The sequence below is a fragment of the Amblyomma americanum genome, chromosome 1 (assembly GCF_052857255.1).
Source record: "Amblyomma americanum isolate KBUSLIRL-KWMA chromosome 1, ASM5285725v1, whole genome shotgun sequence".
NCBI lineage: Eukaryota > Metazoa > Arthropoda > Arachnida > Ixodida > Ixodidae > Amblyomma > Amblyomma americanum.
The window spans coordinates 29,365,470-29,437,558 of record NC_135497.1 but is presented as its reverse complement, the minus strand read 5'-3'; the positions used below and the strand labels follow the sequence as shown (position 1 = coordinate 29,437,558).

Here is a 72,089-nt window from a genome sequence, read left to right as displayed (position 1 = left end):
CGACAAAAGTGCGAGGTGTTATAGCCCCATCGAGTGGCCCTGAGCCCATAGCGCTCTTCTCTGAAAGTTGGCTGCCACAAAGTGCATGGCCGATAAATATGAACAATTTTTTTTGAGCGGGAATCCTTTTATGAAAGCATATTTTTCCTATAATGTAATAGTTCACAATAAAAATCAAGGTACCCCAGATCACCCGACGGCAGTCTTGCATGTTTTTTTTTCTATTGACTTTTTTGCAATTATCAAATGCGTTCCCCATTGGCTCTCTATGGCAGTCTTAACTGTTCGATGCGGTCGATGGAAACACTTCAAAAGATATCAGAAGAATGGCGCATTATTTTTAATATTTCCATAAGAGTGTCTTACAATTTGTCAATTTTCAAAATGCTTGCCCGAGAATGCTGGACATGAGCAGACTGAACGAGTGGGGGCTCCCTATGTGCGACCTCAGTGAATAAGCTCAAACTCCTCAGACAGGAGTGTGCAAGGGTTCCAAGTGGGAGAACCGAACTACGGGCTCAGCGCCACTGGCTTTTGGAGGCTCGGGAAACACACCAGGGTTTTATCGAGGAAGCCACAGGACTCTATGCTTTGCACGACAGGAGGGCCGCCCTGGAAAAGAACAAACATTACGGTGCTCGCTGTATGGAACATATTGGGAAAGAGCGCCTTACATGCGAGCACCGGAATCACGTCTTCAGAGAAGTTAGAGCCGTCAAGACCTTTCAGCCATCGTCTAGGCGGGTCGCCCCCTAGCCACTGTCTTTCTGTTGGAGAATAAAAGTTTTCCTATCCTCTCTTAGGAGGTGCACAAGAAAGTGAAAAATTCAGAGTTCAAGCGGCCCAGCTGTACCTCTCACCAGCCTACACTGCAAAAAAGGGTTCCTCTTCGTAACTGGCTTGCTATTCGGTTGAGACGATTAAAGTCAAGAGCGTCTCAAAGGCTTACAAGTGTCTGGGGCTAGCCATGATATGCCTGATGTTCCAGAGAGATGCTGCGTGCGAAGATGTGGTTATCACGCTAGCAGCATGTTACTTGAATAAACTGAAATATCAGTTTAAGAAAGCACAGACCAGGCTTCGCAAGATAAAGGCAAGAGATGTATTCGTTGTGGATAATACTGACGTTAGATAACTAAGCAGTGATAGGATTGTGCGCACATGTAGAATACGAATAACTGTACAGCTATGAATTTATCAGAGTTGTTTACCACCTGTATCTGATGCATGGTCTCAGCACAGGGCCCGGAGCGCGTTGCAGATTGCTCCTGGTGCGTGAGATAAAGTTATAGAAGACAGCCTGAGGCGAGCATGACTCGTGTATGGAATTGTTCGTGATAATGGCAGCGGAGATAAAAGCCTGGAGACGCAGATGGTGTTCCTTCCTCCGCCTAAGGATGAGTGGGTGTGAGGGGGGGGTTCTTTTCCTGGGCTTCACAATGGTGGAGGCGAAGTGAGGAGATCAGTGAAGGGTGGGGCTTCTGAAGAGTAGAGCTGCCAGTCCTTTGCTCTCACACGCTGCCGCCTGTCGCTGTAATGATCATGTTGGTGATGTTGGGCAGAGAGTAAGGGGAGGGGTATGTTTGGTCGGGTGGTTGGATTCTCTTATGTGCTTCTGTTCGCTGGAGCCTTCGGAAGGGTGCAGGTAGAGAGAGAAGTTCGGCAGCGGGCGCTGCTTTTGGAGTTGCCGGTTTCACTCCTTTGCTGTCGTCTGCCAATGCCGAGACTTTGCAGATCTCCGCTAGCACAGATGTGGCAGTAAGAATGCAGAGTTTCTGTTGCTATAAATAAAAACAAACGGCCTGAGAGAAAAAGCATCTGATGGCAATCGGACGAGTTCCAGATATCTATCGGGGCCGTTCACAATTTTAATCAGATAAATGGATTGCGCTCAGAGCGTTTCTTTTAACGCGGCCATCTCTTCGTTAGATAAACTCGCGAAATTTTTGAAACATGTATATTCATTACCCATTGACACAAGGTAGATCGCCAGGCAACCCCACAATATTCCGCTCCAAGCTTACAAGGAACTGGCAGTCAATAGTGCTCAGTTATTGACCCGCCGAAGTGAACCAGTGCATTTATCGTTCGGCTGCAGATCTTAAGCTCGCTGGTTTGATTAAAACCGCAGCGGCAGCATTCCAATACAGGCGTAATGCAGAAACGCACATGTGCTATTGGATCTGAGTGCACCCCAGAACATCTTAATTAATCCGTACTCTTCTAGTGTGGCGTCGCTCACCGAAATGTGTCGCTTTGGAGGTTTAAACCCCACGTTTTACATGTTGTGTTCAGTTATTATGAGGCAAAGAATACATCAACCATATAGTCAGAAACATTGAAAACTAAACATTTTAACAGATTTGCCTGTCTGGTTGGGTTTGAAGACTTATAATAAACTTTTTGGTTGGAAATGTGCAGTTTATTATAAATCAGAAACATGAACGAAATGATGCGGTAGCACTGAGAAGATCTCCTGCAGGTTTCTGCAAGAGGCGTGGCACTTTGCGGAGAGCCTCGCGTGAAACGAGAAAAAAGAAGGGGGAGAGTGTGATCTTTACCACGACGAACAAGCAGCACCCAATACATCAGGGCGTCCTGCTTATTAATAATAATAATAATAATAATAATAATAATAATAATAATAATAATAATAATAATAATAATAATAATAATAATAATAATAATAATAATAATAATATATATAATAATAATAATAATAATAATAATAATAATAATAATAATAATAATACTAATAATAAAAAAGTAATAATAATTATAATAATAATAATAATACAGTTTTATTACCACTAACGAAAGCTAAATATTGCAGGTCTGCCAGTGCCATTGGTGGCTTGAATGGTAGCGCCTGGCGGCTGCGAAATCATACACGGCACACAACACAGAAGAAATCAGTGCACACGAGAAAAAATATTAAAAATTGCAAACTGTCTGTGCAGAACATTTTGCCTTCGGCATAACAAAAGAAAGTGGAACACAGAAGGAGCGATGAGCCTCGACAAAATGGTCGAAAGAACAATGACCAATGCACAACCAGTCAGGCTGCCGTGGTACGCAGGTGATTCCACATCTAGGATCACGAGCTACACAGGCGACCAAAACGCAAAACTAAATTGAAGCATTTAATAACTGACACGCCTTAGGAGTATCTTTAACTTGTATTTAGCATTTGTACAGTAGGTTCTGAGGGTAAACTATAGTAAACTAATTTGAAACATCCATAGCGCGAGTTCTTGTACCGTGCTTTGTAGGACATCGTAGCCTCCAAAACTGTTTTTGCAGAAACCTAAAGGGGTTGGAACATTAAATTTTGAGGCTGTAGTAAGCTTGTTATAGGCTTCCTCTGTATGTAAGGTCACCTATGGCGAAGTATTGGATGAAACAAGCGCCGAAATATATTTGAATCGAGGTCCAAAGAGTCCCTAAGTGCCCTTTCTCATGATGGATGCCCATCGCCAGCGCTATAGGTGGTGACGTAAAGCCCTGGGAACGATATCAGTGAATAGCAGTGACATCACAACACTGAAACGTGACGCACTATGAGCGGCGACGCGCGACATCGGCGAAGCGCTGCTTCGGCGACTCAGCGGTCGGTGTGCAGATCGGCATATATGCAGTTGCTGACTCACCAGCCATGGCTGACAGCTCAGCAGGCCAGCTTCTCTCTTCTCACAGACCCCACCACCCTTATTCGCACCGGGAACAGCGTATGCGCAGACAATACTCCTGACCTCACCTTCATCCACCGCCTCCCTCACGATGCGTGGTGTAACACCCAAGAGAATTTGGGTAGGGATCACTACATTATCGAGATTTTCCTACAAGCAGGCCCAACCCCTAGACCCTCTCGTGATGCTACCATCGCGAAGTGGGACTCGTTCCGCACCTCGCGAGCAGCCCGCACTAAACACACCATCTCAGACATAGCCACTTGGTGCGACCAACTCCAGCATGACGTCCGCGCCGTGAGTCGCCAACTCCCAGAGGACTGCCCTGCAGACGCGATGGATTCCCATCTCCTGCACCTATGGGAGGCCAAGGCGGGTCTCGAACGTAGGTGGCAGCGTCAGCGCTGGAATAGAACACTCAGACGTCGACTGGCCCGGCTCAACAAGGAGATTGAGACGCATGCTGCAAGCTCTGTCTCGCCAAAATTGGGAATCTCTCTCTAACAAGCTGGACGGCATCATGAGCCTGCCCCAGACCTGGAACCTATTCTGCCATCTCATTGATTCGACTCAGTCCAAGACACACCAGAAACACAACCTCATAAAGCTTATACACACATCCGAGGCCTCCCCGCAGGAATTTCTCGAGGAGCTTCGTGATCTCTACTTCCCGGCATATCCCTCCGCAGACCACCCTGACTACACAGGCTCCCCCAACGACCTTCTCGACCAACCGATCACCGAGGCGGAAGTGAGGGCAGAACTTCAGCGCCTCAACGCGTCCTCAGCTCCTGGCCCCGACGGAGTGCACAACAAGGCACTCCGTATCCTCGATTCCCCCACCGTCAAAGCCCTAACCGATTACTTCAATGAATTCTGGCTGCGCGGCGCCCTCCCACCTCCGTGGAATGACGCAAAATAAGTCTATATTCTGAAATCCGGCAAACCCCTTCTCCCCGCTAACCTCCGTCCCATCTCTCTTACATCGTGTGTAGGCAAGCTCATGGAGCGCGTTCTCCAGACCCGGCTCAGCCGGTATTTGGAGAACAACAACCTTATGCCTTCGTGCATGTTTGGTTTCCGCCCGGGCTTGTCCACCCAGGACGTCATTCTACAGCTCAAGCACCACATCCTTGACTCCCCCGCGGGCGACACCAAGGCTATCCTCGGCGTCGACCTAACAAAAGCTTTCGATAACGTTACCCACGCAGCCATCCTAGAGGGCCTCCACGCCCTAGGCGTAGGCCCACGGATGTACAATTACGTCCGCGATTTCCTCTCCGAACGAACAACCACACTCACCCTGGGCGACCACCGGCTGTCCAGTGTCTCACTGGGAGCACGGGGAACCCCTCAGGGTGCTGTACTGTCTCCTATCCTCTTTATTATAGCCCTTCTCCAACTCCCCCACCAACTCGCCCAAATACCCGACATGCATTTCAGCCGCTATGCTGACGACATCACTATCACTATGCAGTGATGCTGACATGGAACACAACCTACAGTCGGCCCTCAACATCATCGACTCATACGCTCACACGCGCGGCCTAGCCTGCTCCCCTTCTAAATCAGAACTCATCTTTTACCGCCCCAGGCCGCACGATCCCGCCAACTCTCCCATCTCACTCAGTCTAAGAAACCACCCCATTCCCCTGGCCTCCAAGATTCGCATTCTGGGCCTCGTGCTTCACTCCCACGGCGAGCATGGCAACGCCATCAAAACTCTCCAGACCCAAGCCTAGCAAGCCACCCGTCTCATTCGGCGCGTGGCGAACCGGCGCGCGTGTCTTCGAGAGCGGAACACTCTCTGCCTCACCCAAGCTTACATCACGAGCCGCAAGGCGTACTCATTCCCCTACCTCCCCCTAAAGCAGAAGGAGCGGGACCGCATCAACGCGCTCCTCAGGAGGTGCACGAAGGTTGCCCTCCGCCTACCCCCAAGCACCTCTACTACCCGGCTCCTCAACCTCGGTACCCACAACACGTTTGAAGAGCTGGCAGAAGCCACCCTAACAGCACAGCTGACTCGCCTGTCGAGTACCGTGGCAGGCCGCACTCTACTCTGTCAGCTAGGCATCACCCCGATCACCCATCCTACCGAGGGGGTTCCCCTACCTCCAGAACTGCGCTCCCATCTCATCATCCTTCCAATCCCTGAGAACATGCACCCCGGGCACGACGGAGAACGCAGGACAGCCCGCGCCCAAGCCCTGCACAAGCTCTACGGCAACAGTCCCTAGGTAGCCTACGTGGACGCGGCAGCGTACTCGTCGGGCTTCCGCATGGTTCTCGCCGTCGCTAATTCCCAGGCCCGACTAAACGCACCAGGATCCGTCACCCCAGACTCATCGGAAATTGCAGAGAAAGCGGCCATTGCACTCGCTTTTGCCTCCAACTATGCCACCAAAATTATCTCCGACTCAAAATCCACCCTGTTCAATTTCGCCAAAGGCCTGATATCCCGCACCGCGGCTCGGCTTCTACGCTTCTGGAACCCCACCCACCCCGTAACCCTTATCTGGACCCCCGCACACGCAGACCTCCCTGGTAACGAGGAGGTCCACTCCTTCGCCCGACGTCTCACTTTCCGGGCCGGAGTTAGACCTCCTTCGCTATACCGAGAGCGTCTGCTTACGTTAAAAGATATTCTTGCCTACTACCGAGATACCTGGCGCGTTTACGCACCGCCGGTTCCCTCCCTAACCTTAACCCAGGCCTCCCACTGCGCCGACAACAGACCCGAACTACTCCCTACCCTATTCTCCTTCATGCCCGCGACCCCGATCAATTCCTTTCTTCTTGTGAGCTCTGCGGGAAACCGGGAGACTTCCTTCATGTCCTCCTCATATGTCCTGCCTTCCCACGCCCTCCATCCCCCACCACGGCGGAGTCATACTGGGAGACTCTCCTGGCCAGCTCCGCTGCTGCTGACCAGCGCCGGATAGCCCTCCATGGGCTGTCCTTTGCCCTGTAAGGACAGCCTCCTAAGGGTTTCCTCGTGCCATGTTAGGGGGTTTGCCCCCCTCGGTATTTGGCAATAAATGTTTCCACCACCACGAGCACCATATAACGGCGGCCGAGCGAACCTTTCATGTCGATGAGACGATGACTCTCTTGTTTGCACCTTCGCCGTAATACGAATAAGCGAAACGAGCGACTACGTTTCATACGCTCACCCTTCGACTCGGCTGCAGTACGAATAGGCCTAGCGAGTCCGCCGGGTTCGTATGTGCAATGTAAGTGATTGTGGAGAGGGAGTTCACACGTGTTAGTGGATAAGTATGGTCATCGAGCGTGGTTTTGTCAACAGTGACCTTAAATCGGTTATTGTTTACATCTTAGGAAGCAAATACATCAAGCGGGTAGCCCCGCTGCTAGGCGATGTGACCCAACTCTCTCGGTCAGTGCTGCAGGCGCCCGCGGCGGCTGCTACGTCGGCGTCGATTGAGGGCAACAAATTAAGCCATTCTGTTTATCTCAAATTGGGGCCGAACATACCTCTAGATAAACCAATTTAAGTTCAAGTAATTGCACACCAGAAAAAGCGTCGCAGCACACCCCGGCGCTCAGAAACCGAAACCGAAATCGCTCAGTATAAATATAGCAATAAAAAATATTCATCGCGCATATATATGAATCGCGCAGCGTGTATCACGCGTCCTGGAGCAATGCGCAACGTTTGAAACAAAGTACACGCCAAACAAATGTTTGGTGTCTTCACCCCATTAATCAATGCGAGGAAGCGTACGAACCTACGAGTTTCCTGGGCTAGGTGTGTTTTATAACAACCATCTGCCTCAAAAGGTTACTGAAATTCGGCATCGAAAGGATTCTTAAACGATAGGCCTAAGTATTCAAGGTTGTAATAAGGGAGTAATTACTCATTGGCGTCCGCCCAAGCACAGCCATACGGCTATAAAGGAAAGCTGTACAGCTTCCTCAGGCACTTCATAGTTGAAGAAAAATGTCTCCTTTTTCGGGGTTCGAGCCCGCGGCCACTTCGAGTTATTGATCAATTATCTTGAATCCCGGTTAGCTCAATTGGTATCGCGACTGATCCGGTGGATTCCCATAAACATCTGACCAGCAACATGGTAACCATGTGGGCTAGTTGGTGTATTTCAGACATAACCTCTTTTCCTGGTGTCTCGTTCCGGTGAAGTTATGTCTGACATTTGACCAGCATTCAAGCTTAAATCATGTTTTTTTTAAAGAGAAGTGCAATAGCGCGTTCATTTTGTTGTGCCAGTGAACTGCACAGTGCCCGTAAGCTGTTATCCCATATCGCAGAATAATGCAGCCAAGGGCGTGAGTTACCGCATTCCTTACCGACAAATTCGTGCAATACCTTATATTGTGCAAGAGGCACAATGCGGCGCAAGGCTCCTTACAAACGCAAGCAAGGTGGTCTTTCTAAGAAAGGTCGCTGTCAGGATATAAGCCAAGGTACCTTACTACAGATGAATACTGTAGAAGCTTAGAAGAGCAAGACATATTACAATCCTAGCAATGCAAAACAAGAGGATAGTCGCCTTGCCCCGGAGCTTAAGCGCCGCAAAATTGCCCGTTTCCCCAGAGTCAGTTTGGCGGACTTGGGGTGCTCACTTTATTCAAAGAATTAGAGAAGCAGATTAATCCCATCTTGGATACATTTATGCCATTAACTTATTTCGAAACCAGTCCATAGCTTTTGTGGCCGCACACTGAGAGAAGAGATGATCGCATCGTAGGGAATACTAGCAGAAGTTAAAATCAAGGAATCTTTGGCGTATTGATAAAGATAAACAAGCATCACGCTTTGGAGTCATTTGCATAACTACTGAACAATAAGGGATTAAGTATTAAACCCTATGCACTCCAGTATTACCAAGAAAGTGCTGTGAAGCTGTCCAACTGTAAAAAGCTGACGCCTAACTTGAAGGAAATTTGCTTCTTCGAGAAAGCACCCAGCATTCTAAGCAAAAAAGCTTGCTTATTTAACCACATACTACGATATTCACTACCGAAGGCCTTGCTACTATCGAGAAATAGCACGCAATCAACATTGCAATCAACACAAACAGCAACGCAATCAACAGAATCAATTGCTTCTCCTCTTCCGGAATCCGTACTGACCAGGTGAAAGGTAAACTGCAGTTCTCCCGAAAGCATGACCTCGTCGACAACAAAAGTTATTCATTGATTTCAGCTGTAAAATGCAGAATTGAAATTGCAGGAGAGTTTTCAATCCCATTAAATTCTTCGGTTTTATGAAGGGCTGTAATTATTGCTGTTTTCAGTCTGACAAAAATATCACCACACGAATTTATGGGATATAGCAGTGCTCTCAAAATATCTCGAATGTAATCATGTGTTCCGGTCCAGCAATTACTGAAAATCCCGTTAATTCCAGGTGATTTATTATGTTTTGAAGCTGAAAACAAAAGACCTTATCTCCTGAGAAATTAGACAGATACGCTGATTCGCTAATGCGGTGTCGCAAAATGCGCAAAAGTACTTGTAAGTTGTTATTGCTAATCACACGGGAGAAGTAGCTGTTAGATTCACCAGCAATATTCAGTCCGCCGCAGGATAAATTCGAAGGAAAGTAATTCTCTACATTAGACCGGATATTAGCATGCCTCAAACTATAAATTAAAGACCGTGCTTTCCTACTACTATAACAGAAAATGTATTTGTTTTGCAAAGCGGATCATGGCATTAACTGTATTCCCCAACTGCTTAAATTTTTTGCTGTGGATACTGTGTACTTTAATAGCGTACCCAGAGCTGCCCTTATATTAGTCCCTTTTCCCTATCGCAGGAGAGCATCAGGGGAAACGTGGTCAGGGGCACAAATCTGCACGACTTACCTGCGGCTACCGCCCTTCACCACTTCTACACATCATGCGTGAGAGAGATATGGAAACCAGAATTGCTTGTCGAAGACGCTGTGGCTGCTCTTCTCGAAATCTCAAACTCCAAGACTACCATGAGTTCCGGCGACTTGCTTCGCTTCGCCCTAGACTTACAGCACCGCTATAATCTTGCTTTCTTCACAGCCGTCGAGTACGAACCTGGAACGCCCATCACAATCTCCAGGAATCACTTGCGCTTGCAGAATTACAGGCATTCCTGCGTGGAAACTTGTTTCGGCGTTGCTCTCTCGGGCGTCAACGCTCACTTCGGCACCAACTATACACTCGAGCAGATTGAAGCTTGGGATCGGCGCCTCCCGGGCGGTTCCGATGCGGCCTCCAAAGCTGAGGTCACACCAGAAGAACTCCGCAACGCCTTCAATGGCCTCGATATTTCCCAGCTGAAAGCCATTCTTCAAGAGTTCTCAATAGACCTGGACGCAGGGACACCTATATACGCAGAGGCGAAGGAGGTCACCCTCCAAGAAATTCGACTCATGTGGAACACCTCAAGCCAGCCTTTCTCCTTGTGTCACATGATAATGACCGTCGCGCTGAAAGCCGTTTCTGTGATGCAGCTGTTCACTGTGGTGACACTTCCCTCCATGCGCGCCGCCTCCATTTGCAAGAGTCACGGAACTGAATTCCAAGAGCTCTGGCGCCGAACGCACGTCGCGTTCCTCACAAGTGAAAAGAAGAATGTCCAGCTCAGAAACGTTTTTGAGGCTACGAGGCAGGCATTCACCATCTACGCACCTCTTCGCAAAATCATGAAAGACGGCAACGACACAGCAAAGTTCGATGCCATGGTCGCAAATATTTCCCTGCTGCTGCCCATCGACCTCATCCTTCGGGACGTTGCCGCTCCAAACCTGTCCACTCAAGGCTTTGTTCGGAACTACTTCCGGGCGTTGAGCTTCGAGTTCGACGTAAGGACAGTGAAGTCACGGCGTGGCAGTGTAGTAATCAGAGACGGCTTCCATTACGAAGCAAGGAGTCAGGTGGTGTTCGTGAACGACACTGCCCTGTACGTGCCAGCCTCCATGTTCGGCTTACTAAGTGGCAACAACACCGATCCTTTGCTCGCTGACGCACCCGGCCTAGGCAGCCGAATGGCAGCTACCATATGGCTCAAAGTTATCACCAGCGAAATGTGGTCATCGCAGACACATCAGGCCATCTTACAGCACAGGTGATTTGAAATCTATGTCGTAATGCATACTTCCTTTGCAGAGCAGTGAGATAAGAAAGACGAACTCTTTTTTCTAATACGAATTCAGTGTAAAAAGTGCCTAGACCTGTGTTGCTTCGACCGGTCTGAGGCCACACCGTGTCGCTTGGCAAATTTTCAGCGGTAATACACGCGAGCTCGGAAATGACAAAAACAAACCTGAAACATCTTATGTAAGGGTGTGCGAATACCACTTTTTCAAAACCGGATCGAATATGAATGATGTCGGTATCAGTCGAATCTTATAATAATCGATGAAAGGACTGAATCGAATAATATTCGAAAAATTCTATAATTATTCGCTACTGCTGCGAATATTGGCACAAAACCAATATTCGTGCGAAACAACGAAAAGCTAACGGCAGGGTTGTTACTCATGGAGTTAAATAGGCAGCTGTTTTTTGACAGCTGCCTATTAAGTGGTCTCCATTATGACTGCATTGTCAGCATATTAGCTCTGTGACCGTCATTTTATGCGCCTTGGAAGCTGACATTTTGCTACTGACGGATCAGGCGAGTAATCAAGTGCAATATCAGTGTAGATGATAGGGACTAGAGTTGTGAGACATGGCGGCCGATGCAGGCATCAAATACCGGGTTTGCTGAGCCTGGCTGAACCCTGCCTTGCCGTTGAGTCTTGGAGACCACATATTAGAGGTTCCGGAATGCCGCCCCAGACACGGACCGCATCGCGTCACTGAACGCGCGGATCAGACGCGTCAGCATACTTTTGCTCGTCGTAGCGGGCCCCCTCTTGGAGTGGGGCATGTCTGATTCGAACTACCTGTCTGCCATTCAAAAATTATCCAAAAACTGCTGAACGTGTTCCATTCGTCCAGTATGATTTTGAATATGCAGTATTTGATTCGTTGAGCGAATGGAATAGAAGGATATTAGGTTCGCTATTTGAAAATCTCTGGTATTCGCTCACCCCTAATTTTCTTACTAGAGCACAATATGCATTTTGTCGCCACTCGGGACTTATGTTTTTTGTTCCAAACTCCTCCTACAGAAAATTGGAACAAACAGCTAAAGAAACACCAATTGATCATTATATAATTTAGTTAAGGAACAGGAATAGACGTAGGCAGGGTATAGAATACAGAAGGCTCATGACAGGCATTTATTGGAGGGATGTTGTGAATCTTGCATACCCAGAAATTCTGTAGAAAAGCATTTTTGAGCGAGAAATCATTCATGACCGCCATTTTTTCATATAATCTAAGATTTCACTATTGCAATCAATATATCCGCAGATCAGTCTACAGCAGTCTTGCATTTTTTCTATTCACGTTCTTGCTATCGTCCAAAGCGTTCCCCATTGGTTTCCTATGGAAGTCTTAACTGTTCGACGCAGTCGCTGGAGATATTTACCAGAAAGATTTGGCTACATATCGGAATAATGGACGTTTACCTTCATTATTTCCAGAACAGTGTCTTACAATTTCCCAATTTCAAGATTATTGCCTGAGGAAGCTGCACTTATATACGCATAACTAGCGAGTTAGCTGCGTGAAAAAGAATACCCATAGCGGCGGCCAGCTCTATTCTTAGCAGTTCCTTAGTACATAGATTTAATTGACGCGCCGATGCAGTGACAGGCTTCGCACTCTTCTTGGGCGCTCCATTGCAGCCGCTGCGTCGAGAGCTCTCTGCCGGGGTTGAGCCAGTTTCAAGTGCCAGTGGTTGCCATAACTGCCATGAGCCTGGACATCGCACTGGAAGCGGTGGGGGTGTTGCCCTCCCTGTCATCCACTGGCCCAGCGGCAGCCGACTGGTACGAACAAAAGACAGCTTGGAGCCTGTACCTGATGTCCAACGCCGAGTTCTTCTACCTGCGCTACGCCTATTTCATGTGCAATGTTCAAGAGCATGTAGGGAACATGGTGAACGCGGCTCTGAAGCTGAGCCCCGGGTTTGCCGCCGCCTTTGGGTGCAGTGCTCACCCAGGCTCCACCAGCATTCTGGACTGTGTGAACGTTACGGAGGTGTCGACAGTCGCATGATCCGCTACGATGCACCCTCGGTTTTCAGCTTGGCAAGAATGCCTCAAGCTATTCGTGTTTTTCCGATTTTATGACGCTGTCTAAACATCTCAGACTTGCTTTTACAGGCTTGTGAAACGGAAGACTTCAATTCTGTCCATTTTTCATGATCGCTCTAACATTTACAACTTACGACGGAAGTATCTCTTGTGTACGCCAAGGAAATGTTATTAACGTGCATTCGTCGGTAGACTGTCATCTCGGGCAGCATTCTGTAAGCGTGTCACGAACACGATCGCGTGATTAGTTCTTGTCGCTGAGTCCTCCGGCGGTTTTAAGTAAGCTTGGCGGGAGCAGACTTCGTGCTCCAAATAGATGCGCGTTAAAAGCGTTGAAATGTCGCACTCGCTACTTATGATTACGGTTTTCGATTAAGCCACACGCAAGGATCTTGTCTCAACTCCGCGTGGTGCCTTTTAGTGCGTAATCAGAAATCCGATGGGTACCAACACCGTGAAAAATTTTCACTTGTCGCACTGTCCGTTCACCTAGCTCGAGCGCTCTGTAGTTTTCTCTGTAGTTTTTTCAAAGACTTTTTAAAGAAACCTTGCTACTTTGCTAACGCACCTGGTATAGAAAGCATTCGACTGCGCGCTGATATTGTGATGGCAGACAGCCCCTGTGACTTCAAAAGTTGACAGCACGTGTTCAGTCTCGTTTCTTTTCTTGTGTATGTGCTCCACCGCATAGCTTTCTAGCATGAATTTGTATAGAAAATAGTTGTCACAACATTTTTTCCTTTATTATTTTGGGAAAGGAAAATAAATTCTTGTTGTAACAAGAGGATTTTCTCTAGTATTTTGCGGTCCCCTGTCGCAACAACAGAGGAAGCTGTGTCGGCACAACCAGAGGACTTTTTCAATACTGCAGAAAAATCTGTCGTAATGACAGGTTGTCGTATTTCACGACCGGCTGTGCCGTTTTTTTCGACCAGCAATTTGCCAAACTTTCTTACACATCGCGATGATGTTCATGGTTCATTATGTACCCCCTTTGCAAAAAGTAACTGAGAAACAGGCTTTCATTCTCAGCTGCGGGGACACGAAAGAACAGCACACGTGAAAACAGCATGCGTCAAAACAGCGCACAAAAACAGCACAGGGAAAAACAGGACAGCGACGAAAAACCCCAGGGTCTCACGGGCCGCAATGTCCGTGAGAGTCCATGTATGTACTAGAGGGAAGTATGGTCTAAGTGCGAGGTGATGTTTGATCAAATTCTCTGAAAGATTTGCTCTCGTCACTCAGCAGTGCTCCATTACAGTGCAGTGCAGTGCAGCCCCTTACCTAAGGACTGAAGGCGAACTCTGAACGCTGGCAGCTTATTCTGTATATTGCGCAGAGTTCCTGTTAAGCGGCAGCGTATTACTCTTCACGCGGATTTTATGTACGCTTGTCTTATGAGTGAATACAGCGTTCAACATTAGAGGAAAATATGTTTCCTTTGACCTCGTTCCGCAGAAGGATTTTTCGGATAGGCTATTATAAGCGGTCATCTGAGCGACTCGGTCTTTTGGGCGTAGAAAACTAAAAGCAACTGCTGATCTTTTGAATTCAGGAGTCTTGCGTGAGACATTAGCTTGAGTTCGCCAGGATTGTTAGCCGAAAGTCGGTTTTTAAATCTAGCGAGGAAACATTGGTGAGAATAGTGGTATGCACTTCACTGCGTATGATCCAGTCACGTCCTTATGACGCGAAAGCTTCACTACGCTAGGTAAAGGCGATTTCGCAGTGAGTCCCAAATTTACCTTCAAGTGAGGCAGAGGTCAAGTGTGGTTACAGGCGTTACCTTATGTGGTCCGCCATGGTGTCGCACCACTTGACCTTTGACCTTTCGATTCGCTGGTAGTGGGCGGTAGAATAGACCGCAGCGTTCATTGGGTTTGCAACCTCTCGCGAAGAACCATTAATTTAACTGCCACCTGCCAGGGTGGCATTGTGGGTGCGCTCCACATCCAATGCGCGGAACGCATTCTACGTTACTGATGCCAAGCCGCGTCGACTTGCCCGATACACCACAGCCTTCGCTCTCTAGCCATTATCAGCAGTAGTTAAACCGCACCCAATTTTATTATTGTGTTTAATGCCGAAGTTTATAAAGCTGAACATATTGATTTTCATCATTTCAGGTTGATGCGTTAGAGTGTGCTTTGACACCAGTTTCACAAAACAGCGAAGAGGCCTGCGATTTGCACCACAATTTGGTTTATCAAAACAAATCGTAAAGACCTTTTTTCCCTCGTTATTGTATGCATTTTCGCGTCTTAGGACCTGTTCTGTTCGATAGAATTGCTGGCTCAGATATGTCTTAAAGGGCCGCTATGGACAAATTGAAATTGGCCTGAATTTACACATTATCGTGGTTCATTAATACAGACGCTAGTTCCGCTCAAAACAGGGCATCTATATCTAGAAGAGGGCGAAAATAATGAGGTGTCGCCATCGCAGGTCGATTTCGAAGGTAAACTATGTGCGTCGACCCAGTTTTTGGTGCGGATCTCAGAGGCCAGGGTAAACACGATTTCCTTCAAGCCGGCATCACGGATTCCTTTTCGGTGTAGACGCTGCAAGTCTCATCGAGTGCCAAGTATGCGATGGGCACAGCGGGTGTAGCGCTGCCGCAAAGTGAGGAGACCAACTGTCTGGATGGTCACAAACCGGTACTACTTGTTTATTGACACCACACAACACGTCCTTCGGAGTCAGGACAACTTATATACTGTACATACACCGCTGCGCATTGCGGGAAAAAAACATGAAAGGTTCGAAGGAAAGCACACGGAGACTTTCGCTGGTCGTGAGGTCGAAACTGGCAACGTTAAGATTGTATCCTGAAGCTGAAGTTCCTTGACCACGCCAGCTGAGCTTGCAGTAGTTATTTGACCGCACAGCGGTGTAGCCAAGACATTGTCCAGAGCGAAGCACCTGTATGATCCTTATCAATCGGGTGATAGCAAAGAGATGAAGCTTCAAGAACTTCACTGTATTAAAGGAAAAGTATTGAAAAAAAAAGATCACAAGAGTGCGCGTGATGGAAAAGACTGCGATGTTCGCGGCCATGTGGTCCTCAATTGCAGCCTTCACAGGCGCCGTTTCACGCCGAAACGTGAAAAACACTTAAAGAAGTCCTTGGTACAGCTCATGATGTGGCAGTGGAATTCAAGCCGGTCCTCCTCCGAGAGGCGTCGCATGTAGTTCGCGACTATGTTGCCGAACTGGTCGCACTCGTCGTAGTAGCCGCCAACAGGGGAGCTCAGCGACTGCACATTCTCCACGCGTGGCACGACAGTGCTGCTGCACGAATCCGAGGGCGTCTGAATCAGCGGCTGAACAGCCACGCTGGAGGCCGGCGCGGCGACGGCGGATGAGGAAGCGCGCGCCTTCTTGAGAGGCGGTGGAGAGGTGGAGAGGGCGTACTCGAGGCTCGTGCTGGGCGTGGCTGGAGGCTCTTCATTGGCCGCCACCCGCAACGCGTCGGCAGTAGGCAAGATGCTATCCGGCAATATACTAGACTCCTCCGCCTCCACAACGCTGGTGTCGCCGTCGTCCAAATGTGTCTCGTCACTCTCTTCTTCTAGCTCGATCTGCAGAGAGACAGTGAGGTGAGCCATAGCGTCGGGACCATCTGCTCAAGCCGTGGGAACAAGACAAGCCTTCAAGGAAACGCTAGAGACAAACCCTTCTGACGCCACAGTCGCAGAATTATAGATGACGAGAGGAGAGCAGAACTACGAAGGAGGAGCACGTAAATGGACCATAACTTCAACATGCTTTAAGAAACAGCCGCCTTGCAGATCGCGGCCGGAGACATGGAGACAGACATCAATCTTGTATTAGTTTTAACTGAGTGCTCAGAGCGACCGCACTGTCATGTAGAGAATGACCTGTAAGCATACCACCGAACCAATTTACTTAAATGTGCTCGTCTATCGCGCATTCCGTGTCGTCCTCTACTTTGTGTACATTTGAGTTAGTGCACTAAAATATCGTAAAAGTTCTTCTCGTGCAAGGAGCAGGTAACCGTGGGACCAGGTCCGCTTAGGAGCCTTGGACTGAGACATCGCATTCACACGTCAAATCACATATTTATCGACGCCACGCGAAATAGCGCGACACTGAGGAACATGGAAGCTGAAATGCTAAACAAGAAAGCCCTTACATTCATGTGCGGAGCGACATGGCTGGTAAGACGCTGGCTGGCGGGGAGGTGCTGTCATAAGGGGATGTTTCTCAGCGGCCATACCACATTCCACCACTGCAACGCTCGAGATCGCAGCGAGAAGCAAACACTGCCACGAACTGCCACGTACGTGCCACGTACGCGATCGCATGCGCTAGCTCGCGCCGAACACAGGACGAGGCCACGTGCGCACGAATACGTGCACACGCTCCGCTTCGTCTTTGCCTCCGCGCGATCCATATTATCACGCTCATATGAAACGTAAATTCCATTCGTCTGACAGACATCCGCATGCAGGGCATGGAGCAAGGGGTTTTCTTGAAGTGCTTCGAACAAATGGTGGCAACTTCCTAAAGTGAGAGCCCCCAGATCACTTGCATCGCGACGAACCACAGCGCGGTTGAAAGCGAGGCCGCAAAAGTCGTTTCCAGAAGTCCGGAAGTGGGGCAGTGGCTAGCACGACACTGCCGAGCGCCAAAACGCGCATGTTGCCTCGCTTTACGTGTTACACTGTTCTATACTCCTCAGGGGGGGGGGGGGGGGGTATCTTTTCTGCGAGGGAAAGGGGAAATGGGCCGCAGCCACCGCGAAACCGTCAGGCGGACGCGCAGATATATCGGTGCGCGTGACTCGACGTGGACGCGAGAGGAATGACTCACCAGCTGCTCTTTTTCGAAGTGCAGCATAGGGCTGACGACGGCGGCACGGAAAGGCTCCGAGTGAACGCGCAGGAAACTGAGGCAGTCGAAGAACTTCCACCGGCCCGTGTATTCCAGTTCTCCGGACTTCGTGCGCGCAGTCTTGTCCTTCAGCTCATCGTAGTACTGGCGCCGCTTGATGCTGTACACATACCGCAGGTTATCTGGAACGCAAGGACATCAGTATTGGGCTGGGCCCGTTCAGTGGCCGACAGGCTATTCGAAGCGACGTCCGACCGCTCCCCCGTCCCCCGAACCGCGTTACAACTTCTCAACTGCGCGGCTTCGAGTAAAATAGGAAAGAACCCGCCTCTTGGCTTCATTTTCACGGAATAAGCAGGAATGGTCCGAATGTGAAACAAAATGCGCTGGAGGCTTAAACGGAAGGAAATAAAGAGAGGAAAACGTGAGCAGGAACCAAGACGAGGACGGAGGCTTTCGTGTGCTGCAGTTACATTAGCCAATCGATGGTGGTGGGTTCTCACGCGTTTAAGTTGGCCCCTCCGTATGAGGGCCACGCGCTGTTTGAAGTCACTTGGATTGCTCGTGGAATGAACTGCGGGGCCTAGCCGGAATCTAGGAGGATGCATGGTGGACGCAACTCGCTCGCTTAAACAGGTTGTATGTACCTCCCTGAAAAGTTACTAGAAAGACACATTCAGCGCTGTTGCCAGGTGGCGTCCCGCGTAAAGCCCCAAAGGCTGCCGCTCCTCGTTGCGATAGCAACTACCACCGAGGTTCCCAAAATTATCTCCGTCACCAAGTGAATGCGAAGGTGCATATTGCGAGCATTAACCAACAAGGAAGGTATCCTATCGCGTCGTGCACGTTACGTGGTCGTAGAAAGAGGTCGCTGCAAAAAGACAGACATGGCAAAACTTACCGGGAGTGAACGGTCCTAGCATGGGGAAGCGCTTCTGAAGGTGGCCGGCAAAGCGGTCCCAGAGGCGGCGCTTGAGCCGGAGGTTCTTGAAGCTCCTCGAGTCGTTCTTCCAGAGGCACGGGTTGCTCTCGATAAGGGCGAAAAGCTCGGCCAGTGACTCGTCGGTGTGCGCAGGCTTGACGACTGCCAGCCGCTGCTCGAAAGCCGCGGACAGCTGAGCTGCGCCGCTGGAGGATGGCTGCTGCATCGAGCCGTCGGGCAAAGCCGGCGCGACGCCGCTGTCTTCGCACGAAGCCAGTCTGGAGCAGGGACGCCGCTTCTTCCGCATCGAAGCTCTGGAGGAGCAGTTCTGGCGGTCCGCACACCGTGCTTCGCGCTTTTACTCACCCGCCGCGCAGCTCCACGCTGTGGTTAACCGCACTTTCAAGAAGCAAAAAAGAAAGATATCGTGCGCCCTTATCACCTAGCGCCATGACCATGCTCGCAGTGGAAAGCGTTTTTCCCCTTCGCTGCAAGCGGTCGAAATGTCTTGGAGGTGCGATTCGCAAGCGTTTCTTGTTTTTTTTTTGTGCTGAATTTCGCTCGATTCTCGTGCGTCGCCTTACTCTCCGCCTTCCCACGCCGAGCTCGATGCGTGCCATCCGTGGGCGAAGATGTCTTTGCTTGCGGTTTTGCGATCACGTCATTCTGTCCGCCGAGCCAAGCCCGCACTATGCCACGATTATCGCGCCTATCGTGCCTGGCTGAAACGGAGGTTGGCCGCGCAAGCGAGATAGCCGCACAAGCGCCGTAGGAGGCTGTAAAGGATGCAACTCGCGGAACTAAAATGAGCAGCTATGGGTACAGGTCCGCGTTTCCGGTGAGGGAGGCATTTTCTACTTTTTCGTGTCCAACATTCTTCATGCATCCCAAACCAAATCCGTCTGAACTTGCCCATGCTGGCATATCTGATTTTTTTTTTCAAATCTGCACGCACTTAGGGCAGTTTTATATGTGGCGTCAAGCTGTTTGTCGCGCTATGCAGAATTGAATAAAACACTGCCGACTCGCAGCAGTGGCTGTGTGGGCGTGTTGCTACTGGACACGAGGTCGCGACTCCAATCTGAGTCGCATCGCTACTTTTGTGCGGAAATTTCGGTGCGTATTCAGAACCTCAGCATGCGCTATGCTAAGCCCTCCACTTCGACGAAAAGTGTAGCAACCCCCCCCCCCCCCCTCCTCCCACCCGTCACCCCATGCCGAAATTAAGACCTTCCCGCACACACTACTCTCCTGGCAGTGCTCTTGTTCTGCACTCCCCTTCCCTGAAAATAAATCCTGTTTACGTGTACAGCCCCTGCTACGGCGTGCATCGTATAGCCCAGATGCAGATACGGCAGGGTGACACGAGGAATGTGCGTGAATAAGACATCTAAACAGAAAGGAACCCTTTTGGCAGCCGGCTCGTTTACTTCCCCGCAGAAGCGTTGCTCAGTCCATCTTGTGAGAATGCATTCGTAGCAGTAAACTCACTCTGCGCAAAAGCACGCGTAAAACTGCGCGCAGTGGCAACGGGGGCACGCGATCGGTGAATTCGCGATGAGTTGGTTATCCGCCGCGGTGGCTCAGGGGTTATGGCGACTGACTGCTGAACCCAAGAACGTGCGTCCAGCTGAGGCGAAACGCAGAAACTCCCGTGTGCTGTACAACTGCAATAAACAGTTTATGGAAGGTGTAATGGGACCGACAGGCGCAGCGCAGCGAAGAAGCGGACGAGTTCAAGCGGGACAACGAAGAAGCAGACGAAGTGCAGCTGGGTTTTTCGAACGACGCCTGTGAGTGTGCCCGTCGTGTCGCCGGTCAACCAAGACCAACCGACCTGTGCTTCAAATAAACGCCTTGACACTTGGTGGAGGTGCCTCGGTTTCCGTCCCGGTCCTCATCCTGGAACTTCGAAGTGGAACGCTCCTCGTCTCCGCCACGAAGTGGAACGCTCCTCGTCTCCGCCACCATGCCGGAAGGTCCGAGCGAACCATCGCAGCCCATCCCTGCCACCGTACTCTGTCACGGGGTGCAGCGCCAGCGTGACCCTTCTCCATTTAGTGGCACCGATGACCAAGACGTCGACGATTGGCTGGCCTCCTATGAGCGCATCAGCACTTACAATCGGTGGGACGATTCCGTGAAACTTAGCAACGTCCTCTTCTACCTAACGGACGTTGCCAACCTATGGTTTCGCAACGATGAGGCCGATCTTCCAACCTGGTCGTCCTTTAAAACGAGCTTCGCCGACGTTTTCGGCCGCCCCGCCGTCCGGAAGCTTCGCGCCGAGCAACGTCTTCGTGCTCGATCTCAGCTCCCTTCCGAGACATTCACAAGCTACATCGAGGACATCGTTGACCTGTGCAACCGTGTCAACCCCTCCATGTCCGAAGGGGATAAAGTCAACCACATACTTAAAGGCATAGCCGATGACGCTTTCCAGATGCTGCTGGCGAAGAACCCCACCTCCGTCGCCACCGTCATCCAGCTGTGCCAAAGCTTCGACGAACGCCGCAAGCAACGCGCATCTACGCGGCAGTCCGGCGCGCCTGCGGGGGGTCTTGCTGGCTTGGCCCTTGGTGGCTCGTCTGCTGAGCAGTCCCTGTTCATGCAGCAGGTTAAAGACTTCATCCGCGAAGAGATCGCTCGCCAGCTTTCTCTGCTGCATCACATTCCCGACCCCGTCTGCCCTCCGCACGACCTGGCGCCATCTCTCACACCCACTATCCGTCGTGCTATTCAGGAGCAGGTCGCTGCAGTTCTGCCATCCAGTCCCCCACCTCCTCCTGTGGCAGCGCCGCTCCCCTATGCTGAAGCAGTCACCGGTACACGGCGCTCGCCCACCTCTGCCGCCTACCCTAGCAGCCCGGCCTTTTATGCTCCACCGCCGTCAATACCCCCGCCGCAGGTCCCGGTTCGTCGACCCCGCCGAAACCCTACGAACCCCTGGCGTACCGAGGACAATCGACCGATATGCTATTCCTGCGGTCTTCCGGGCCATGTCACACGCTTTTGCCGTCAGCGATCTCCTCGTTCTGGCCATTTCATGCGCAATTTCCGCTACGATTCCGGGCCGCCCTTGCCTAATGTCTCTTCTGCCTCCTCTACACATCGCTCCCAGTACCCTACTCGCCGCTCGCCTTCCCCTTGTCGACGTTCCATTTCTCCGATGCTCCGCCGCCCGGACCCTCTCCCAGAGGAAAACTGACTGCCGCAGTTCAGGAGGCAAGAACTGCGTGTTTTGCCAACTTTTTAAGTCCTCCGTGTTCTCCTGCTAACGTGATTGAGGTGTCTGTTGAAGGCGTCCCCGTTCTTGCGCTCGTCGACACGGGTGCTGCAGTGTCAGTAATTAGTGATGTTCTTCGCCGCAAACTTCGTAAGGTGACAACGCCGCTGTCTGACTTTTCACTATGTACGGCCACCTCTCAGCGCATCCACCCCATCGCAGCCTGCACTGTCCGCGTTTCTATCAACGACGTCGCCTATACCATCGAGTTTGTTGTGCTGACCGCCTGCTCTCACGATGTCATCCTCGGCTGCGATTTCCTCTCGACCCACCGTGCAGTGATTGATTGTGCCCGTGCGGAACTTGAGCTTTCTCCCCTGTGTGATGTTTCGTTGTGTGACCTACCTGTGCGCTCCGCTAAGCAATATTACTAATGAAATAAAACTTGATCGTCATGTTTCCATAATTTCCAGGAAAAGATATATGCAGCCTTATTGGGGCTCTGCAATGTACGCAGTGCGCCACTAAACCTCACGCCGTGGATGGAAAGTAGTTAAATTCCTTCGTAACAGTAGTCTACCCCCCTCCCCCACCCTTTCCGGACATGCAGGAATTATCTTGAGCCGCTCCAGAAAAAAAAATCTTGGCCATGGTGACCATCAAGCTTGTATGCCCATCGCACCTGTCGAAATGTGGACACCATAACGACAGCGACCCGAATCGACGGTGCCAGCCCCTGGCATCGGAAGGCGATCGCGAGGTAATGGGAGGCTGTGGACTACTGCTATGTTCCTGCGGAAATTCACAACCAGACCACCGTGCCCTGCAAGTGATGACGATATCTGCACTTGTTGCAATTTGCATCTTTTACAACAAAATGACATCCCTGTAACATATCGAGTACTTCACCACAGATTAACGCACGTGAACTTTCGTGTCTGGGGTGATGCCTCATTACGTTGTGCACAGGTTCTGGCGCAGGATTCGCGGAATTAAGAAAGCGACCGTTTATGGGGGTTCAACGTCCCAAAGCGACTCAGGCTAAGAGAGACGCCGTAGTGAAGGGCTCCGGGATAATTTCGACCACACGGGGTTATTTAACGTGCACTGACAGCGCACAGCTCACGGGCCTCTAGAATTTCGCCTCCATCGAAATTCCACCCCCGCCGACGGCCAGCAGCCGAGCGCCATAACCACTGAGACACCACGGCGGCTTTATAATACAGATGATCGATGTGCGCAAAACACACACACGCACACACACAGTTGTTAGTGTTGCACCTGTCCTTGAGTTTCTGTCGTGTACGTGGATCGTCTAATGTTTTGCGAACATCGATAATCTGTATTATTATCATGCCCCAACCAGGCTCAACAGAAGAGTTATTGAAGTTGCTGGGTTATTCAGGGTGCGGGGGGTAGTGGTTTATTACTTCGATCGCACCTGTGCGGCTCGCGTGTCTATGCGGCAGCTGGCGCGACCAGGTGTTCTCCCTAACACACACACACACACACACACACACACACACACACACACACACACACACACACACACACACACACACACACACACACACACACACACACACACACACACACACACACACACACACACACACACACACACACACACACACACACACACACACACACACACACACGCACGCACGCACGCACGCACGCGCGCGCGCACGCACGCACGCACGCACACACACACACACACACACACACACACACACACACACACACACACACACACACACACACACACACACACACACACACACACACACACACACACACACACACACACACACACACACCGAGTGCGCTCTCATCTGACCTGGCTCGTAAAACTAAACGGAAAAGACCCGAATTTTCTAACAAGTAGATTGGTTTACTTCAAGTTGCAAAAGTTTCCCGCAACAAAATCGTTCTATTATATCAGCGGCATTCTCGCATTTTTACTCGGACCGAACTGAATTCTTTATCCATGTTCGAACGCATACAAAGGCGAAAAGAAAAAAAAAACTTTCCATAGAAAGCTTCAACAGATTCACCCCTTCTACCATTTCCTTTCCAGTCACATCAAATGATCTCGAATTAGTTCCACGGGAAGATAGGTTCGGTGTCACGAAACAGCGAGGCGCGCCACACAGCAGATTTTTTTCTTTGAGAACGACAATTTAGCTCAAGCCAGCCAAACAAATACCGAGCCCACAGGGTGGAACAAATTATTTCTGCATACGAGTATACCCGCTACCTTCTCATCGCATTCATTATGCATGGGATAACATCCTTCAAAGAATGATGCAGTTTGTTAATCCTGGGTAAAAGGTTAAAAATGCGCGGTGCTGGGATCGAAGTTAGCTTTTAATGAAAGAGCGAACAAAACGGTAACCCTGCAAAACGTTATTATTAGCTCTGCCCAAAGGCGAAACTGGGAGGTCCGCTCACCGCTGGCTTGTAGGAAAGCTGATTGTTGGCTTGGCAGGTAGCGGCTTCACTGCGGTCCGCTCATCTTGGGATGGCGGTCACGTTGCTTCGGTGGTCCCGAGGTCTGCCTCTCTTCCCGGCATCCGGCGCACATCTTGGTGATTGTGATTTTTGGGGGAAGTGGATCGTAGTCGGCCTCCCACTCGTCGGGAGGCACTGCTTGCGTTGTCTCTGCTTCATCCGCCGTGCTACTGGGGCCCTCTTCCTTTCTCGGGGTCCTCTTCGCCCAACGGTCCTTCCACATTCGTGGGTCCTGCAGCCGGCCAAGGACTCACGCCGAATTCCCAGAAAGCCGTGGGGAAGGCCGATAGTCTCGTTGGGGATGTCTAGAGAGGATCACGTGTCCTTCGAAGGGCAGCAGTTAATTTTCACTCCGGATCTTATAGAGGAAAATGAGGATGATGATGATGGTTACAGTATGCTTTACGTCTTGCAGATTCGCTGTTTCACAATCACTTTGCGCGAGGCCACTCTTTATTAACGATTAATAAAAACAGAAAGAAAGATACAAGCAAAAGAAATTTCTTATTTACATTTTTCTGATTCGTCGAGACTGACGAGACCACCACTTAGTCCCGCCAACACAGCTAGTTTTAAACCCTATCGCCCCGCCTTGGGTGGGACAATAACCAATGTGGTAAATTCACAAACAATCACCCAATAAATCTTCGAGGAAAAGAAAACACAACCAATCAAGGATCGGGGAAAGATGATAAGTAATCTCGACCAACACTGCATGTACAAGTCTGTACACTCTCCACTACCGTGATTCCAGAGTATTCCCGTTTCTATGGCGGGGAGCTTGGCGAACGCTCTCGCTTTCCCACTGATACGACTTGTTCCGACCTCTGGTGAACCCAGTTTCGCGGAAAGGCCATCTCCGAGGCCCATCTATTTCGATGCTGTCACTCACAAACTGTCTTCATGCAGGGCGCCGCCCGAGACACCCTACGGATGAGCGGCCGAGCCGCAGACATGGGACAAAAGTGGCGCGATGCCACCCCGATATATGATCCTCCGGCGCCTACCTCGCCGAGGCGCGACACGGCGTCTACGCTCCCGGAGGAATCGCGGCCAAGGTTGAGCCTTCCCGTATTTTTCGAATCCTGCGCTTTCCTGCTCCCTCGATCCCGCTTGGCAGCGACTGTGACTCGCCCCGTTTCTCTCCAGGGAAAAGAAGTCAGCGGGCATTTTGGTTTTCCTTTTCGAACACAGGCGCGGCTACACGTATACCGCTGAAACTTTCATTGCAACGCTTAGCAACGCCACGCTTTACTGCAGCCAGCGTCTTGCCTTTTCTGCTGGCAGCCGGTCTGGAGCTAGCCGCCGACCACCTTCGCCAGTTCGAGCCGCTTTGCTGCCTCTAGCATCTGCTGCTGGTAGGACCGATAGCCGGCGCGCACCCACGCACACACTAACGGCGCTCGTCTGCCACCGCTGGGCAGGCGACGCAAGCGCGCAACAGACAGCCGGAATGGCTGTATGAGCATCGAGCATAACACACAGCCTCTCGGCACGTAGCGTCCGCCGCATTCCACACCGGCTCCTTCGCAGACATATCGAGGTCTACATTTCTGAAGATAGGCGTAATGCCGATATGCCATTCCCCGAATATCCCCGCAGAAAACCCCGTCTGCACCTCCATCTCACTGCAGATCGCCGTGGAAGTCGTTGAGCTGATCGTCAAAGTCGTTCCCCTTTGACACGTTGGCGGTCGAGCTGATCGATCGAACTGCGACGTCAGAGCACCGCCAACTGCAAGAGCTCGCTTTGTTTTTTTTTAAGAAGTGGGACATCGCAAACCTTTTTACTTGCTGCGGCTCCTCAAGTCACTCCTCTGTGACAAAGCCGGCACTTCTTACCAGCACTTTCCCCCGCTTGCCTTTTCGCTTTGCATGGGGCGCGTTCCCGCCCACGAATTATCCTTGTACACGCTCGCTGAGCTTGACGACTCTGTCATAGGTATCTGTCCCACGCGTTTTCTCGGCGAACACTCTCGGCCACGTATACGTTTCCGATCGGCGCTGCAGAGTCTTCGAGACAAGTTCCGTGCTGCGATGGCTACCTTGCTGGAGCAGCGCGTCTATCGACCCTCAGCCTTCACCTCGCTGACGCGCTACTTTAACACCCAATGACTCCGGTGAGCAAGGGCAGGACAGGGCCTTCCCCGGGAATGCAGCGGAGAGCGCTGTCTCCGTCGGCATCAGTCGCTATAGGTCCTCATTTTAGACAATTAGGTTCTGAGATCTCAGGTTTTTGCTTCCTTGTAGACACTCGGGCACAAGTGAGCGTATTTTAACGCAGCCTAGCTTTCTAACATATCGTCGGTCAGGCTCTCCAATAAAGCTGCTCTCCTCCGTTCCAAGAAACAAACAAACAAACAAACAAACAAACAAACAAACAGAAAACACCAGAGGAGGCATACGGAGAGCATGCTCACACCCTAAGTTAGTGCTTCTGGCGTTTATTTCGTTGTTGACGTTACCCACCCTATCCTAGAGGCTGATTTTCTTTCTCACTAAAACTGCTGCTTAACCCGCAGCGGTGGCTGAGTGGTTACGGCGCTTGGCTGCCGGCCCGAAAGACGCGGGCTCGATCCCGGCAGCGGGGGTGGAATTTCGATAGAGGCGAAATTCTAGAGGCTTGTGTACTGTGAGATGTCAGTGCATGTTAAAGAACCCCAGGTGGTCGAAAATCCTGAATCCCTCCACAACGACGTCTCTCATAGCCTGAGTCGCTTTGGGACGTTAAACCTTTTAAACTAAACTAAAACTGCTTGTTGATGTGCGAAGCAAGCGCAACGTCGAAGCCGCGACGCAACTTGCGCCCTGCAAGGACTGCCGGTACGCGAATCGCTTGTGGCCACACACGTCATTTTCAGCACACCAGAGTACATGACGATCTCCTTGAGGAGTGCCTTCCCTGCTGCGAACATCAACCTTCATGCTGACATCAAGTATGATGTCGCGCATGACATGATCCCTACCGGCCCACCCACACACGCTGGGCCCTATCGCCTTGTTCCATACCGGGGAGGAAGACATTTAATCTCTAGAATTCCAACATATCTCACATCTCTAAGAGAGTAAACGAAATATTAGATATTGATGCAGGATATAAAACCCCCATATGAGCGTGCGCTAGAGAAGTCATTTGCTCCCATTTGGGCTTATTTTTCAAACAGTGCACTTCTGCCACGAGCTCCTCGCAACGGCCATGAAGCATTTCAAGCCCAATCGAAGGTCGGCAATTCCACGTTGGGACCGACCGCAATCCATTGACTTTCGCTATCAAGCACATTCTCGCCACACGAAATTCATCGCCATCCGTACATGACAGAATTCAGACACATGGAAGGTCTCGATAATGGTCCATCTGACGCACTCTCCTCTGTCGCAACGGCTGAATCGACTTTGCTGCCCTTGCCGCAGCGCAGCACCAGAATGCTCTGACCGCAGATCTTCGCAAGGCTCCCGGTACACTGTTTATTCGAGAAGTGCTCATTCCCGTCCTGCATTCCCGGCCTTTATCCTTGGCGACACATAAACAGGCAATCAATGTCTTTTGATCCCCTCTACGTTTCGTTGCCTCGTCTTAGACGCTGTCCACAATCTTTCCCTTCCCGGAATTCGCGCCACGCAACACTTCCTGCCGCAGTGTTTTATGTTGAATCAAAAGGGATGTCCGCGTATTTATCCGTGGCTGCCTGGCTTACGATGAAGCAGTTTAAAACCTAGTGACGCTTCTTTCCACCATCATCAGAATGCTTGTACAAGGTTCCCATCGATATTTTAGGCCCACTGCCATCATCTGACACTGTAATGAGCTGCACTCTACCTCGTTGACCAGAAGCATTCTCTGTGCCTAACGCTGCCAGCGAAACCATCGCTATAACCTTCGTATATCAGGTACGGTGTCCAGATGTGGAGTTACCTTAGTTGTCGCCACACAGCGCGGTCCACAGTTCGATTCCTTGATCTTTAAAAACATTTGGCCCTGCTCGGAAATTCAAGAATTTGCGCTACAGCTTACCATCCTTTCGTCAACGGAAATTATGAGTGGACAGTTTCATCGCTCACTCAAGGTCTCGCCTAAACTATATGGGCTAGAAGACCTTCTAGTCTCTATAATTAAACTCGATACCATTCGTTGGACAACGTCTTTATTGTTGGTTCTCCTGAGTCTCCGCACTGCACTTAACCAATATCTACGCTGCACTCCAACGAAGCTGGTCTATGGATCATCGCTGTTACTTTCCGGAGAAATTCTTCGACTCTGTTGTCCCCATGCTCCGACTCGACCACGCTACGTGCCGTCATTTAACAAGCTGCGACTGTAGTACACCAGCAGAGTCACGTTGTATTTATGTCTGTGTAGAAGCGAGCGGCTTCTTTTATTAATGCGAAAGCATTAGATGGCGAACTTTCAAGGTCGTATCCGCAAGAAAGTGTCCGCAGGAAGCGGCGCTATCCGACGTCACGAGCCGACGAGTCACAGGACGGAAATGATTATGGCACGTAATGGATTAGTGCTAATTAGTACAATTAGATAATGCTCAGACTAATTAGTATGATTATTGATGTCATCATGTGTTTATGACGTCATACCAGGTCATGTGACAGCGATGTAATGTGCCATCAAACCTAGTCACGTGACAACGATGTAATTTCTCGTCCTACCAGGTTCCCATCCACCCACTTTCACCTCCATTTTGAGATCCACATGGATCGCACATTACTACACATGCCTGCATGACGCATTACAAAGAGTGCCCACAACCCGGTCCACATTATTGACATTCGGATTGTCTAGCTGATAAGCGTGCGCCAGTTGTCATGTATAACATGCTGTAACGATCATTGTTGGAATTCAGGTAGCAGCATCCCACCGCTGACACCAGTTGTTGGTATTCAGGTAGCGTGACCGGGCCGGAGAAGAGATGAGGACGATCGGAGGAAGAAAACTTGCAAAAGTTTATACAAGGACTATTTACATAATGTACAAGTACGGGCAACTGAGAGTGCTTCACAGTAAAGAGAGCTTCTTAGCAGTCGGGAGTCTGGTATCTCTCAAGAAGGGGGCTCTCTTCTGGTACCAAACCAGCAGCTCCTTAAATACACTTCATATTCCCCAGATCCCTAGCTTGGGAATACAGTTCGAAGAATGATGTTCAATCACACGATGGCACTGATGGTACTACCCGTGGCAGGGCGGTCCTGATGTTTTCTAGCAGCTCGGTCGAGGGAAAAGGAACAGGACCCGGTCACGTTGTCGTCCACGCGGCCTCCAGGTGGGCGCGCACGTGTGTCCGGACCGTGCCCATGTTAACCCTGAAGGCGCCTGCATGACACAGGAATGCAGGCTGTACCCAGCAGGGGTTGAAAGATCTTGTACTGGTGACCGGAATGCGGAAGCTCTGTCGAAGGTGCGGCACTTGGGCAATTGTTCAATCCCAGCGTGACCGAAGGGGACCACACTGATACCGCACTTCGTCGTCTGAGGACCGGAACGAATACGCTTATGGTCGTCGCTGCTTCCGGCATTCCTGTTCGAACACGTGGGACGCTATTGTTGTCGCTGCTTCCGGCATTCCTGCAGCCACGTCTCCCCCAGAGGGCTCACCGACCCTCGCGGTGGTCTTCAGGGAATGCTGCCCATGCCCAACTTCGCCGAACTCCATAGCAGGAAGGAAGCGCGAGCACAACAGCACCCCCGCCGCCAGATATTGCGCCCGAAAGATGAACTGCTCGCACGTAGCTCGCACGTAGCTCGGCTGACTGGTCGTGCCAGGAGCCAGATACTCTCTGGGAGTCTTCTGATGACCCTCAGTGCCGAAGCTCGGCATCGCTTCCCCTCGTCAGATGGCCGTTTTGGGAAATTCTCTGCAATGGTAGCCAAAAGGGATCATAGACGCCAAACCACACCTGACAAAAGCAAGTGCCTTCAGAACCCACTCATCCCGCCAGACCAAAACTCAGGGCTAACTGCACTTAGCAAAACAAAATTTCAACTAAAACTTGAAGAAATCAAATGTTTAGTGTCTCCCGCTGAGTAGTTTAGACAGGGCACCTGTCCAAGGCGTGTGCTCCCGCTCGAGGCGCACTTGGATAAGAAAAAAAATCGCTAAATGAAATCAAGTTGGTGCTTAGAGGGCACGCGGTACGGGAATAGGTGACTGGATTTGGCCGACGTGGCGTTCAATTTTGCCCGCCCCAATACCTCAGAGTCAAGGAACGTTACACCACTCGCTCTTACTTATCCTGGCCGAAATAAGGAAAGTGTACTCCTAGGTATGTTACCTGATTATGAACAACATTACTCCAAAGAAAGTGGGAGATATACGCTCTTCATTAGGAAGAGAATATGAAATAAACCTCCAAAACTAAAATTTTGGGGGACATCCCTTTTTGGTAAAATCTTTGCTAGCTGAAAGGCTCAGCTTAGCCCGTCGGCATTTGTGTGGAGCTTGCCTTTCTTGTAGCGAACCTCGAAGATCTGGTTCTGGAGTGCCAGGCTCCACCTCAGTAGACGACCATTTTTGGGTGACATATTGTGCAGCCAAGTCAAAGGGCAATGGTCCGTTTCTACTTTGAAACGGGACCCGGAGACATTGCATGCCGGTTTCTCTATCGCCCAAACGAGGCATGCGCATTCTTTTTCAGGCGTGCTATACGCCTCTTCCCGCGTGCTGAGCTTGCGGCTCAAGTAAAGGACAGGCCGTGTGTGCCTGCCATCGCTTTCCTAGCAAAGTATAGCGCCTAACCCGCGGTCGCTGGCATCACATTGTATGATAAAGGGTTTCGAGAAATTTGGCGCTGCCAGTATTGGGCGCTCGCTTAGGGCCGTTTTCAGACTCTGAAATGCCTTCTCTTTCTTTTGGTGGCAAGAAAGATTGGCAGGCTCACTTTTTCTCAGAGCGTCGGTCAGGCGGCTGACTAAATCAGAGTAGCTCTTTACATAGTGCTGATAGTAACCTGCTAGGCGAAGAAAAGCCCTGAGTTTCGATTTTGTGGTTGGGCGACGGTACTCCACCACGGCAGCCACTTTAAGTTCTGCAGGTCTGCATTGGCCTCGTCCAACCATGTGCCCAAGATAGTTCACTTCGGCGCACCCCAGCTGGCATTTTCCCGCCCTTACCGTTAAACCAGCCTCAAGCAGTCGGCTCAACACAATACGCAGGTGTTCAATGTGCTCCTCCCAGTTTTGTGAGAAAACGCCCACGTCGTCAAGGCAGGGGAGAGCGAAATCTGCAAGTCTTCGCAGCACTTGGTCCATTAACTTTGAAAAACAGTACGGAGCATTTTTCAAGCCGAAGCTCAACATTATAGGGCGAAACGTGCCCTCGGGGGACACGAATGCTGCGTACCTGCTGGCGCGCTCAGTGAGTGGCAGCTGCCAGTAACCACGAACTAAATCCCGTGTGGATACATATTCTGATTTAGCGACTATTTCAACCCTCTCCTCGATGTTCGGAATGGGTAGGTCTGGTCCACTGTGATTGAATTCAGTCTCCGGTAGTCCACGCAAGGTCTCGGATCCTTGCCTGGAAACTCTACAATTATGATTGGTGACGTATAGTCCTTTTCACAGGGCACTATGACGCAAAGTTCGCACATACGGCGGATCTCCATCTCAATGATTTATTTTTGTCTTGGAGAGACACGGTACGGTTTGCTTCTGATCGACTGTTCGCTGGACAGCTGAATGTCGTGTTCGACGAGGGTTGTTTTTCCTGGCTTGTTTGAAAACACCTCCTCAAAGTCGCGGACGACGTTTTTCATGTCTACTCGTTGACTTTCCATCAAACGTGGCTCTCTGTCGATTGAATTTAGCAGCTCATTCACTGCCTGCTCGTCCTCATGTATGACATAAGGTATGTCTGAGATCTCTTCCTCTGGCATGTTCAGCGCCGTGTTAACTATGGTCTGACGCTGCACATAAGGCTTCATCAAATTACTGTGGATTATCCGATTGTGTTTGTTCTTAAATTTTACCTCATAGTTATTGTTCGAAAGCTTGGAAACCACCTTAGCTGGCCCTTCCCATTGCACCTCAAGCTTGTTCCTTTTTGACGGACGCAGCAACATCACCTGGTCGCCAGGTTGAAAGGTGCGCTTGCGTGCCGATTTGTCGTACAGTTTAGACAGTGACTGCGCTGCTCTGACATTTGCTTCCACGAGGTCTCTGGTTTTCGCAAGTCTTTCCAGTAGCTTCAGGACGTGTTCCACTACACAGGGATCCTCTCCGTAACCCTCCCATGACTCCCTTAGCATGCGCAATGGGGTCCTCAAGTCACGCCCGTAGACTAGTTCAGCGGGGCTAAATCCTGTGCTTTCGTGGGGGACGGATCTCATTGCAAAGAGTACTGCTGGAATGCAGCCTTCCCAATCTCCATTATGCTCAAAACACAGAGACCTAAGTATCTGCTTCAGCACTGAGTGCATACGCTCGACTGGATTTGACTGAGGGTGGTGAATGGAACTGCGGATTATTTTAATCCCACACCGTTCAAAGAACGTTGTAGTCAAGCAGCTTGTGAACACGCTCGCGTTATCGCTTTGTATCTCTACAGCGAACCCCACGCGAGAGAAAATTGACAAAAGGGCGTCTACAACACATGCGGAACTTAGCTCCTTCAAGGGATTGGCCACGGGAAATTTGGTTGCCACGCACAGTGAGGTCAGAATGTAGCGACAGCCAGAGTTGAACGCTGGCAGTGGGCCGACAGTATCTATTACAAGACGCCGAAAGGGCTCTGTAATTATAGGAACTAGAGTCATGGGTGCTTTCCATTTATCCGTCGACTTGCCGACCCGCTGGCAGGTGTCGCAAGATCTAACAAGCTGTTCCACATCTTTCCAGCAGCGAGGCCAGTAGTATTCGAGGGCTAATCTAGCTTTTGTTTTCTTTATGGCCAGGTGGCTCGCCCATGCATTTTCGTGTGCGAGCTCTAGAAGCTGCCGCCGGTACTTCTCAGGCACTAGGAGTTGCTCATATGCGCGTCCCTTTGAGTCGCAGTATTTCTGGCAGTGAAGGCCTGATTTCTCATGAAAGCTGATGTTCTTTCTGGCGACTCCCTCGCTCACCTTATTAATTAGAGCTCTTAACGATGGGTCGCTTTTCTGCTCTGCAATAAGTGCTTTCCTATCAACCTTAGTCAACACCTCCCAACAAGTGTAAGCAGGTGTTAATGTCGAACCCTTCGCGTTGGTTCCTGTTGCCCCATTCTCTACGGCATCGGCAGTTCGTTAGATTTCATGAGCTACCGCTTGTTCGGGAACACCTTCATGGTCATGCTCATGCGGTTTAGACGGGTCAGTTTTCCTGCAAGGATACCCCGGCTGGTCGAGAGAATGGTTCGGTGCCTGCTCATTTATCGGAGCGTAGTCGAGTTTCTTTGCGAGCTCTCGCGCTCGAGAACGTGTTAGCGCCATGCAAGCCAAGCGCGAGGCGAGAGACCGTTATCTTTCAGCAGCTGTTCGGATTTGTTCGAAAACAGGTAGGGCAAGTGTGTAGGCAAGTTTGCGCTAACTGCCGCTGCTGTGTCTAGTCTGCCAAAAGTCCCCTCTAGGGTCACCTTCGCTATAGGCAAGCATGCACTCTGTTCTTCGGCGACCTGCTTAATCCAGGCGCATTCGCCGGTGTAGTTCATGGAGGAAACACAGGACGCGTGAGCAACATGCATGGTAGCCGCTGAATCCCGCAGTGCTCTGAATTTCTTGCCATTTATCACCATGTCCCGCATGTATGGCTCCAGCAATTTAAGGTTTTCCTCCGAATCTCGCATGCACGCGAACGCCATCAGTTCAATGAGGTGTGACCCTCTATGTTGGAATTATAGCAGACAATGGGCTTTCCCGCTTCAAACGTGCGAGCTCCAGGTGCCTGCTGTTTCGACGAATCGGCAGATTTGGGTGACTCCATCTTGTTTTCGCTACCTCCTCCTTTTGATCCCGCTTTCTCTGTTCGGTGATCCCTTCGTGCTGGTGGCACCATTTGGTCGGGGATTCCCTTTAAATAGGTTTCTCCTTTTCCTAACCTGTTATCGTATCCTGCCTTGCTTTGGAGGTTTCGGCGAACGCAATACTCGTCTGCGTGCTTTGCCGCTTTGTCTAGGTCTCTATCTGTTAGCCTATCTTGCAGCCATATCCTCAGATCTTCTGGAATCGCGCTTTAGTACTGCTCTAGTGCGATGCACTCCAGTACCTTGTCATGACTTCCGTGCACCTAAGCGGTGTTAAGCCACTCGTTTAAGTTGACTTTAAGCCGGTATGCGAAGTCAGTATGTGACTCTCCGCCTTTCTTTGGCTTCCTGAACCGCTGCCTAAAGGCTTCAGCAGAAATCCGGTACTTTCTAAGCAGTGCGCTCTTTGCCTTCTCGTAGTCATCACACTCTTCACGTGAGAGGCGAGCCACCACTTCGGCCGCCTCGCAGGGAAGGAGAGGAAGTAACTTGTCCGACCAAGCGCTCTTGTCGATGGGCACCTTCCCGCATGCACGTTCGAAATTTACCAAAAAGAGTGCAATATCGCCTCCCACGCGATATGGTGAGACGAGATCCTGCAATCTCTGCCTCCCTTACTCCTCTACCGAAGCTACAGGGCTTAGACGCGCCATATTCCCTCCGTTCGACGCGATTTCGAGCTCCTTCATTTTTCGAGCATGTTCACGGAACTCCCGTCTCTCTTGAGCCAATGGAAGCTCTTCTTTTTCTTTCTGCTCGCACAACTCCCGTCTCTCTTGAGCCAATCGAAGCTCTTCTTTTTTTTCTTGCTTCCAACAATGGTTTCCAAAGCCTTGTCGACCTCCTCAGTAGTCACCTCCTCCTGCCATGATGACGCTAATCATGATGATGATCATGATGATGCTAATATTGTGTCTTTATGAGCCAGGGGATGTCCGATGTACCACTACCAAATTGAAAGTTGCCATAATATTGATTAAATATTGTACATTACCCAGCAACCGAAGATAATTATTCTGCGGGAAAACAGGAATACCTGCAACTAATAATTAAGGATAATGATGTCGATGTTCCTTGGAGGTCAAGACCCTCCCCCGTTTCCGCCACTTCCCTCCAGTTGGTGATGGTAAGGGTTTTGAAATCCTGGGAATTTTCCGATGACTCGGTGATCCCGCGGCATTTTGCAAGAAAGGGCTAGATGACGTCTTCGAACACTGTGCCGGCTATTCAAATCACAAGGGTCAAAACAACTGCCCTAAAGTGGGCAGCGTCAACCATTCTCTTTGTGAAGAGCACCACGGCTCCCCGCTCAAATTTTGCCGCAGCGAAATGTTTGTCGGATACCCTCCCCCCCCCCCCCCCCCCACGGAGAAAAAAAACACCGCCTAAATACTCATACGCCTGAACAGAATTTGGGGTACCATTTCGTCAACCAGTCTGTGAGACAAGCTGCTTTAAGTCAATCACTTGGTTTTGTTCAAATCTGAACTAACCACGCCAGCATTCAGCGAAGCCGTGTAAGGTGAACGATGGGTCTCTGGAAAATAGCTAAAGGAAAGATGACGGGTAGTGCCGGGCCCCCAACCTAACTTATCCCATACGAGAAAAAAAAGTGAACGATTAGAAACATACAAACAAAATCGCACACTAAAAACAGAAGCGAACATCGTGCCCCATTAAACGTTATATTAGAAGGTTTGAAACAGCGACTCAGCAGCACAGCGCCATCACGTAATCAGTTCTATTCATGCATGTTCATTAAAAAAAAAGGAAAAGGAGTCAGCTACCACATGATCACAGAATCATAACAGTTTTGCATTTTTTCACCCATGTATCACCGCTATGCTGGTATGTTCACTTCGTGCAGCGGTGTTTCGGCATAATAAGTGAATTTCCGAGAAGGAACAGGGAACCGGACACCAAAAGGAGGTTATCCGAAGGATATAAAGTGAAATTATCTCTATATCTGCTTGCATTCTGGAACAGGAATATACAGAAGCAGTGTGAGATTCTAAAGGGGAAGACACCGATCAAAGCTTCGACGGTGTTATACAGAACGTTCAGTTGGGCGAGTTGGTATATAAGCATCTTTTGTAAAACAGCGCGGACAGCGACGGACAAGAACAAAAAGGACACGGGACGAGCGTTGTATTTTTTTAAATTTTTGTCCGTCGTTGTTCGCGCTGTTTTGCAAAGGAGGCGTTATGCAGGTTTTTCTGGCTTCGTGCTTTTTAAATCATATCAGCAGGGGTCTTTGTTAGGAACCGCTGAATCACATTCGTTGTTCGCGCTGTTTTGCAAAGGAGGCGCTATGCAGGTTTTTCTGGCTTCGTGCTTTTTAAATCATATCAGCAGGGGTCTTTGTTAGGAACCGCTGAATCACATTCTCTGACCTAGGCCGACTACTCCAGTTTCTGTTAATTCAGCTTGTAATGTATTACAGTATAGATCTCTTTTATTCGACTGCAAGGCAAGAGCCATGACGTCAGCGCCGGCAACGAGCATGAACACGAAGCAGTCTTTCTTGGGGCCATCCGCGCTGCGACGAATTTATTGCGTGCTTCTTGAACTGAACTTATTCGTTTGCGGCATCAAACATAGCTACCGCGGGCCAACGTGAGTTATGTGATTTGCGCCCTCTCATGAGTTTGAGCCGACCGGCACGCAGCTACGGGTGCTACGACAGCGGGACAAGGGGAAGGTAGGGTGGCGTGCCGGGACAGCAGCACTCATTCCAGGAAGGCCAGAGGGGTGGGTCTTTTTTTAGGCTCAGGCTCAATTGACATTACGGCGCAGCCCCAAAAGCTAATAGCGGACTGCGGCATCGGGTTGTCTGGACAGCGTAAACCGAACACCAAGCGTCATTGCATGAACATTGTGGTGGTGCGCTCCAACTCTGCGTAGGAAGCGGCGCTCGTCGGAGTAAGACACGGGAACTGCAGAAAGTCTCGACCTCATTGAGTGACGACCTCACTCAACCTCAAACTCACGCGTGAGGTTGAAGTCTGATTTGCTGACCTCACTCACAGAATTTCAAGCCGTCGCCGACCTCCCCTGAACCTCACCTCACGGCGTGAGGTTGAGGTCGACCTCATCACGTAGCCCACCTCTGGTGAGGTTACCTTCCCATACACCAGACTTCCCATATTTTGTTGTAGCGCACTAATGGATAATTTCGCCATGCCTAGTGCTGACAGTTTTCGGTGGCTAAATCTGCGTGGTTGCACATCTCTCTTTATCTCAAGAAAGACAAGGCTTCTATTTCTCTCAACAACATTTTCAGAAATAAGTGGCAGGCTTCGCTGAAACACCTAGTATATCTGCTGTAAGCTTTTTCTTCAAGTCAGCCTTCATCATCATCATCATCATCATCATCATCATCATCATCATCATCATCATCATCATCATCATCATCATCATCATCCTTACTACACCCACTGCAGGGCAAAGGCCTCTCCCATGTCTCTCCAATTAACCCTATCCTTTGCCAGCTGCATCCACCCTTTGCCTGCAAACTTCTTAATCTCATCCGCCCACCTAACCTTCTGCCGCCCCCTGCTACGCTTACTTTCTCTTGGAATCCACTCCGTTACCCTTAATGACCAGCGGTTATCTTGCCTTCGCATTACATGCCCTTCCCAAGCCCATTTCTCTCTATTTCGACTAGGATGTCATTAACCCGTGTTTGTTCCCTCACCCACTCTGCCCGCTTCTGGTCTCTTAACGTTACACCTATCATTTTTCTTTCCATAGCTCGCTACGTTGTCCTTAACTTAAGCTGAACTCTTTTCGTTAGCCTCCACGTTTCTGCCCCGTAGGTGAGTACCGGTAAGATTAAGCTGTTGTACACTTTCCTCTTGAGGGAAATTGGTAAACTGCCACTCATGATCTGCGAGAATTTGCCAAATGCGCTCCACCCCATTTTTATCCTTCTAGTTATCTCCCTCTCATGATCCGGATCAGCTGTCACTACCTGCCCTAAGTTGATGTATTCCGTCAAAATTTCTAGGCTCTCGCTGCCAATTGTGAACTGTTGTTCCCTTGCTAGGTTGTTGAACATTACCTAGGTTTTCTGCATGTTAATTTTTAGACCCATCGATCTGCTCTGCCTGTCTAACTCATTGATCATGATTTGCAGTTCACCTCCTGAGTGACTCAGCAAGGCAATGTCATCAGCAAATCGCAGATTATTTAGGTATTCTCCATTTATTCTTATTCCCAACTGTTCCCAATTCAGGCCTCGAAATACCTCCTGTAAACATGCGGTGAACAGCATTGGGGAGATAGTGTTTCCTTGCCTGACGCCCTTCCTTATTGGAATTTTATTGCTGACTTTATGCAGGACTATAGTAGCTGTGCAGTTGCTATATATATCTTCCAGTATTTTGACATAAGGCTATTCTACCCCCTGATTACGCAATGCCTGTATGACTGCTGAGGTTTCTACTGAGTCGAATGCTTTCTCGTAATCAATGAAAGCTATATATAGAGGTTGGTTATATTCTGCGCATTTCTCTATAACCTGATTGATAGTGTGAATATGATCTATTGTGGAATATCCTTTACGAAAGCCTGCCTGATCATTTGGTTGATTAAAGTCTAACGTTGCCCTGACTCTATTAGCGATTACCTTAGTAAATACTTTGTAGGCAACGGATAGTAAGCTGATCGGCCTGTAAATTTTCAAGTCCTTGGCGTCTCCCTTCTTATGAATTAAGATAATGTTTGCATTCTTCCAAGCTTCTGGAACAGTCGAGGTCAGAAGGCATTGCGTATACAGGGTGGCTAGTTTTTCTAGCACGATGTCCCCTCCATCCTTCAACAGATCTGCTGTTACCTGATCCTCCCCAGCTGCTTTTCCCCTTTTCATTGCTTCTAAGGCTTTCTTTAATTCATCTTTCGTTACAGGCGGGATGACGCGTTGCTGTGCACTGCTGTCTTTCACATTAACACTCTGATTACATTGGCTACTGTACAGGTCTGTGTAGAACTCTTCGGCTACGTTAACTATCTTATCCATATTGCTAATGACATTGCCATGCTTGTCTCTTAGTGCATACATCTGGTTTTTACCTATGCCTAGTTTCCTCTTCACTGCTTTTAGGCTACCTCCGTTCTTAAGAGCATGCTCGATTCTGTCCATATTAAACTTCCTTATGTCGGCTACCTTGCGCTTATTTATTAACTTTGATAGCTCCGTTAGTTCTATTCTATCGGTAGGGTTAGACGCCCTCATGCTTTGGCGCTTCTTAATCAGATCTTTCGTCACCTGAGATAGCTTCCCGGTATCCTTTCGAATTGTCCTACCGCCTATTTCTACTGCGCAGTCCGTAATTATTGATGTCAGATTATCGTGCATTGAATGAACATCAAGATCGTCTTCCTCAGTTAAAGCCGAATATCTGTTTTGCACCGCTATCCTAAACTCCTGTGCTTTCCCTCTAACGGCTAACTCGTTAATGGTCTTCTTCACTAGCTTCTTCCGTTCCCTCTTCAAGTCTAAGCTAATTCTAGACCTTACCATTCTGTGGTCGCTACAACGCACCTTTCCGAGGACGGCCACATCCTGAATGGTGCCAGGTTTAGCGCATAGTATGAAGTCGATTTCATTTTTAATCTCACCATTGGGGCTATTCCAGGTCCACTTCCTGTTTTCTCGTTTGCGGAAGAAGGTATTCATGATCCGTAAATTATTTCTATCCGCGAATTCGACTCATAACTTGAAGTCGCCCATCGCATTAAAGTCGCCCATCAGTACAGTGTACTGCGATTTTACTTTATTCATTGCCGATTCTACGTCCTCATAGAAACTTTCAACGGTCTGGTCATCATGGCTGGATGTGGGTGCGTAGGCCTGCACCACTTTCAGCTTGTACCACCTATTCAGCCTAATTACTATAGCTGCTACCCTCTCGTTAATACTGTAGAACTCCTCTACGTTCCCAGCTATGTTCTTATTAATGAGGAATCCCACACCTAGTTCTCGTCTATCCTATAACCGCGATAGCACAGTATGTGCCCGTCCTAAGTACTGTATATGCATCACCTGTCCTCCTAACTTCCCTAAGCCCTATCACATCCCACTTAATTCCCGCTAGTTCCTCGAACAGCACTGCTAAGCTAGCCTCACTAGATAAAGTTCTAGCGTTAAACGTTGCCAGGTTCAGATTCCAATGGCGGCCTGTCCGGTTCTCATGGTTCTCAGCGTCCGGCATGGTTCTCACCGTTCTTCATACACACTCTGGCGGCAGGAAACGAGCTCTATGAGATGAGAGACGAAACGTCAAGAACAGACATGACACTCTAGATTTACGGGGGGGGGGGGGAGGTATTTACTCACCTTTGGATCTCGGGAAGTGTTCCGCGTCAAAACCAATGTGAGAAGAGTGATTGTAAGCATTTTTTACGCTCTTTGCACTACAAACAGTGGCCCCGTGCAAGAATGAAGAGGGAAACAAAATTATGGAGGCACCTGAGCAATTACGTATGTAAATGCAAGAGCGTTTATATCCTTCGAAGATTGTGTCGCATAGCAGTGGTCAGGGGCTTGGGGGGATGAACGTTTTTTCGCTTTAGCAGCTGGCTTCGAACGTTTCGCTGCTTTGTGATGGTCTCGTACTTCGCACGCAGTACGGCCTCCTTCGGGCACGCTTATCTGTCTCGCCGGATGTAGACGCGATCGATTCAACTTCAGATGAAGAAGACCCCATAAGCCGCGTTTATTACTACAGTGGCACGGCCGTGGCACTGTGCACATGTACCACATCTTCTTTGTGGACAGTGACCCCTTTCAAGTGCACGCGAGGGAGGGGCCTTAATTGAGCGCAGTCGGCTCTGTTATCCGGCTCCAGGGGAGCCTCCAAGCCTGTTTCTATTCACCGCAGTAGTCGCCTTGCTTTTTTCTCCATCTACCCCTGCCCTGTGATGGCCAATTGATCCAGGGGGGGGGGGGGCGATGACGTCATTCGCGGGCAGCGTTTCTGCCACGGCTTTCTGATGACGGCGGGGTTTTCGCTCAGCGAGTTAAGCAAAGTGCCAACTCCAAGGGCGCTTCCTGGGCGTACGCGCCCATCGTCGGCGCTCTTGGCGTACGCCGGAACGGGCATTGAAAAGGGGCATGCGTCTCCATCTTCCTGGTGCTTGCTCGCTCCCCCTCTCGAGTCGACGCAAAGAATTCCTAGCCGCGAAGGAAGATGGTTTTGGAGGGCGCTGAAAGGACAACTTAAACCGTGAAGAAAAATTCCGGGAACCTGAAAGAGTCACCGAGAGCCCCGCGGTCCTCCAATTGTTTTAAACCGGGCCTCGGTTCCAACGCGTGCGCTACCGCGCCTGCGCTGGCGCCGAGGTTCGCTGGCGTCTTCTGCAGTGCGCATGCGCAGACCGGTTCCGGCGCACGCCAAGAGCACCGACGCTGGACGCGCACGCCCAGGAAGAACCCTTGGACTTTGCGCTTAATGCTTTGGCATTAACACTGGCCGACGACTACGCTTCTCGGTATTGTGATTTCTGAGCGCAGCTGCTGCGGTATTGTAACCGTAGCCAACCGCATAAGGAATCGCAAGTTAACTAGCGCATGTACACAGACACAGAGAGAGGTGGACTAACGTGCGTCCTGTTCCACCTCTCTCTGTCCGTGCATATGCGCTAGTTAACATGTGCGATAACGACAACTGAGAGCCTCAGCGCGTAAGGAACACGTTATACCGAACGGAGGCAGGTCTAGTCGCTCTGGCTTTCGGCTTGGGTAGCGCGCAGCGGTTCGCCGCAGACGAGGCTCTGCACGGGCGAACGAACCACTTGGGTGCCATCTCTTTTAGCAGGTCGCCCCCGCGGAGCCCGTCTTTTGGCTGCCGCACTACCCTCTTCCTCTGTTTTTCCTCCTCGCGTACTCTTAGCTATCGGCGTGCTTCCACTACGGCACCTCTTTTTCTCCCACGTTCCTTCCTTCCCTTAATGGCGCGGTTCGGGTGTCCGCCGAGACAATTACTGCGCCATTTCCCGAGTTTTTCCTGCACTGTGCTCCGCGTTCGCTCTCTCCCATTCTCCGCTGTGCTGTTCGCTCTGCCGATTACGCCGAGGGACGCCGCTCAACCCATGAACGGGGGTCGACGACTTCCGCCCACGTGCGCGCACTTCGCGCCTGCCGCTGCCGGCGATCTGCACTCGCCAGATCTTGGCGCGCGTCGTCAGGAGAAACCAGAAGCTGACGCAGAAAGCCCGCTCTTCTTGTGTGACCTCTTGCGCCTGCCGCCGCTAACATGGCCACCACGGCCGACCAGATATACGCGGTGATTTTGGCACGGAAAATTGTTTATCGTAAAAATAAACGCTACGTCAACCATGAAATGTCACTTTTTTTCAAGAACATTGCAGAATCTTGGATCGCAATGCCTGCGGTTCTTCCCTGTCGCGAAAGGTAACCGAGAAAAAATTCGGCGCCGCTAGGCCATTAAAATCTTTCGCTTTAAAAACCGGCCGCAGAGCGCAAGAACAGCAGATAAAGAAATGGCCGGTCTTTCATCTGCAGTCGACTGCCGAATGATGCGATGATGTTGGCTTCTCTGCAATGCATGAATGCTTTATAGTCACGTGGTCGCGAACGGCGCACGGAAAACAAACGTGGAACCCGCCGCGGTGGCTCAGTGGTTAGGCGCTCGGCTACTGATCCGGAGTTCCCGGGTTCGAACCCAACCGCGGCGGCTGCGTTTTTATGCAGACAAAACGCAAAGGCGCCCGTGTGCTGTGCGATGTCAGTGCACATTAAAGATCCCCAGGTGGTCAAAATCATTCCGAAGCCCTCCACTACGGCACCTCCTTCTTCTTTTCTTCTCTCAATCCCTCCTGTATCCCTTCCCTTACGGCGCGGTTCAGGTGTCCAACGATATATGAGACAGATACTGCGGCATTTCCTTTCCCCGAAAACCAATTATTATTATTAACTCAGGCTCGTGGCCAGTGCTGCGCGGTGCGGGTGAGAAAGGAAGCGCTGTTATGAGCGCGTAGAGGAAGGCTACAGAAGCTGACAAACAAAACAAACTGAAAGATGGTGTTATTTTACATTTTGATCTTGAAACAGATTTGTATTAACTAACAATTTGGTGCAAAACTACAATGAAGTTGCAATGATGGCCGGATGAAACTGCAGCGGCGTGCTGTGAATATAGCGGTGAGGTATACTAACTTTGTCGCCAGTGTAGTTTTGTGCGCTGAGTACGAAGACTTGCGGTGATTATATGCTCACTATTCGGCTGTCTTTGCAGTATGACCTGCGTTCACTACGAGTACAGTTTATAAAGATGTATAAAACAGTTTAACTTTACCGGGTACTCAGCTCAGTAACCACGGATGGAAACAACTTTTATCAAACGAAAAAAAAAGAAAATTGCTGATGGCCTAGCTCTGTTAGGCCAGGATGTACGTAGCGAAAGCGCGGAGACTTCTGCACCAGAAGAGCATTCCCTAGATGCGCCTTTATTCATGGCTAATGCTCGAGCCGTCGTGGCGGAGTGGTAGCGTCTCCACCTCAAACGCCAAAGGCCCTGGTTATTTTTATTCAGTGAGTTTGCTGCAGGTTTCAGTGGCTCCCATAGATGTCGCCACCGAATACGTTGATTAGCGGTTAAGCGCAGGCTGTGGTAAAGCGCGTTTATACTCCGGAGTACCGCGTGCCCTGCACGGCGACGTCACGTCACGCCGGCCCAAAGCGAGACCCTCTATACTTCAACTGCGCTTGACCGCCGACGCGTTCGGTGGCTTCAGCGCACTCTGATCGCACTGGCTGAGACTTGGAGCGCTCCTCTATTTCGCGCCAAGTGTGCCAGCCGCCGCCGACCCGGCTGGACCGGTTCGGCTCCACGACGAGGCGCGCGTTGTGACGTCATGTGCCTCCTCGGAGCACCACCACGGCGAAATCGCAAGTTCGCGGTCAGTAAAGCTTTCGCTTTAAAATGAGCTGCAATGCATGCCGCCCACATCTCTGTCTCTTACCACGGCGACGTACCTCATAACGTGATTGAGGCGCTCACTGACACAGGGAGCCAGTTATGCGCTCTTCCTTTCCTGTCAAAATTATTATAGAACGTTGTCAACGCCAACGAACATAATGAGCGCTGACGGCCTATAGCGTCAGTGCCGCGTTTCTGCCACGTCAACGCGTGCAGCTCACATGTCTTGGCATAAGCCGGAACGGGCGTCGAAAAGGGGCCCACGTAGCGCGACTGAGATGTCCACTTTCCCAGGGGGGGAATTATGCGCCTCTCCTTTACTTTCGAGGCTCTCGCTCTTCATAGGTTTCGGCACAGCTTCACACACCACGCGCTGAAGGTCTCTTAAAGTCAAAGCAACGCGGTCTGCGAAACTCGCGGAAGACAGCGTAGTAAAGCTTCCGCATTAAAGTCACGGGAGTATTCGACACCATTGTACTTACTAAGCACGCGTGCATATGATTCTTGCGTGCTCGAATGCGTGAAGTCGCGTACCTTGGTAATGCCGCTCAGCCGCGGGTACCAGCAGCTGCGGTTTTCTTCGGCACATTTCGCTTCAGGGAGGAAACAGGCATTCGGATCCTAGATTAGGTCGTGTTCGCTAAAGAAAAAGCGACATTTAATGATTGATGAAGTCTTTATTGCCGCGATATCGTTAAAGGCCCCGTGTCGCAGAAAAGCCAATGTCGTCGTCGGCCGGGAGCGAAAAATCCCAGAAGCATTAATAAATAAAACGGAGTATGAAATTGGCTGAGCTGGGGAATCGAGCCAGGGCCTCCGGAATGCGAGACGAAAACGCTAACCACTCCGCCACGCCAGCCCCATGGCTTGGAATGAAAAAGGCGCGTCTAGGGAATACGGTGTTGTCTTAGAAGGGTGCTTTAGACATGTACTGTGGTGTATATTAGTAATTATGAGCATGGAAATTACAGAAGTCGTAGTTAAGCGAGTAAAAAAGTGCGTTTCCGCTACTTATCCGCGGTATGAGGACTCCCAGGGATCTATGAACCAAGAGAATGACCTTCTGCATATATGGGCATTAACCCATTACGCTATCGCGTCATACCCTCAAGGCGGAGCTTGAGTGTCCCCTCCAATTTTTTTTTTACGATATTAGAGCGTTTTAGTATAGCGGGCTTTGCGGCATTGGATGCTTAGCGGAATAGCGGGTCCAGAGCGCGCATGCGCACAACGCTATCGGAAACGTTGGCGTATACATGCAATTTCCAGAAGTTAGTGTTGCGGCAGTCACGGCTTCTGCGCACTTAGCGTTGGTCAGAGGTCAGAATGCATGTAATTACTCTTAGTCATGAGCCTGTATTCCTTCCCCCCCCCCCCCCTCTTTTTTTTCTGCTGAACGCAGTCAGAACATAGGATGCCCTTTGATTCGGTTTTGCAGTTCGAGAGCTGTTGTGCCATTGCTTTTAAGAAGCCTTCAGCATGATGATGGCTGAGTCGCCGAGAACTACTATGGGACTATGTCCGTTTTGATGGCGACCAAGAGGTCACGGGTTTCGTCTCCGTCCGCAGCGGCACCATTCAAAAAGACACGCACGTTTGGAATGTAAGGAAACGCATTAAGGAAAGGAATTGTGTGGAGATACTGGCTATGGCGCACCGCTGGGTCATGAGACATTCGACAACTTAGCGTAATGCACGCAAAAGCGTTGCGTACACAATAAAATTCTGGGCACGTGCTCATTACGCTATTGAGGCTTGTCTATGCAAGCAGCTTTCTCAGAACGGCGGCGCTATGCCAGCTGGTTGGGGCAGAAGAGACTACTCAGCGCAATAAATATCGCTAAATGGCGATGTACATGTCTGCGTTCGCGTTGCGTCATGCAACTGGTAAGCTAAGGTGTAAATGATAACTAAATGGTTTTCTTAGATAGGTTGCCCATTTCTCACTTTTTAAGTTTGAGTAAAGTTCCACTGTCCTCACAGACACAATCTGGGAAAAGCAGCGGGTCAGATTTTTGCTTTTGACATTTCTTTGTTGTTGATCTTTTTTGCCTTGCGAAACAAATAAATGCTCTTAATGCATTAGGCATTGTCATCAACAATCGCGGAGAAGGTTTTATTGCAGCTGCGATTGAGTGCTTTGGATCCTTTTTGCCAGATCACGTCTCATATCTTTGAGTTCGTCGTCGCAATCGTTGCGACGCCCCGGTAAAACGGGGGTAGTATCAGCGATAAGTACCGGCTATGAGTGCACACCAGCAAGTAAATGCCACGCGACATTGAAATCATCCCTTAATGCATAAAGAGATTCAATGAAGCAATTAGTGCCGGTGATTGATGATATGACACGTAACTAAACTACTAATGCTTGATTTTTACAGGTGTTGCTGCTGTTTGAAGATGGTCAACGCAAGTGAAGAGGAGGAGCCTTCCGACCAGCTAAACATTCAGCAGATCCCAGACAAGTACATCGGCTACATCATGCACTTCATGCTTAAGTTTCAGAACGACACATCAGAGTTTAGCAAGCCTCAAGTGCGGCGCACCTTCTGTTCGTCCTATCCACTCTTCCTCGTGCTCTACGGGTCCCCCTTCGTGTCGCCTCTCATCGCTAACTACTGGATGGTGTAGCATATATATCGCGGGAAACCGTGTGCGTCTACCTTGTCGCCAACGCTCTCAACGACATCTTCAAGCTGCTCGTCGTGATTCCCATTTCTCTCGTGACACTCTTCCTCCACAACTGGGTCTTCGGAAGCTTCCTGTGCTTTGCGTCGTCCATTTTGCAGGATTTTACCTTCTACTTGACCCTCCTGACGTTCGTGGCGATTGCCTGCGACCGGTACTGGTATGCCATGAACCCGATGAAGCGCCAGATACCACCCTTGCTGTGCCTTTTCGGTGTGTGCCTGGTGGCTGGAATGCTAACGCTGCCGTACGCGGCCTACACCAAGTTCCTCGACCTGCAGCAGTACTTGGGCGAGCAGTTCCGGGGAGCAGGCATCTGTGCCATCAACCTGACGGAGAACATCGAGGAGTACATCCGCGGCTTGTTCATTGTCCTGTATGCCTTGCCGGTCGCGCTGGTCATCTACCTCCACGTCAAGGTGAGCGTCGAGAGCAAGGCTCAGGAGACGTCGCAGTCGCTCGCCCTGCACGCTCGGCGAGAGAGCAACGGCGGCGAAGAAGCGTCCGTCTGCTCTCTGGCCTCGTCCATGGTGCCCGACTCGGTGCACAGCACGCGCTCATGCGCCACGTTTCCCGTCGCCACGAGGGACTCGTGCCCGCGCTCCGAGGCGTGCCGTGGTGCGTCAGCCGCCTTCTACAAAGACTCGCCGCCCGAGGACTCAGTCGATTGGATCAAAGAGCGCCGCACCCAGAACACCGTCATGATGCTGGCCACCGTGTACGCCGTCTGCCTGCTGCCGCTCAACGTGCTTCGTTTCATCGTGCACGTGGTGCACGAAGGGCCGTAGCATAGCGTGCACTTCGACCGGTCGTTCGCATTCGCCGTGCTCATCGCCTTCCTGCCGACGCTCGAGACGCCCTACCTGTTCCGCCTCTGGCACCTTAGCACTCGCCTCAGCGTGGACGCCTGCCAGTACCGGAATCTGCGGCGCGTCTCCGGTGCGTCCGGAGGGGGCCGCAAGCTGCGGAGCAACTCGAGGCCCTGGACGGTCTGAATGGCCGTAATCGAACCCAAGTTCCATCACCACTGAAGCCACAGTGCGGGTGGAGAAGGCGGCTTCACGATGTTCAACCAAGTTCTGCGTGTTCCGCCGCGGCCCCTTGGGACAAGGCGGCCGTGAAACGCCCACTGAACGTCATAAGGCGCGTACAGCCATGATGTTTCCCTGTGCTGCACGTGCCATGATTGGTGTCCTAATTAGGGCAATCTGTATGCGCCTTGCACGCGCTTCTCGTTGTAGGCGCGGCGTATAGGAGGTATTCACTGGGGTCGCGTTACCAGACGGCGCGAGCGTCTTCGCGGCAAGCCCGTCATTTTGGTGGTCGTTTCACGCCAGTTCGCACAGTGTCAAGCACGCCGTGAGGTACTCGGCTTATATTGTTAGAGATCGGTAACATCTTTGCATGTTATAAAATGCGCCAACGTCCACTTTTGTTTGTGGAACGCTTTGTGTGCATGAAGTTTGCAGCAGAATTCTTTAGTGCCATGACATAATTAATGAAGCTGCCTGTTCAGTGTTTCAGTTCGGCGGCCGCCTCATGCCACAACTCGGCATCAAGACTGGCCGACTGCATCACACGCAAGAATGTACACGACTTGCTGCTTTTCATATCAGTTGATAACGGTCTGCTACTCATCCAGAACACATCGTGGATAAACAGCACATGATTAATTGCGGGTGCCACATGAAACTGGCGCCGCAGAAACTCATATTTCCGGCGGCTGTTACGCGAAGCGCTTAAGCTTCACAAACGGGTGTTTCAGCAGAAAGGCAAAATGTCATAGCCGCCTTATTTATGCGAGAGTAAATACTCTCATGCGCTCGCAGCATGAATGGCTGGCCCTGCGAGAATGTTTTTCAGTTTTGATTGTAGCAACGTAGCGTTGCTTCGAGTGCACAAGACCTGGAATCTAGGCCGGTTCGCAGCAATGCGATGTGCAGCGATTCCGCTAGATTCGGTAGAAACACGTCACTTTCAGCAGAGAGAGATGACAAATTAAGCTGGCTAAGCGAACAGACACGTCGAATTACCCATCTCTCCTAGGCACCCTCAAGGAATTGCACCGTGCCATTTATTCGTATGCTTTCATTTCCTAACCTGTCGGCATGTGCACAAGGCGGGTCTCGATATCGGTGAATTCAACGCACGGCAGCAGTCCTAGACGTCGCACACCCCACCGGCGCCTGCACATTCCAACGTGTGTCTGTTTTCACAGAGTGGAACCTTTTCAGCGTTCCCGCTGTTTTCTCTTTCCCGCAGTTCATGACATATCCACCCAATCACATGGTTTTACGGAGCGGACAGACGCGAAATAAACTCAAAGATCACCGGCGAGTTGAATGCTGCGGCTGGCTGCGGCGGCTGCACGCGTGACTGCCAACGTGGCGAATGCCGCGCCGGCCATTAGCGCCCCTTGTGAATGACGTCACGTGAATACCTCCTGGGCCTTGTTCTTGCATCACGCATTTTGGGCGATCCGCTGCATGCCTCACCACCGCATCGCCGAGGCTAACTTGTGGGGGGTGTCTACTGTGTAGCTGTCACGAAGCAATCGATGGAGGTCGTCAAGCGTAGACAAGACGCATAGAAAAGAATCTTTAAATGGATGGTGTTGCGTGCAGCGAATAAAATTGGTAAGATGGTTTGCATGCAACACATGGGCAAAATAGGTTTAGGTAATCATGTCTCCTCCTGCTTGCTTTTGATAGCTATTTTCAGTCTCTCTCTCTCTCTATCACTGAGAGCTGGGCCATCTTTGCCACTCAAATTGCTTTCTTATCAGCAGCTGCCGGACTGGTACTATAGATGCTTTTTGCTGTGTCTAAAAGAGCGTGAAGCTTTAAAGGTTCTGAATGGACAAACTATGGGCGTCTCCATGCACTGCGTCTGTTCGCCGCTGCGAGCGGACATCCCCCGGGCCGGGCTCGCTGGTTGTTGCGTGCCAGCACCTCGCAACTGCCGCAGAATTTAGACCACGGCACCCGTTTTATTCATACAAATAACCCAAATTTAGCGCTTGAATTTATATCGCATAACTGTGTTTCTAGGAGATGAGAGCAGTTAAGAAACGTTGCAGTCTTTCAGAGCCTTTGAAGCGGACAAAGGAAGCATACTAAATGTATTTCGCCACTCTATTAAGAATCTGGTTTTGAAACATTCACGCCATTCACATAACAATTTCATGTGCACTGGAATATAAGATGTGCCTTGAGCGCTGTGCATTTTACAGGATGTGCCTACCTGCTCCAATTATGGAACGCGAAAGTCTTCAATTTTCGAATTTTTTTTTAAATGAGAAAGCGAGAGCCTTTGTTTGTTTATCTAGATTTCATATTTCTGAGTCTCTATGTTTTAACCTTTTTCTCAAGTCGGACGAATTTTACGAAAATAGCAAGACGACAACATTGTAGTTTCTCCCGTGCACCCTAACAGGAAAATCAAAATTGAACCCCAGATAAGCTCTCTAAAAATACACATTGCGTTAAAAGGCGTCTGCGACGGCAGTAAATTGAGTGCCGGGGGAAATTTTCGATATGCGCTCTTTTCAGTAATTACTGCATTTTCAATTTTGTGATGGAGTACTCTGTGGGCATGATTTATTGTTTTGCGCCGCTGATGCCTCTCCCAGAACAAAGTGTACAAACGCTGGCATAGCCTCTGCCCAGCATGCGTTAATTCCCGATGCGCCCACCCGATTCGCCCGTTTCCAAGGATTTGTGGAGGACGACATCGCTAGGAGCCATCTGCCCACTTCATGGCTGTCGTACGTGACGGCGTGGTGCGCAGTGAACGGAGCATGCTTTCCAACTCTGCTGAACGCTTCCTACCCGGAAGGTGTACTGTAGGCGCATGTGCGACCCTGTGTGAGATCATGGTAGAGTAAGGCGTGGATACAGTTCGACTTTATGCCAGGCGAGTGCGAAAGGTGTAAGAAGAGCGAGATACGCTTACTTCTGTCCACGCCTAGGTGTACTATCCTCAAAGGCGAACGCCACCGATGGTCACCCAGGCGGCAAACAGTGAACGTGCAGTCGATGTGCGCATTATGGATATCTGTTCGCTCCGGTCCATTGATTTCAAGCGCACGGCTTCAGTAGCGGCTGCCTGGCTAGCGGTGCACTTTCTCAGCATCCTTTCTGTTAGAGCTTGGGCAGTTATTACGCCGCTTGACAGCAATTTCCCCTGGTCATTTTGCATATACTGCTGATTTCTATTGCTTAGCGAGGTTGCGAATGTCCATATTTTGGATTGTGTTCTCCTTTGCTTGTTTTTGTCTGAGGTACTTTAGATTGTACTGGTGGTAGAGTCGCTATTGTGAATTGACATGTTTTGGACAAGAAACAAACGTGCTAGAAAATACTTGTTCGCCTTACGACGGAATATTTGTTAAACATCAGATAATTCGAACTGCGCTTACCGCAGAAAAAGTCAACCCATATCCACCCAAGGCAGAGCTGCGGCGCAGCGAACAAAACTTGACGAGCTCGTAAAACCTGAGTGTTGCTCATCACTTTTAATGCGATAACTTAACTGAGGATTTAGCGTGGACCCTAAGGAGGTGGCACCCGCCGCGGTGGCACAGTGGTTATGGCGCTCGACTGCTGGCCCGAAAGACGCGAGTTCGATCCCGGCGGTCGCATTTGGATGGGGTGAAAAGCTTGAGGCCCGTGTACTGTGCATGTCAGTGAACACTAAAGAACCCCAGGTGGTCGAAATTATCCAGAGCCCTCCACTACGGCGTCCCTCGTAGCCTGAGTCGTTGTGGGACGTTATAAACCCCATAAAATCAAACCAGACTCAACGAGATGGCGATTAGGGGACACTTCAATTTTACCGTGTAAGTCACGATGCGCGACGTTTTTCTCTGCCGGAGCTTCTAGTGATATTGACCGTGTACTAATCTTTATTGGGCGACCACGTTTCGCCGCCTAACAAGTGTTATCGAGCAGCGCGGGAGGCGCCTGCATCTATCCGAAGTTTCTGGCAAGTCATCGATGCTTCTATTCGCTGTCTGTTGTAGCCGAACCTTATGTTATCTGATTTCATCGCCTGACGAGAATGGTGTAGAACTTTGTGGAAAGCACGCGGGTCCCAACGATTAGTCTGGAACATTCGACGAATGCTACCTAACAGCCGACGCGCTTGACCCGCGGTTCAGATTTTCGACGATCGCCGACCGTGTTCGCCGCTACCGTTGTGCTCTAAGTGTACCCTCTTTTGTGGGCACCACAGGTTCGCCCAATAAAAGTTAGTTTTGTCTTTCACAGTATTGCTACTGTGTTCTTCAACGTCACCACTACGTTACATCTGGTGGAGGTGCTGGGTATCGATCCCCGTACCTCTTGTCAATATTGTGAATGGTCTGAAAAATGGGCCATGCCAAGTAGTGGGATGAGCAGCAGCAGGAAACGTACCACCCTTTTTTCGCGACGTTCTTTAGCAAGTGCGCTCCCCCTTGACCTAGCTTGAAAACTCATCCAGGGACCCTACCCTGACTACGCTCAAAGTGCTCATTTTCCCCTCTCACCTTGCACGACTGGTTCAAGCACAAAACTCAATTTTCGTCTTGGGAATATAGTCCACGCAAAATGTCTGCGTGGCCCGCAAATAAGAAAAACGACCCTGGGGCCTGTGGTGAGCAGATTCTCTCCTGTGAATGAGCTCCTCCAGGTTTGAGCACCGAGGGACAACCGTATGTGTTAGAGATCGGCTTGAAGGGAGAAAAGTAGGGTCTTTGTTCAACGCATCAAACGTTTGCTTTATCATTCACTCTTTCAGTCACACTTGAACTATTGTCAATTAGTATGGGGAAACACAACATCCACTAATATAGAACACATCAACCTGTTACAGAAAAAGTATCTCCGACACACATATAATGCTTCGTATACTGCTTCCACTTCAACTTTTTTTAGCAACTCTGGTGTAATTCCAGCTCACAATCTCTATAGATATCGCTTAAGCCATGTATATAAACAAGAAATCCACAGGAATATCAACAATATACGTAACCTATCCCAATTACAAGACAGAACTCCAAGTTACCTTACAAGACACTTCGAGGATTGGTCAGTACCAATGTCACGTTCAAGTTACGGGAAACAGTGCCTTAAGTACACAATACCAACGCTCTTGAATTATTATAATTCTGTCCGTTTTGACCTCTTCACAGCAACCTACAAGGAACTCCGGCAGATGTATTTGGTTTCTATGTAATGTTATCTAGCCTTGCTGTTGCTTTCGTTTGGATTTGTAGAAGTGAGTTCCGCTGCTGTTTTCTGTTCTTTTTGTTTTCTGTTGTTTTCGTTTACGAGTACTAAGTCTGTATCATATTAAATATGTATGTATATGTTTGCATATCAAGAATATGTTACGTGTTGCCGCCACTCTGCCCAAATAAGGGATTGTGGACCCGTCAAGCTGTCCAAGGACAGCTTTTTTTCTACAATCCCCCATCTGTATTTGATGGCAAATAAGGATTTCAATTCAATTCAATTCAGATCATGTCAGCTTTGTGGGTATTCTTCGCTGGATGTCATCATTTCTTTTTGTACTTGAGAAATAAGAAGCTGGCATGCCTAGGGCTTGTGTCACGTTGTGTCGATATATTTTCCCTTTGTGCCAAATGAATGACAGCAAAATGACACAGCACGCGAAACATTTGTGCCCTGGCCGACTTCCAGGTCGTGCAATGAATGCTTCTTCATTGCAGGTCGCTCGTGACACCAGTGCATGATTGTCTCCCGACTTTGGGTGCTGCCAACTTGGTGCTCTCGAGCACGTGGTCTCTTAATTTATTACCGTGACAAAGCCAGGACCTTATAGCACGAGCACTGGGGGCCAAGGATTACAAAAACGCAGCGGATGGTCAAACGACACTTGAATACTGTCTAGATTTCTTTTAGTCCGAAAGCACTCTTAGCCTCCTAGCGCGCAAAATCAAAAGGTGGACGTGAAGCCTCTGAGAGAGTCACAAAAGGAAAGGCGGGTAACTGGATCCCTGGGTCAGTGGACACCTCAGTCGCGCTTTCAGGTATGTACGTGGCGGTGGTGCGTCCACCAGCAAAAAAAAAGTGCTTTCGCACAATATTCCGTGCCTATAGTAATGCTAAAATACCATCCAGGTTCTTTACTTCAGTTGAGTTTGGAAATCGACGTTAACGTGGATGCAAAGTTATGTAATTATTAATCAGAGGTTTCTCTCTCATATCAATGATTGTCCTTGGTGGAACGTCAGGGAGTGACGACATGCACGCTGGCATTATTACAGTATGGCCACTCCGCAGTAGGGCCAAGGCTTAGGGAAGACACGTTGTTGATGTACCTTTGTATTATCCTAGTCCAGCTGCCCAGTTACTCGTATTTTATAGCTGTGCCAAACTATTTTCTTCTTATTCGAGATTCATGATCGTCAAGCGATTTGTGTTTGATGTGGGGCTTCAAATCCAGGGTCGCTCAGCTAGCTAGGCTTTAGTATTCGAGATTGTTCTTTTTTTTCTCTTTTTCCAAGATAATGCTCTTTCATATGTTACGCCTGCGAATCAATGTTGAATAGTTTTCGGAAGAGAACCTGTGGAGAAAACAACAATGTGGCTCCTCTCCAGATGGTAATTACAGAGTTTACAGAGTTAATTGCCGATCAATGACGCTGCGTGGCCAAATTTGTAAATACCAAATTTGTAATACTACCAGTTCCGTAGTAACTTTTCGGGCCAATTTTTACAGTTTGCCGTCTTTATCCTTCTCCCAATGTATGGCAGCCAACCGGGCTCATATTTCGATGCCCTTCTTTTCCCTGTTCATGTGCCAAATGTGTATGGCAGGATGCGGTTGTACGTGCATCACGCAGTCCAGTACTTAAGACAGAGCCCCGTGAATGTTCTGGGCTCCATTCCGATAACGACCCATTGCCCGGCCCAGTGTAGTACAGACCTCTAGCGAGTATGTTTTAATGTTGACGCCTGCGTCTTGCTACAACAGGCGCATAAGAAGAACACAGGTAGCTGCAGTGTAAAAGGGAACGGTCAGTTTGCATACAAGAATCAATTTTGTGGTTTTTTTCTTGAAGTTTGAAAGGTGTTTTAGCTATTATTTGTCCACATGTAAACATCTTAGAAAGAAAAGGATTAAATTGCGCTTTCCGCTCACACTTGTCGAGTAATCATTTGTTGATGTGTTTGCATTCATGTCGCCGCTACGTGCACGTCGTCGCTGTCACACTAGCATATTTAATGGAATTAGCATCTAAGACCAATAATTGGCTCGTAAATAAAACTGTTTGATGCACTTAGGTTCGAGTGACGTTCGCCATCGAATGAGTTTGGGAAACTCATTTTCATTCGATATATGGTGTAATCTGTACACCATATATGCAGCAGACTCAGGGAACAGGAAAAAAAAATGTGCTTCCAACCCAAGTTTACTGAACTCTTCCTAAAAATGTTAAATTTGGCGTGGGACTGCCCGCACAGTCGTAGATAGCTATTACTCTCGGTCGCAGCAGTCTGAAGCACGGCTTTGTCCGCGATGGTTGGTGTTTAACGAGCGTTTAGCTCGGAAGTACTTAACGCTGCGACTGAGCGCTTAGCCTTTTGGATGTCTGTTTCACGCTCCGCCGTGCCAGCCATGCTATTTGTGTGCATTTATCGAATCTATGGTTGGCTTTATACTTGGCTCGGTTTTTGATGGCTGAAGGGCTGCAGCATGGCCATAAACAATATTTGAAGCCTATAATACTGCAGAGAAATATCTTCACCGGCTTTAAAAATACTACGCATGAATTTCAAATACTTCTTATGCGCAATAGAGGTCGTTAATTGTTTTAATGTTTTTTTCATTGATCGTCATTGCTATCATTAGGGAATGAAATTATTTTTTACTGTGTGGCACCACGAGAGGCCCAGTTTCATTCGATGCATTGAATGCAATTTGATTCGAATGTCATTAAAACTTTCAGTGTGACAGGGGAACTTATTAAGGAGATACCTAAAGTCGCTGGAGTATTTTAATTCGGTTAGCTGTTTGTTGCTTTGCGTAAAAAAAAGAAAAGGACTGAATTTCACAGCGGAAAGTTATTATGCTGGTTGCGTTCCTTTTGCAGTAAAGTCGTTTGTTTTGCTAAGGGGAATCGACTCTCGCTGCAGTGTAGGCCATCGGTGTTTTTTCAGGCTTTAGGTAAAAGCACAAGCTTCAATCCTTCAGCTCCCTGAAGGATGACTAATTTACGATACATTTGTTCCCACGTTAGGAGAGCGCTGAGGACAGAAAAATAGCACTGATGGAGAACCAAAGTTGCATTATGCTCTAAGTATAAAACTGCGCAAGGGGACGCAAGCACCCTCCTTGTTGACATTAACGGCGAACGGAAGGCCAGCCGGAGTGACATGCCGAGGAGAATGGGCGTCCGGGATTTCCGCTCCGCGTTCGTCAAGGGTGCCGAAGGCATGTGCCAAAGCCGGTCCAGGTGATGTGTCCTGGTCGGACTGGTGGCGCCCTCTTCAGTGTGTCAAGGGCCGCCGACCGGGAGACGCCTTGTCCCTTCTGCGCTGCGGAAGAGTTGTGTAATGTAGCACATCTCAAACTAGCATTGTAACAGGGTAGCATCAACCGGTGCTTGAAGGGTGCGCCTAAAGTCTGTTTACAGTATCTTTCACACCTTGGTGCAGAAGAAAGTGGTTGTTTTGGAAGTGTGCGTCTTTTTCTTTTAGCTGAAGAAGCATCGCTTCTTGTGTGGAAGATTTATGGTTTTATCGAACAAGGCTGCTTCGTTAATTTATTTTGTTCTGTGCGCTACTGTTCGCGTTGTTTAAGCCTGCGTCATTGCCACCAGGCACATTCGAGCAGCAGAACGCCTTTGCTTGCTTATCGTAGTTAATGGATCGCGAAGCAGCCGAGCTAAGGAAAGTGGCTCAAACTACCGGGAAACCGTGTGCGCTGTGCGGTGACAATGCCAAACGTCGTGCCAGCCGAAGGTGCAAGCGGCTGGGCAGTAGCGGGTCGCGCCGTCGCCTCGAAGGACAAGAGTTCAGCATTCGCGCATCCCGGCATCGCTCAGGACCACATCCATCCATGGCTGTGTAGTTTTTCCTAGGAATCCCTCACTTTATTGACATTTGTGTCTATTTCTTTGCCACAGTGATGCCATTGCTATACAGGGTCAGGCTTGTGGCGAGGCTTTATATTTCGAAAAAAAAAACACGAACGGCTGCTTAAGAAGCCAGTGCGGTTCGTAAACATTTGCGATGGCGTGTCCATTCTGCGTTAGAATTAGCGGCAGCAGATGTTTCGCTGAAACTGTTTGTAACATGCTGGCGGTAATCTTGAATGTATTTACGCACCTTACCCGTGGTACAATGCGTGGCAAAAGCTGCCAGTATCATTTGCAGGGGATAAGTTTAGCGTGCAGATTTTACCAAGGTGTTCATGCCCCTGTGTCCTTGGCTGCTTGGGTGGTCTCGCACACTTTTGGGTGACACTCTTCCTGCAGGTGCAGCGCGATATGCGAGCCGCTCTGCGTACTGTGACGCTGAAAGAAGTTACGAGTCCTTAGCGCCAGTGCTTAAATCAGGGAGTGTTAATGCCGAAGGAACCATAGGAAGAGTGTCCTGCCTATGGAGAAGAGCTTTGAGCTTCAATGTACAGTCATGGACAAGACTTTGCCGGATGCAGATTCGCGGAAAAAATCTTTTTGCAGAGCGGTTAGGCAGAACAGGTGAATGAAATGCATAGAAGCGTGAGGAGGCATGCGTGTTCCATCTGGTAGAAGAATACTATCTGAGTGGCTTGTAAGGCAACGCAGAAAACATTTTTTTCCCTGTTACTCAGCATCCCGCAAACTTTTGGCCATGACTGTACACACTCATTAAAACCAACGCGAATACCCTGCGCAGCGGTTGTCCTGAACTGCATCGCATATACATCGAGCCTAATCAAGTATGCGCAGCGTCGAAAAGCGATGAGATCGCGGGTGAACGCTTGCCGACAGCGGTCGCCGCGAACGAAACTTGCATGTGACAAGTTTGAATATATTTCGGGTGCTTGGTCAGCAAAAAGGGGCATGAAAATTGCCGGTGTTAGGGGCTGCGCATCACTTTGCCAGCGTTGTGTTTCTCGTTCCGCATCTGTTACAAACGCTACCTAATGGACGGATCAGAACTTCTGCTCAGGGCTCGATCGCGCTTTCCGTTGAAAAGACAGTGACGCGGTGAATCTAGGCTCTAGAAGTTAATTAGCATATTCGCCTTGGCGCAGCGCACTGAAAGCAGCGGAAGCCACTTTAGTGACACGCATGCATTCAATTTCGTGTCTTTTCGCTGTTTTGAAGCCCAGAAGCAGCAAACGGCGTTCTCATCGGCTGTGTTCTCTTAAACTACTGGCCGTGCGTTGTTAATAATTGGCATGCACAGAGCAGCATTAAACTAGTTGATTAGTTCTAGGCTATGGTGTTGTCCCCTGTTGTTGTTGGTGTTTTATGTGGTGGTGCGGTAGCTGTTTTACTGGTTGTGCAGAGAATGGCGGTTATTGTTTCAAGCTGGACCAAAAGAAAGTTGTTTTTATTGCTTTAAGGCTACATTTAAATGACTAATTAAGTTCTGCAGTTACAAAACAGCCAGAAAGTTGTGTTTATACGATGCCTTTGCACGCTTGCTATTTACACGAGCTTTACCTTCGTCATTTACTTCGCGCAGGCCCTCGTTAAGGCCGCGTTTTTGCATTGGCTTGGGACGCACCCACGTTTATCTACCATGTTAGAGCACGAATTTACCATATAATCATCACCGCTGACCTTAAAAAAATGTCATCTGTGAACGAAATGTTAGCATCTCTGTGTCGTGGCGCTACGCAGGACGAGTATGTGACGCGATTAAGAAAATTCCTTGTTGCCTACCTGATTTACAGTGCAGTAATGGGACGTATCACAAATGAAAATCAATTGAAATTATTTAGTGGTATGTGAAGTATTGGTGCGCTATAATTCACAATCGAGATAATTATCTCTTTTATTGCAGAAATTTGTCCTTTATTTATTTATTTATTTCAACATAATGCTAGCCTCACATTTGAGACTGTTGTAGGAAGGGGCATCATATATACATCAAAACGAAAAAAGCGCAACTAGAAGCGGCCATAAAGGCAATTATACTTGAACGAAGGCATCACCTACGAGTGTATATTAATTTTACAAGCGCTAAAAGACGACAACGAAAAGGTGTAAGTCGCATGTTCAAAGATTCGGACCTACAAAAAATTAACTTAAATGTACGCAAGTTCTGCATCCAGGAAGCAAGAAATACACAGCAGCTGGAGAAAAATGTCCTGCGAAACAAAGAATGAAGCTAGGAAGGTAAGCAAATCAAGATGTCGTCGCCAGCAAAGCAAAAAGAACACAGCGTCCAGGTCATAACTATATATTAAGCATTGGAGTTCGAGACGAAAGCTTCGAGTGATTCGCAGTTCACAGATTTTGGTGCGAAAAAGGAGCTGGGCTTAGTGCGTATTGCTCTGGAACTGCGTGTATATCACTCAAGTAAGTACTCAGTTGTATCGATTTTAATGCTGCAACTAAGGAAAAGAAACTTAAGACACAGTAATATGGCTCGACTGTAGAAGGTTGTCTTGCCTTTTGCACATGACATATCCATGAGCATTGATAACCAGAAACAAATTGACCTTATATTTTTAGACTTCTCGAAAGCATTTGACCGTGTGTCACATACTAAACTTATTGCAAAACTTCAACTTATTTTAGGAGCTGGCTCTATTCTAAACTGGATTAAAGTCTATCTTAGTAATCGCATGCAATTTGTTGAAATTAACGATGAGAAATCAGCGACAACTAATGTTACATCGGGAGTACCTCAAGGAAGTGTCCTAGCACCAGTACTGTTCCTAATATTTATAAATGACCTACCAGCTTGTGTTTCACAGAATATTAAACTTTTCGCAGATGCCTGCGTCCTTTACAAGGAAATTAACTCTTTTGATGACCATATAGTTTTAAATAACGCCTTAACAGCAGTGTACCAGTGGTGTCAGGACTGGCGGATGGACATAAATTTAAATAAATCTGTTCTTTTATCTATAACTAGGAAAAAACACACATCAACTTTTCAGTACACCCTTAATAATATTCATCTTGCATCTGTCCTTGAGCATAAGTACCTTGGTGTGACACTAACCTCTGATTTCAGATGGGATTCGCACGTTAACATCATCACATCTAATGCACTAAAACAAGTCTTCTTCACTAACAGACGCCTTAAACTAGCACCCCCTGAAACAAAATTACTAGCATATAAAACTATTGTCAGACCAATTCTAGAATACGGCAACACCGTTTGGTTTCCCTTTACTAACAAGCTCATTAAAAAACTTGAAGGGGTGCACAGAAAGGCACTTAGATGTGTATATAATAAACACTCCCTTAAAGACTCACCAACATAATTACTAAAACGAGCAGAACTCCTAACCCTGGAGAACAGAGCAAAATTCACAAGACTTAAACTTATGTATCAGCTAATGCACAACCAACTAAAAGTGCCCGCTACAAAATACATAAAGACCACAAAAACTAGATCGACCCGCCACAACCTCACACACAAATTAAATGAGTTTCCATTCCGTACTGACATATTCAAATACTCATTTTTCCCTCGAGCTACACGAGAATGAAACAATCTAGACATAGATATTACTAACAGCTCATCATTACATGCGTTCAGTGCCCTGGTTATAGATCACCTGTTTGTTTCCCAGTAGTTATTCTCATTTTCCACACTTTTCTGCCCTGTTTATTTTTACCGTTTTGTTTGTGCCTATATTGAAAATACAACACTAACTGCAGCCGATTTCCTTTTTTTGGTATGCTTGTCATCATGTTTGCCGCCTATTATTTGTACCTCAGCTTGAATTCTCTAACCGATTTTGTATCTATTTTTGCCATATTTTATTGTTAAATTGTTTCTACCAACATGTGCACTACAACTGTATCATTCAGAGCCCTTCCTGTTACAGTCTTTGGTGGGAATTACATATCAAAAAAAAAAATATGGGAGCCATGACGGCAACATTTGTTGAAAATAACTCTTACTCCTTCCCCTTCTGCAGCGCGCTTGAACGGTGGGCGGTCCGCAGTAAAGTCGGCGACTCGAAAGCAGCCCGCGGTCGGCGGCAATGATCTACGTGGCTCCACTTCTGCACAAGCGTTGCCTCGAAAAGCCAGGAGCCGCGACCACGTGCAGATTTTTACGCAGGGAAGTGCGCCGCTCGAGCGCTGTACACAAGTGTGACGCAGGCTGTACTGTTTGCAGGAGGAGAACCAACCTATTATTTGATATTTCAGTAATGAGCGAACACGTGACTTTTATGCTTGGAGCTTAGTATTGACTGATGCAAATCAAGCTAGCGTTTTAGTGAGTGGAGAGCTGCCACTTCTTTGTTGGTAATGTATGTTACCTGTTTGTTCCGTTTCAGGGATCAGGAAATCATTATTACTAAATAATGATATTCTTACACCTTATTCAACATCTCCCCTTGTAGATGACGAGCGAAGTCAATGGGCGCTGTCTTATTTGTCATCTGCCACGTTTCACACCTGTGTGTTAAATTATCAAGCGCAGCGTTTAAAGTTGCGCAGTCTTCGCGGCAGGTTATTTTCTTGTACCTACTGCAGGCGCCTGCAAACATTCTTACTGTTGCGTTATTCTCCAGGCCGTGGATGAAAAAATAAGAGAGAGAACAGAAGCTAAAACAGCACAAGACAATCGCCACAACCTCAAGAGTCCATTGCAGTGAACACATTGATCTGTAAGGCAGATTGGTGTTGTTGCCACCGAGGCAATGTATAAATTTCTGTAGGAGCGTATAGATGGGGGAAGCAATCCTGGGCATCATATCGGGTTAGCCGGATCTGTGTATTGTAAGCGCTGTAAGTCGTGAATATTCTCATGACTTGAGAGGTCGTAGACAAACCTATATGAATACAATCTGGTTAGCCACAATTAAGTTATTTTTCTTTACCGATTATACAATATGTTTAAGAATTAAATGTTCCAAGAATTTTGCAGGCCGTACAAGTAAGCGAGATCGAATGGTAACTTGATGCACTGGCAAGGTCGTCAGTTTTATGTATCGAAATCTAATTTGGCTATTTTCCAGATGTTCGCCTGTTGGCAAATATTACAGAGAATATTATAGACGATCAATTGGACAGATGTGTAAGCTCGGGTGGAGCAGCCGCTGACAGGTGCCCGCCCTTTGCCACTTGCCTCTCCGTTTTCTGCCCCGCTTTGGCCCCTGAAAAAGCGAGGCTTGAGACGGACAGACGAACTGGCACATTTTCCCGCCGAGCTGCTGCAGTTCGAACGCACTGAAAGGCAGGGGGCGCTCTTTGTCCCTACGAATGCCAATAGGGCTCGATATTGACGCCCATATGTCCAAATGCCTGTGTCTGGAGTGCGGCTTGTGTGGTAGCCTTGGCTACGTAGATGTGGATAGTAAATTGAGGTAATAGATTAGATAATGATTTGATCATAGTAATAAGCGATCACAGTTATAGTTGCAATGATTCCTGAAATCGCCTAGTCATGGTGGTTAAATTAGATTGCCGTAATGAATTCAGGAGCGCCATCAGCACAGTTTGCTGGTGTAACTAGATAAGCATTAATAATGTGTAGGAGATAGCGGTAACTTACCTGCATATGCGAGCACTTTCACGACTCAGTAGGGTGCTGCCTGTACTTATCTTAATCAAAATGTATAAAGTAAGGGAGAGAAGAGCCGAAGAACTTGAAATGCAGTTTTATTTAGCGGTTATCTCTCAAACGAGAGAGACATCACCATTTTTTTTTCATTATTTCACCTTAGCTTAGTCGCTATTGCGTTCACTCTGAGATCTGACATCTGGGCTTCCCAGTAGTGTAGGTATATGAATGCAGCGCGGTCGCAAGGAGTAGAGGTCGCTTTCTGCCCTTTCTCTGGCGGTGCTTCCTTCTCACTCTCGCAACACAGCAGCCAGCGGGCCGGCCGGCACAGCAGCGCATTGCAGCGACAGAAGATGATTATGAAGATGGATTTTTATGGCGCAAGGGTGTCTTGGCCAAAGAGTACCATGGAAGCATTTCACCCTTAATAAGCCAAGCACCAGACCAGGGGAAAGCTTGTGCACATTGTATCACCGGTGGGTACCCGGCGGCACTGGGGATCGAACCCCGCACCTCCCGCATGCGAGGCGGATGCTCAACCACTCGGCCTCCGCTGCGGTATGAGCGACAGAAGAGAAAGCTTCCGTCAATTTCGCAAAGCTTCGTCGATTGTGTAGGCTGGAAAGTGGCCGGAAGAATTTTGCGGAGCCAAACTTTTCATCGAACGACTTGTTGCCATGACCACAGCGGATTTGGCAGCCGGTTGCGCATCATGGCGGCATCAACTTGAACGGCGACAAGCACCGAACACGTCCGAAAGGCCTAGCCATCACCGTGCGGAAGTCGTACGGGGCACTCAATACGGCGCTCACACGAGGAAATGAGCTTTTCCAGTAAAAAAAAAAAAACACAAGTCAAGAGCGTGCGCTCTCGTGCGGTCGTACTCCTCTGATGAGATGATCAGAATAGGGGATAGCCTCCACATACCGGCTGTAAATAAACGGTATTATTTTAATAAATGACACTGCTTTTAGTTTCCTCGTAGGTTTCATATAAGCCCCAGTGGACGGAAAGTTGTGTCATGGACGGGGCACGCAGTCGCAGCGTGGTGTGGTTTGTCTTACGTAAGTTGTTATGTTTATCGTGCATATGCTGGCTCTGCGGCAGAGGTTGTTATACTTGACTTGGGGTCAGCTTTATTTTCGCTCCAGTAGAACGCATGCTCGGCCAAATGGACCGCAGGCCACTTCCAGATTGCAGGTTGGAAATATAGGTCAGCTCTATGCTGGTGGCGTACTCTGAGACAGTCTCAATTCCCCAAGGTTGAGCCAGGCTGGGCCAGTGTTGTGCAGAGGATTTTTCTCCGCTTGGTATACGTTTACGCACATTCTAAAGTAGCACGAGAACGTGGCGAACAAAGAGCAAAAGGAGTCGCCAGTTGCTAGCGCTCGTCCTGTCGTCTCCTAACAGTGAACCCGCTGCGTTCATATACACCATCTGCTTACCAAGAGGCCCAGATGGCAGTTCTGAGAATGAATGCCATAGCCAGTAAGCTTAAGTCAGATCAGTGTTTCGTGAATAGAAAAAAGTGGCAAGTTTTTCTCCTTTGGTAAAAAACGGCTGAATCAAATAGCGTTCCAAGATCACGCACTTTCTTCGGCTCTTCTCTCCCTTAGTTTACACCTTTTGATTAGGATAACTACAGGCGGCGCCCTACTGAACGCTGAAAACGCACACATATGCAGGTAAGTTACCACTGTCTTCTGCACATTAACTACACATATCTAATTACACCAGCAAACTGTGCATATTACACATCTGAATTAAGCGCGGAATTCCGTTTTAACCGTCATAACTGCTTTGACCCATAATTGCAACTATTGGTATGATCGCTTATAACCTTCGTCGATTGATTGCTAATCTACTACCGCCATCTAGGAAGCCAAGGCTACCACATAAGCTACCCGCGTCAATATCGAGCCCATTCATAAGCGAAGGAGCCTCTACCTTTTAAATCCTCGGTTGGCAGTTAACAAATTGGAGAGGGGGCAGTTTCATGGCATAAAGGCGAGAGAGAAGAGTGGAGCTGGGGTCGTACGGTGATTGATGAACTGGCAAAGTCTGAACCCGTCAGCTGCCTCGGCTGCTCCGTCGGGGGGAACGCTAATTCTAATGCATGCTTTTGCCGCATCAATGCACTTGATGTGTCGTCTATAATTTTTGTTTAATTTTTGGTAACAGGTGAACCTCTGGAGGAAAGCCAAATTGGCAAGGTTATTCCTGTGTATAAAACTTACGACCTTGCGAGTGCATCTCTTAGTTGTGCAGCCTGCAAAATCCTGGAACATTGAATTCTTAAACATATCGCACCATTTGCACAGAACAATAGCGGAATTGTGCCTAACCAGCTTGGATGTAGGAAAGGTCTGTCTGCGACCGCTCAACTGACAGAGACAGTTCACGACCTAGCGCTTGCCGTAGGTAAATGCAGATAACCAGATATGATATTCCTAGATCTCTGAGGCACCGGAAGTCGACAATAGGTGTCGACAGCGAGAGAGAAAAGAACATCTTATTGGTCCCTTCTGTATATGGGGGTGTTTCTACGAAGTCCGGGAGTCCAAGAGCGGTTGCTGCCCGCCAGGCCGCCTTAAGAACACAAGAAGTCTTTTAGAAAAACAAAGAGCTCGAAAATCAGCTTTGATAAAAAAGAGCTCAGGAGCAGACGGATTTTCCCACACAAATAAAGCAAGAAACATCAGGCCATTGATTGAACACGTAAGTAGCATGTAAGACCCAATAAGGGGGAATCGCAGCCAAATTCGTAGCCAATGAGGCCGGGCAGATCGAAATTGAGGAAATACTAGCCAGGCTGGATGAGAAAGGAAGGAAAAAATACTAACGAACCGGGACGACAAATCTAGATAAACCCTAGGCGTATTGCAGGGACACTGGTCAACCAGAGAACAGTTATGGCAGATCCAAATAGCAGTCTTAACACACAGAGAAACAAGGACAGCAGTGTGGGGCAAAATAACCACAGGGGCTTCAGCAACAAGTGGACTTCTGCATGCATATCGGGCAAGGGAAGACCAAAGAGATCATCTTGCTGCAAGAGACACACACGATGCCCGGGAGCCCCGGATTCGACACCTTTGTGGACGACTGGCTCAAACGAACAGTCACGAGTAGCAGTAGGAATATAGCAGTTATCCAGCATCAGACAAGGAAAAGTAATAGAGATAGTGCTAGTAGAGATAAATCATAAACGAAAGAGCGTCTTTATACTAAACGTACAAACACGAAGCAGATTTCAAAAAGAAAGAAAAGCCTCCCGAGGGAAGTGTGCAAAAGTTGATGGGATTATTATTGCCGGAGACTTGAGTGCACCTCCCAAGCGTGGGGTTACGGGCACAACCACCAGAAAGGGAAACCAGCTCACTGAGACTGAGATGTAGGGTCCCCACGAGGCTCGGCAACAGCGTCTGCCCAGACTTGTCCGTCATGGCAACCTTTGCAGCTTCGGAGAGGGCCAACAGGAATTTAGACTTGGCAGTCACCACTACTTATTTGGAATTCAGACAAATTGTCTCACCTCTAACCGCTAAAAGACCAGAATCACTGACATCAAAAAGCAATACAAGAAGTGCTCTGTACACTGGACACCGGAGGTACAGGCACCTACGGGGAAGCCCGCTGTGGCCTCACCAAATGATGGAGATCTCAAAAGCAAAAGAAAGCTCAAGAAAAACCAAGCAAATCAGTAACAAAGCTGAAGAGCACGCGGAAAACCTACCACGCAGCAAGTGGGCTCAAATCTGCAATGTACTAAACAGTCAAACCTCGCGGTTACTTAGGTATTTTGTCAACCCGAGTACAATCAGACGGGAAAACAGGTGCACTGGTTTCTACACTCTTAACCTCGGTTCAACGCAAACGTCTGCGCTTCCACGTAAGTTCCAGTTAAAAACTCTGTTCCATATATTTGATCTTGAACGAGCCTTAAGTTGTTTAAGTTTCATACGTGGAACACCCACTTCTGTACTTTCTTTCTCGCCTTTTCAAGTGGCACTTATGTGGAACACGTTGATAGCAGTACAGCAGCTAACTCATCCATATTCCTCGAAACTGTTATGTGGAACATATGTTTAAGTTACTTCATGACACGTTCCAGATTGAACTAGGTCATTACTCACGAGAGGAAAAGGAGGAGAGTCCACGAGGGGGACTTTTCTTCTTCCGTCATAGGGCACGGGGCCAGTGGGCGCTAGCCATGTGGAAGCCAATAGCCTGAACCAAAACCGTTTATTCGGAGCAGTACATGCAAAAGAAAATGCGTGCATTAGACGTAAGCTCCACGTCCCAGGTAGCTTAAGCCAAAAGTTTAAGTGTGACAACCCTTACTGTCTGGATGAAACTTACGAACATTGCAAGCACTCTTCTTTAGGAAGATGGAGAATTAATAATAATTATTAAAATTCAATATTTCTTTTCAAAAATATTAATATAAAATTAATATTTAATTATTTAAAGAATTTCTACTGCCATTTGAAAGCACAGTAAATGCGCAAAAAGCTAATAAAGAAATAAGTAGATCGTCAAAAGGTCATAAATGTCACGTAGTTTTTGTGAAGACGCCTATAATAACGCCGGTTCCTCCAAACTCTGTCTGAACGAGCGGAAAATCCCGAGGAACAAGTCTGCGGCCCTTTCACGTTGAAAGAGCTGGTCCAGCATAAAAGAGTGCTGTCAGGCGAAGGTCTCTACCGACGAGGCGGTTGGGCGGTAGTCAACGCAAGCCGTGTGAGCGGTGCACATGTTGGTGTGCGCAAAATGTTCCTATACCTGCATCATCCGGAGCAGTATCTTTCAAAATTCGCTCACTTCTGCCACTGTTCACTGCTATAGCAGGTAAGGCTTGGCAAAGGTGCCGTTGCGGTCTCTGGGGATGGTCCGCACGTTAATATGAGTCGTGCTCCTGCGAGATGTTTTGTTTCGCTATAAATTCCAAGTTGCCAGGGTAACCAGACCTTAAGTTTTGTTTGATTTTTTTTATCGGGCAGTATGTTAGGGCAGTATGTTCCTAAAAAACAAACAAACACATTTTTATTTCCACGATCACATGAGGAATGTGAATCTAAACGGTCTCCAACGCGATGCGATGGACTTCGGCCAACTACGAACCACTTCCCTAGCCCATGGCTGCCCCCAGAAACGGCAAACCAGAGTTTGAGGCTCTCGTCGACTGGTCGTCGCTCCCTCTTTCAGTCGACCACGTCCTTCGCGCAATTCCGTACCCAGCCTTCCACTCCAGAATTGGTCCTGAGCTGCATTCGCTCTTCAGGCTTTTAGTTCGCCGTGAAGATGAAAAAGCAGCCCCGGCAAATACACCTCACCTGATATCATCATGAAACCAAAAGCAGGTACCTCAGGCTCTTAGTGAATGAGACAAATCTTTACATGCCAACTCCTTCCCTTTCCTCGCTGATATCCTAGTGACCTCCACCCGCTTGGCAGCCCTTATAAACACACTACCTATTGAATAATCTAGTTGGTCCTAGGAAATGTGCAAGTTATTTAGATCGCAAAGGAGTCCTAAAAACTACGTCCTAGGCTATGTAGATCAGGCACGTCTCAGGCATGTGTCTCATTTGTGGGCCTTATTTAGCACCTAAGTGTCGCTACGGTCGAGCTATTTCCGGCATAATCCGCAAGGATAACCGCACCAGTAGCTTGCAACAACCTCAACCTCTAAACCTCTCGGCAGGGGAAGGGGGGTATGCAGTTGGTACACGGACATAAATAGAGGTAATTGGGGGGGGGGGGCAGAGCGATAAACCGGTGAATAACTAGACTAGGACAAATCTCTCCCCCCTCTCTTTATGATCGTGCACCAAGTGGCCTAATTCAACCTCCATATAAGGAACATGTTGCTGCTATAGTAAAATGATAGTAAAGGAAAAAGTATCAATAAAGCAGGAGGCCTGTTTGTAGCTTCGGACAAGACTTTCCTAAAACGCTTTGACCTCTATTCTACACAGAATAACATGTTCAAGCTTTAAGAAGCTTGACATTACATTACTTATAGTCATGGGATTCGAAACGTGATCTGTTTGTGTATGGTCCATTCCCTTGTGCTGTGCAATTGCCAGAACCACCGCAACGGTTGCGAGCGCCGTTTAATATAAACAACGTTCGTGTGCAGCCCCCGGATGTGAAATGTGGTAAGCTGAAACACGCGTAATCTCTTACACGCGTAGCCCTGAAGATCAACTCCTTTTAAGCGATTCACTGTCTGCAGTAGAAAAATGGTGCTCCACGTGGCAAATGACTTTGAATTCCAACAAGACAGTAGCGATGACTGTGACACGTAAAAAGAATCCTTTTAGTTTTACATACCGCTTAGCCAATGAGCCCCTCTTAGTTGTCAACGCTTTTAAATACTTAGGAATTCAGATAGCCTCAGACCTTCGATGGAACGAGCACATATCGTATATAGAAAAAAAAGCTCTAAGACAACTGCACTACTTGAGAAGAACGCTGGCACAATCCACACAAGAAATAAAGCTTTTAGCTTACAAAACATTTGTTCGACCAATTTTGGAATATGCTGCGGCAGTGTGGGATCCCTGGACCGAAAGTAACAAACTTAAAATAGAAAATGTCCAACGCAAAGCTGCTAGATTTATCTTTAATTGTTACAGTTGGAATATTTCCCCAACAGCCCTACTGCAAACCGCAGGACTTGAACACCTGGCCATGCGTCGTCATCGAGAAAAATTAAAGTTATTCTACTTGTATTATCACAATAAACTAACAATAGAGGAAGGAATTTTAGTTGAGCACACATCTCGACACCCTACACGCTCTTACCATACTAAGAAAGTTGCCGCGTTTTCATGCAAAACTAATGTATTTAAGTATTCGTTCTTTCCCCATACTATCATTAAGTGGAATGGTTTACCTGCTGATGTTGTCAATTGCGAATCGGTGGATTTATTTTTACAAGCTCTGAAGGATGTATAGGGCTCTTATGTATCCTTGTTTTGGGCCAAGTCCGATGCCTTCGTTTGCTGCCAGGATCGATGTCATTATATGTTCTATGTCTTTGTAATCGATTTTATGTTGTATGTACTGGTTTTTGCTCTGTTCGCTATCTGCTTCTTTTGCAATGTACTTGTTATTTTTATCAATATGTTTGTACCCCACTCCTGCCTAAGGCCTGTAACACAGGCCGGCAGTATTTGCTAAATAAATAAAATAAATAAATATCGGTGCAGAGAAAGCACGTGGCATCCAGCTCGATGTGTGACATCGAAAACAAATTAACCTGGCAGTCGTGAATAAAATGGCGGGACATGCATAATGCTGTCGACAGCGACCTGAACTTTTGTCACCCATCGTCGTCATCATTTATTGTTCCAATAAAGTTCCCGTGAGGCACATTACACAAGGAGGGGGTGGGGGAGGAGGATTGCCAAGTGGTCATATCGAAACAGGTATTCACATCAATTAGTAATAGATGCATATTGTTATTGGTGAGGCTTCATATATAGCGCTGGGCCACATCGAGCTCCATCGGGCAAGAGCTGCTGTCCTGGCGGAACAAACTCTCTTGTAGTGTAATCGATTTCAACAAGAACAACATTTCGGAAACATGCGAACGAGCCTAGTTACAAGCACATTCGACTATATTCATGTGGTGGCCATTTTGTGAGAAATACTAGTTGTAAGAAATTGCAGTTACTCCTTAAACACGGCACGAAAGCTAGACTGTCAAGCACTCACGAAGGCATCGACGGGACGACTGACGTGCGGTTCCTCAAGTTTTAATACACGTCTGCTGGCATGAGCAACACATATGTGGCTGCACCGCAGCTCAGTTCGAACATTCAATGTTTAGCATTGGCTCAAAGTTCGCCCCACGTTCCACTAGACCCGCATGCATTATGTATGGCGTAGCCTTGAGTCACAGTTGCCCGAACACAACGAAGTGCTTCAAAGAACAGCACAGTTCACGAAGGATTCTGAGTTTGCAAACTCTAGTAGGGATCAAAGTGGGATGGAAATTTTAACCAGCTAGTGCTAATAAACCTTAGAATAGAACAACGCCAAGCGCGCAGGCAGTCAGTGCCACGAGCATACGTACGTTACCGGGACAAAAGATGAAGTTCTCGCCACTTCGGGCCTCTGTGCCCTCGCGACCTCGCGCCATATTCGTAGAAGAAGAAGAACGAGTTGAGTTGAGTGGTTGTAAACTACCGGTGGGATTAGCCTTGCAGTTGCTGCCGGCAATTGCTCCACCGTAGCGACACTTAAATAGAAATCACAGAAACACTGTCCGCAAAAACCCAAATAGACACTCCTGAGGTCACCATGTGGAGGCCAAATCTGTGTCCTGCAGGTCAAGTAGAAGAAGGCGAGGAGCATCCCTTCTACTCGACTGGCTCCCGTGCGGGAAAACAATGTCCTGAAGAGAACTGTGAGGAACTCCTGCCTTCTTGAGGGATCCGAATAACACAGCCCGTTCCGCGTTGTACAAAGTACAGCACAAGAGGTAATGTTCTATGTCACCACACACACCACACGTTGAACACAATGGTGACAACGCTAGGCCAGTCTTATACATCCACGCCGGCGTACGAGCAGAATCCGTGCGAACGCGGTGCCGCAAAGTGGCTTGGTACCTTTTGCGACCCTTGGTCACATATGGCTGATGAGGAGAGCTCCACAAAGAACGGAAGTGGCACAACACATCTATGAACATTTGCTTGACTTCATGAGGGACTCCATGTACTGGAATCCCGGAGAGAGCTGTATGGGCGAGGTTGTCTGCTATCTCATTGCCTAAGACACCTATGTGCGAGGGCACCCATTGAAAACGTATAGAGAAGCCTTTGCTATGTATATTCTGCACCAAACGTAGGGATCTAAGACTCAAGGCATCAGTGGGGAACCCGTAATCTAACCTTTGAAGGACAGATTTTGAATCCGTAATTATGACAGTAGGTGGAGGCGTACAACACCGTAGCTTCTTTAGAGCTGCCTCAATGGCAATGCTTTCGGCCATTGTGGAGGACACGACTTTAGTAAAACGAACAGACCAATCATACTTCAAAGACGGATTATGAAAAGCAGCTGCACTAGATACTCTGACCTTGTCCACAGAGCCGTCTATAAAAATTTGAAGATGACTGGCATATTCGGTCTCAAGATGTTCCAGTACGAGCGAACGCATTGCCGCTAAAGGAGAATTCCGCTTAGCGCGAACGTGGGGAATTGTCAAGGAACAATCGAGGCTCGGAAAGGACCAAGGTGGCTTCAACGTCTTAGGTCGATCTCGAAGGTCGAGACCCAGAGAACGAAGAGTATTTAAAGCCCAGTACGCCCGGGACTCAGATCTCTTTCGAAGGCGCTGTAGAAGCGCTCTCCCGGCAACAGTCTCTCTGAGGCGGCCAATTTGCAGCAAAAGTCTTTGTGAAGCGGC

General features: G+C 48.8%; 1 protein-coding gene and 1 pseudogene across 1 annotated transcript; one reads left to right on the top strand and one right to left on the bottom strand.

The window, feature by feature from the left end:
- Nucleotides 1-15,500: 15,500 nt before the first annotated feature.
- Nucleotides 15,501-19,033, bottom strand: LOC144131841 (uncharacterized). Its single transcript, XM_077664466.1, has 3 exons — nt 18,623-19,033; nt 17,701-17,903; nt 15,501-16,445 (listed from the first exon to the last, which is right to left on the bottom strand). Exons 1-3 carry the CDS (start codon nt 18,948-18,950, stop codon nt 15,942-15,944), a joined length of 1,035 nt encoding a protein of 344 aa, XP_077520592.1. The 5' UTR covers nt 18,951-19,033; the 3' UTR covers nt 15,501-15,941.
- Nucleotides 19,034-46,657: 27,624 nt separating this feature from the next.
- LOC144124600 (uncharacterized) lies at nt 46,658-47,953 on the top strand (annotated as a pseudogene).
- The last annotated feature ends 24,136 nt before the right edge of the window (nt 47,954-72,089 follow it).

Excerpts from the sequence above, each read along its gene's own strand:
- LOC144131841 (XM_077664466.1), bottom strand. The coding sequence starts at position 18,950 with ATGCGGAAGAAGCGGCGTCCCTGCTCCAGACTGGCTTCGTGCGAAGAC. Across the intron at positions 17,904-18,622 it reads GCTAGGACCGTTCACTCCCG|ATAACCTGCGGTATGTGTAC; the intron begins GTAAGTTTTGCC and ends CTTGCGTTCCAG. Across the intron at positions 16,446-17,700 it reads ACTTCGAAAAAGAGCAGCTG|ATCGAGCTAGAAGAAGAGAG; the intron begins GTGAGTCATTCC and ends GTCTCTCTGCAG.